Below are 59,380 nucleotides of genomic sequence, written 5' to 3' on the forward strand. Positions count from 1 at the left end.
GGCCTCGAGTGCCCTTCCGGCGATGGCTACAAGATCCTTAGACAACGTCAGGCCGTAATTCCCTGCAACGTCTTGCATTTGGTAAACGCAGCGGAACGCAGCATCGTCTGCGCCACGATGGGTCCTCACCACATGCAGCAACTTGTACTTGGCCTTTCGCCGGTCACTGGACTTGTTGGATAACAGGACCGCAGAACAGCCCATACGGAAGATGCAATTAGGGATCAACATGGACTTCTGGTTTCCCTTATACCAGTTCTGGGTGGTGTTCTCAGTGCTAACGATTATGGCGTAGGTGTTCTTGTGGACTTGGAGTAAGTCCTTGGTGAGGTCGAGTGCTATCAGTTCTGCACTGCACCCCATGCCACCGAGATTGAAGCTTTTGATATTTTCCCTCAACTTGTACTTGTTTACTATCACAGAAGAAAGCGATGGGAGTGGGTTGAATAGGCTGCAGTTCACTACAAGGATCCCTATATCCTTTGGGTTGACATTGGTGTTATTAAAGAGAATGTCCAGAGAGCCAAACATGACTTGCTCGGCCTCCTCACGAGCAGCAGCCATGGACGGGCTTGGAGGACTGCTATTGACCAACGCTTCCGGGAAATAAGTTTCCTCTCCCAGCCCAGATCTCTCAAGAATTCTGTGCTGAAACTCCAGAGATGAGTCCAGGAATTCACTATTAAGTTTCGACTGCTCCATGAACTTGTTGAAGGTTATTTTGAGATGAGATGGGGGACGGTAGCAAGCAAAGTCTACGAGGTAGATAGGTCTTGGGCAGTTCATGATATATACGGTTACCCCAAAGACCACGAAGCCCAAACATGCACTCATGGTAACCAAATGGTAACGAAGTTGCAGCCAACCCCACAGCTGAAGAATATCTTCAGGGCTCATGAGCTGCCAAAGCTCGACCGCGACCACGAACATGAGAATACCAAGGGAGAGTGTGAAGAAATGGGTCATCATGTATTGATAACCCAACTTCACGTAATCCAGATACCCAATCTGACTCTGAACGATCCTCTGTGCTTCTGCTCCTCCTCCTCCTCCCATGTCAACTCTATTACCTGCTGGTGATTGCACTTACTCAGTTCTGGGGAATGACTTGAAACGAAAATGCGTGACACATGTGAGTATTTAAAGAGTGAAGTTGCTGTCACGGATGCTCCCACGATTAAAAGAATGGCTGATAATATAGAAGGAACTAGGGAGAAATAGGAAGCAGCAGTGGTGGAGAAGTCGACGTTCTTCTGCAAACAATAAAGAAGAGGAGATGGTGATTGTTTTGAATATTGAAGGATATGGCCTGGTTTGAAAGGGGTTAATTTGTTTCTATAACAGGAGAATGGAAGAGAGAAATGGGTTTGTTTTTATAACAGGAAAATGGAAGAGAAAGAGGTGAGTTCGACTGACTTCATCCAATAATGCTGCGCAATTAATAGTCGCATTTCTCAGCGTTTTAACTTTTAAGGATGTGATATTAATTTACCTGTAATTAAAGTTAGGTTAATGATGAAATGCAATACCGACTTAATATATATATTTGACCCAATCGATACGATATATCTCGATACCTTTCTTCACTAAATTACACTAAAATACATTAGTCAGAGCGATACAATACTCGATACAAGGCGATACATCTCTTAAAATCACCTGATAGAATCGATACTCGATACCCGATATTGATACTGCCAACCAAAATATTCGAGGTTCAGTTTTAATTTTGGCAACCCATTCCAGCTAATAACTAAGAGGCGTTCCTTTAAGGGCCTACATTCAAGTTTAATGGACAAGCCGAGCTGAATTTAGCAACCACACGCGATCATCTTTTATGAGGTTGGTGATTGTTTTCTTTGCTCATAAAAGAAATGCTTTTTTTTTCAACAAACAAATCCCGCGACGTTCAAATTGTCTGGAGCACCCAAAAGAATGGTATACATCAGCCAAACAAACTATGCATAAACTAAGGTTAGGAATTATACACGAATACATGTGACAATCATTGGTGGTTGGCTGATAGATGGCCGCTCTCTTAGGCTTTGCAGACAATTTGAGCCTGCTTAATTTCCTAGTTTTTTAACCACATAATATTAGTGGGACTCAACTATAAATATTAAAATATAATTAGAGGTGGGAATCCTAGTGGTCCCATTTGGGCCTCACCCATTATTCTCCTCCATTGCAGAGGTGACCTAGACCCACAAATCACTTCCAAAAGGGGAGAAAATAAGGGTATCTGAAACCGATGGTTTTTTCTTTGGGCATGTCATGTTTAACAAAGCAAAAACATGGAAAATAACCACTATTTAATAACCATAATGTTATAAATCCAATATTTATAAAGTTTAAGGTGCTAGCACCTCATGAGTCCAGGGGATCATGTTTATCGTTATTGTAATAAAAATTGTTCTTATGTTATGAATAGGTCTCATTGTGAGTGGTAACGGATCAAGATGTTGTAGGCTACAAGAGGTAAGGGATTAAATTAAAATTCTGAAATTAAAAAAATAAAATTCTAGTTAATTAATTATTTTTATGATTTCGGGTGATTTAATAGTGTACTTTGGGTTGGTTTAGAACTTGGGTTAGCCTAAAGGACAATGACTAGTTGGTGTTGGTTTTGGTTTGAGATCGAACCAACCCCTAAAAAAAATCGGGTTATATAGTAATTTCATAACTAAAGAACATAAAGAAGAAGAAGAAATGAAGAGGATGATTAGAGAAAGAGGGGAAATCGCGAGATGAGGAGAAGGGAAGATTAGGCATGAAGAACAACATAGCTGAAGGTTATTTTTTATGGGATTAATCACCAAAACTGAGTTTGGAGTTGTTAATTGTTCTTCCACCTTCCTCTCAATATATTTTAAGATTTTTGGATGACTTGAGGTTTTTTTTTCTTTTTTTTTCTTCCAGGATTTCAAATGGTAAGAACCAACCTAATTTTTCGGTTCTAATCCTTGATTACAATATTTTTAAACCTTGTATTGATAAATTCATTTATCTAAATTGAAGAAATGTATTGTGGGACTAAAGATTAGAAGTTGTTTAAGACTTTCTTGATCTAATCCATCCCTTATTAAGAGTGAACTTTTTAACATTCAAAAATTAGAGTTTAATTTGATGTAAGAAAATTAGTATTTTGCTATGGAAGAAGTATATTTGTATTTTTTGTGTTTATATGCAACTTATTTCTAGATTTGAAATGCATTAAGCTACACCTCGAGTGTTAGTGAAAATTCCTGAGTGGCATTGCCAAGTCTTGATTGCATCTTTGTAATGTGGGTTGCAAGGCATATAGATTCCTTGGTGGTTTAAATGGCTTTAGCCACAAGTGCTGATTAAAAAAAAAGAAGAATGAGAGAAGAAGGAAATTAGTCAACGGTAATGAAGGTGCTAGAAAATTTGGGCGGCAACCATCTTTCCTTTCATATGATTATGATTTATCTTCATAGTCATGAGTTTTGAATAAGTACATATTAGGGTTTTATTTTATTATTTTTTATTATTTTCTTTTAAAGGAAGCCATGAAACTAAAATAGTAAGACTAGATTAATTGAACAAAGTAAACTTACTTGATTTAGAACTTTTAAAAAAGGTAACAAATTGAGTTTTATAAATAGAAGTAAATATTTTGTAGATCAGGAGCTTGAATAAGAGAAAGTCTGGGGGCTCCAATGGGTGAAGAATTCTATTCATCGGTGGTGGGCCATTTCTGGCAAGGTAAGAGGGGGGCGGTGGCGGGCAAGTTCTGGCAAGGCGTAGGAAGAACATAGGTGAAGGGATGTTGGGGTAATTGTATTACAAATTCTTCAAACATACAAAATGAAAATGCAATACAATTGAGAGATGAAGATCTTTAGATAATCCGGAGAGCTTGAAGTTGCAACCGAACAAACCGATCAATGAGGTTGAGTCACACCTTGAGTGATGTCTTTAAGGTAATTGATGCACCCTACTACCAAGGGTTCTTCACACCACCACCTCCAAGATAAAACAACCTCCAACTAGAAGATAAGGTAGTTCTTCTAGTCCCTTCAAAGAGCTAAAAACTAGAGCACAACGCTTAGACAACTCAAAAAAGATATTAACTTTGTAACTCAAATTATGCAAGAGTGAGAAGTGTCTCAATTACACCCTATATGCAAGGAAATGTTGGGTTTATATAGGCCCAAACCTCACCTTACACCCTTTAGGATTCTTAAGGCAGTGAGTTGGATTTAATCCATTCAAAAACCTCAACCCCACTCATGGTAATGACCATGAATGGTCATGAAGTTGAAATGAGAATTGATGGTCAAGAGTTAAAATTGAAGTAAATTCCACCCTTCAAGTAACCCCACCACACCACCATGATCAAGACCATTAAGACCCATGACCAATGTCCCGAAGAGCCTCACAACCAAGGTCATGAAAGGCCTCCTTTACACATGGTGCCTCATTACCACCCTTTCCTCATGGGTCCCACACACAAACAAAATAATTAAATAAAAGAAATGCAAAAGTTAATTTTAAAACTTAATATATAGATAATATAGATTTTAATAAAAAACCTAACAAGGGAGACTCTCATCACCCACCTAAGGCTTGGGTTTAGGATGGGATACAAAGTTAATTTAATAATTTAACATTGATAGGGTCTGGTCATTTCATATTGGAAGTTAAAGATGCACTATCGTAAACTGTTAAGTTGTGCGTTAGACATAATTTAAGTTACTTAAGAAAGACAACATGAACTTTATCCCATTTTTAAGACCCCGTTCTGTAACAAAAAAAAAATAGTATCTCTTAACAAACAAAAACACTACAAAAGAAGAAAGAACAAGGGATATCAGAAATCATTGGTGTTTATGTAAAAATGTCGCTGTTAGCAAAGCATAAACATAGAAGATGACCCAATATTGAAAACCATAGTATTATATACCCAATATTAATTAACGAAGTTGAAGGTGTTAATTACCACTTGTTACATCTCAAACCCATTATTCTTAGAGTGCGTTTATTTATATAAGCCTAACTATCTAATGCAACCTATGCTTAATCAACAAAGCTTATTTAGTTAAAGTAATATATATCTAGCTTAAATCAATAGGAAGAGGAGCAGGTCAAATTTTGTCTTTGTTCTTCTTTTCTTCTTTGCCAGATTTTGGTGATTTTACATCATCTTCCTCTTTTTGTATTTTCTCCGTCTCCTCATTCAATTTTGCTAATAACTTAGATTTTTCCTTCTTTACCCTCTCTTTAAACTCCTCTATGTCAATAGGCTTCAATGCATTCAACGTTAAAATCTCTTGTCGAACCGATTCTTGCTCGTAGTCTTCTTTGGTAAAAGAGGAACGGTCAGACTTCTCCATAGCTGTTAGCAGCAACAAGGTTATGATTACTACACTTGTAAATTTTTTTTAATCTTCTTCCTAGTTCAGAAATGCCATTGCTGATCTCCAGCATATATAGAGATGAATCATACGTATGGAAAGGGCAGTTTAATCACAAAGAAAGCAATCCTTCATGCATGCATGCATGCTCTAACCTACCAACACTTATTGCATTGATTCATGTGTGAACATTTTTCCTCGCATTCTAATTTTATTATTATTATTATTATTATTATTATTATTATTATTATTATTATTATTATTATTAGAGTAATTTTCATCTGGACCCCTTGAAGTTTGGTCTATGTCATTTTTAGTAAAAAAAAATTGAGACTTTACATGTCTTCCCTGTTTTATAGAAAAAGTCAATTTAAGGACAAATTATCACTCTTATAACCAATTTGCTCTTATTATATATTTTTTAATTTAAAATTTTTATATACATACTCCCACCTGCCATGAAACTCTGGACTCCCCTTTTAGTCCAAAAATTATAGAAAAGTCCTAGATTCAAATATATTTTAAAATATAACCATAATATCCTTATATGTTAAAAGACTCAAGTACCCATTAGCTTACACTCTATTTGCAAAACTTAACCTAAATGATTTTTTTTTTTAATATGTTCAAAAATTGACCCAATCTAAAATGTCCAAGGACAAGTGTGAAGGTAACACAATCCTTTGTTATAATATAAGTTCCCAATTCATCTTGTCTCCATGTATTCATGTGGTGACCTCCACACTTTGGAGCTAGTCTGAATCCTTTGCCTTTGTATAGGTAGAAGACTGTGTTGCTTTCACACCCTTCTACCACATATGTGAGCCCATCTTAGTGATGAACCATCATGTGAGACAAGTTGTACCAAAGTAGAGGATTTCAACTCCATATGTTGTATCTGTTGATTAATTAGATTGATATTTCAATCTAAATTGATGCATAGTGTTATTGGTGTGTGTCATTGTAACATTGAACTTTATTGGTTTCGTGTTAATTCTTTTTCTTTGTAGCAAGCTATTCAGCATGCATCTTGGCTCTTTTTCTTTACAATCCCCACTCTTCCTTCTGGTTCAATGATCTCAATCTCACTAACTGAAAAATATTTGTTTATGTATGTCCTTAATTTCATTAATTTTTCCTTCTTTTTTTTTTTTTTTTATAAAAAACCAAAATCCTATTGTTCATTCAATTTGGGACGCGTATGGAAAAAAAAAATAATAGTAATAATTTAGGACATGTTAGGTTTAAAAGAGCTGACGAGTCACTAGAGATAGGAGAGGGCTCGACACTATGGCTGCTATCTAATTACATGACATACAAATTACAGACCTTGCCATGGTGTAAAATACAAATATGGTTACAATTTGTGCTTTTAATTACCCCCTCTCCGTCCTTGCTTACATTTGCCCGAGTGCTTCTCAATGGACTCTTGGCGTGTCAAGGCAATTTAGTTGTTAAATATTTTACATCTAGATAAGGGTTAGTTCTAATCTTATCTATCAGGTTTGAATTTTCCAAGTATCATTTTCTCTTGTTACACTGCCACTTATTGATATTAGAGATCTAGATGTACACAACTTATAATTTTTATCTAAAGTAACATACGTTACAACATTGTAGTGCAGTTGGAAGCCCTTATTAAAAAATATAACTAATTAACACAAATATAAAACGTTATCTTCTCATTCATTTGTATATATGGTGATAAAACAGGAATTTATGCATTTTTGTGACAACTAATGAGGATCACATATAACTTTTCTTTCAGAAGGAAGATTACATATCATGAGACCATATGGAAGTACACATCCTTAGAGTACACAAGACTCCCATTCTCTTATTCTTCTCATTATTATTATTATAGTAGTTTATTTTCTTCATTTTAAGGCTTAAGAAAGCATGCATGTTGATTTTATCTTATCCCAATATTATCCATGGGGTATTCATGGATACAATCTTCCCAGGGATTGTTTGGAGAAGGGTGTTTTACATGCCTGAGGGCTTCCCATACCGCACTGTTACACTTGAAGCCACTCCCAAAGGCGATCTGCCAAACGCGATTGCCCTTTCGAACCCTTCCCTTGGCCTCCGTGTAAGCCAGTTCGTACCATACAGAGGTAGATGAAGTATTCCCAAATCGGTGAAGCGTCATCTTTGAAGCCTCCACATCTTCAGGCAGCAATCTTAGGTTCCTCTCGATCGCATCTATTACTCCTCTCCCTCCAGCATGAATGCAGAAGTGGTTGAATGCCAACTTGAAGTCTGGTACATAAGGCTTCACTTTCGCATTCAACAATTTCTTCGCTACCAAATTGAAGAGGTAGAGGAGTTGTTCGCTGATGGGAAGAACCAACGGACCCAGAGACTTGACATTGGCCTCGAGTGCCCTTCCGGCGATGGCTACAAGATCCTTAGCCAACTTAATGCCGTAATTCCCTGCAACGTCTTGCATTTGGTAAACGCAGCGGAACGCGGAATCGTCTGCCCCACGATGGGTCCTCACCACATGCAGCAACTTGTACTTGGCCTTTCGCCGGTCACTGGACTTGTTGGATAACAGGACCGCAGAACAGCCCATACGGAAGATGCAATTAGCGATCAACATGGACTTCTGGTTTCCCTTATACCAGTTCTGGGTGGTGTTCTCAGTGCTAACGATTATGGCGTAGGTGTTCTTGTGGACTTGGAGGAAGTCCTTGGTGAGGTCGAGTGCTATCAGTTCTGCACTGCACCCCATGCCACCGAGATTGAAGCTTTTGATATTTTCCCTCAGCTTGTACTTGTTTACTATCACAGAAGAAAGCGATGGGATTGGGTTGAAGAGGCTGCAGTTCACTACAAGGATCCCTATATCCTTTGGGTTGACATTGGTGTTATTAAAGAGAATGTCCAGAGAGCCAAACATGACTTGCTCGGCCTCCTCACGAGCAGCAGCCATGGACGGGCTTGGAGGACTGCTATTGACCAACGCTTCCGGGAAATAAGTTTCCTCTCCCAGCCCAGATCTCTCAAGAATTCTGTGCTGAAACTCCAGAGATGAGTCCAGGAATTCACTATTAAGTTTCGACTGCTCCATGAACTTGTTGAAGGGTACTTTGAGATGAGATGGGGGACGGTAGCAAGCATAGTCTACGAGGTAGACGGGTCTTGGGCAGTTCATGATGATATATACGGTTACCCCAAAGACCACGAAGCCCAAACATGCACTCATCATTCTAACCAAGTTGTAACGAAGTTGCAGCCAACCCCACAGCTGAAGAATATCTTCAGGGCTCATGAGCTGCCAAAGCTCGACCGCGACCACGAACATGAGAATACCAAGGGAGAGTGTGAAGAAATAGGTCATCATGTATTGATAACCCAACTTCACATAATCCAGATACCCACTCTGACTCTGAACGATCCTCTGTGCTTCTGCTCCTCCTCCTCGTCCTCCTCGTCCTCCTCCCATGTCAACTCTATTACCTGCTGGTGATTCAGTGATTGCACTTACTCGTTCTGGGGAATGACTTGAAACGAAAACGCGTGACACATGTGAGTATATAAAGAGTGAAGTTGCTGCCACGGATGCCCCCACGATTAAAAGAATGGCTGATAATATAGAAGGAACTAGGGAGAAATAGGAAGCAGCAGTAGTGGAGATGTCGATCGACGTTCTTCTGCAAACAATAAAGAAAAGGAGATGGTGATGGTTTTGAATTTTGATGGATATGGCCTGGTTTTGAAAGGGGTATGTTTCTATAACAGGAAAATGGAAGAGAGAAATGGGTTTGTTTTTATAACAGGAAAATCGAAGAGAGAGAGATGGTGAATGAGATGAGTTCGACGACTTCATCCAATAATGCTGTGCAATTAATAGTTGCATTTCTCAGGGATTTTCATTGGCAGCAGTGCCTACGTGGCACTGCTCCAAGCACGAGCAGTCAAGATGAAAAGTTTGAGCATTTGATTAAATCGTCATGGTTGATTTTACCGTGAAAAAAAAGATTTTTAATTAGAACAGACTCGGTTTGGTTCGCACGGTTCACAACAAACCATTACAAAACCAAGATTCTATTTGAAAATAAAAAATAACAAAAGTCTTCTTCTTCCTATTGATTGGTGAGTGGTGACCTTAGAACCTGACGGTGAAGTTTCTACATGAAATCTCAGAAAACTAGCCAATAGGGTTGGCTAGAACTTGAGACAAGCCAACCTTCCCTTCCCTTCTCCATTCACATTCATTCCCATCGTAATGGAAGCAGCCGACACCCAGATCGTTGAAATCGTTCCAGTGAAGAGCACCACCACCGGCGGTGGCAGTGGTGATGGAGCAGGATCGGTGCCACAGCCACGATTTGCACGCTTGCCTCCGAAGAGGGGTAGAATATGTTGTGATCTCAAAACCAATCTAACCAATCTAACCAATCTTTGTAAATTTTATAGTAGTACCTTCTACTGTTACTTCCTAACTTTGAGGCTTTAAAGGGAAAAATGGAGGAGTTTGATTGATATCAGTAGTCTACATTCTATTGTCATTGAAATGGTGAGGAAAAACATTTTACACAAAAACAACAGATTGGTGTTCTTATCTCTTTAATGCACAGAGAGACAGAGAACTTGATTGGTTTTGTTCTTCCAATCAAACAAAAAAAACAGAGATCTTCTCTCCTTCATTGGGCTCAGCTACTGGCCTACTGCCACCACTACCAGCAGCTACAGAATAGCAGCAGAAAACCCATCACCAACAACAGAAGACCCATCATAATAGTAACATTTCCTTGCCCTTCCAATCGACCACAGCGTATCTACCTGCCATTTTCACCACGCATGGCATACTCTCTCATTAGAATTGGGCACCAAAAAATCCAAAGTGATTTTGTTCGTCTTCCAATCACAGAGCATGAAATCTGGTGTCGATCAAATTTGGCCGCCGGAAATTTCCCTTGGAGAAGTCAATCGGAAGCTAATTAGGGGTTTAACTGGATGTGAGATGGCCCGTTTCAAGTTCCACTACCAGAAGCTACAGAACAGAACTGCAAAAACCAAAGGCTACGAATGGGAGAGAAGGAGAAGCAAAGAAGAAGAAGAAAGAGAGCAAATCCTCATCAGATCCATCTTTCAAGCCCAGTTCTGACGTGAAAGGCCTTCGATTCGGTGGCCAATTCATCCAAGAATCCTTCAATGTCCGACGCACCGCGCCCCTCGAGCTTCTACGCATACTTGCACTTCTTCCCACCTTCAACAATCAAAATCTCCTGTAGACTTCACTGTCAGATTCTAAGGTCACCAGTCCGTAGGAAGAAGAAGACTCTTTTTTATTTTTTATTTTCAAATAGAATTTTGGTTTTGTAATGATTTGTTGTGAACCATGCGAACCGAACCGAGTCTGTTCTCACTTAAAATCCATTTTTTTGCACATGGGTAAAATCAAGGATGACGATTTAATCAAATGCCCAACTTTTCATCTTGACTGTTCGCTGCTTGGAGCAGTGCCACGTAGGCACTGCTGCCAAGTAAAATCCGTTTCTCAGTATTTTAACTTTTAAGGATGTGATGTTAATTTACCTGAAATTCAAATCCTCTTGACCCAAGGATATCGTCCGCCCATCTACCTAGGGCTGTTTCCTGCTTTTACATGTAATGAGTTCGACAATATTCTAAATGAAATGCCTTTCTAGATTCCATTTCTGTAGCTGCCAGCAAGATTTAAAGTATCCCATGATATCATATAATTATTACAAGTTGATACGTATCGATATTTGACCCAACGATACAATACATCTCGATACCTTTCTACACTAAATTACACTAAATACATTAGTCAGAGCGATAAAATACTCGATACAGGACGATACGTCTCTTAAAATCACCTGACTGGTTCGATACTCGATACTGATACTTTAAACCTTGGCTGCCAGCCTTGTATCCAAAATAACTGAACTTCGATTCTAATTTTGGCAACCCATTCCAGCTAATAATTAAGAGGCATTCCTTTAACAGCCTACAATATTCAGGTTTAATATTATCATTAATGGACAAGCCAACCTGCATCTAGCAACCACATGCGTTCATCTTTTATGAGGTTGGTGATCATTGTTTTCTTTGCTCATAAAAGAAATGCTTTTTTTCAACAAACAAATCCCGGCATTCAAATTGTCATACATCAACCAGCTATCATTAATGAATGCTACGTGTCCCTTGTAAATTTTCAACCCTTGGATTAGATACTTTTAAACCGGTTCAATCATTACGTTTGACTCATCAATCAAACAAACTATGCATAAACCAAGGTTAGAAATTATACACGAATACATGTGACAATCATTGGTGGTTGGCTGATACATGCATGGCCGCTCTCCTAGGCTTTGCAGACAATTTGAGCCTGCTTTCCTAGGTTTTTAACCACATAATATTGGTGGATCTCATCTATAAATATTAAAAAAATAATAAGGGATGGGAATCCTAGTGGTCCCATTTGGGCGTCACCTATATGTTATTCTCCCCCATTGCAGAGATGACCTAGCTAGACCCACAAATCACTTAAAAAGAGGGAGAAAATAAAGGTATCTGAAACCGATAGTTTTTTTCTTTGGGCATGCATGTCATGCTTAGCAAAGCAAAAACATGGAAAATAACCACTAATTAATAACCATAATGTTATAAATTCAATATTAATAAAGTTTAAGGTGCTAGCACCTCATGAGTCCAGGGGATCATGTTTATCGTTATTTTGATAAAAAGTGTTCCTATGTTATGAATAGGTTTCATTGTGAGTGGTCAGACCAAGATGTTGTAGGCTACAAGAGGTAAGGGATTAAATTAAAATTCTGAAAATAAAAAAAATAAAATTCTAGTTAATTAATTATTTTTATGATTTCGGGTGATTTAATAGTGTACTCTGGGTTGGTTTAGAACTTGGGTTAGTCGAAAGGAGAATGACTAGTTGGTGTTGGTTTTGGTTTGACATGGAACCAACCACTCAAAAAAAAAAAAAAAAAAAAAAAAGGGTTATAGAGTAATTTCATAACTAAGGGAACATAGAGAGGAAGAAGAAGAAATGAAGAGGATGATTAGAGAAAGAGGGAAATCGCGAGATGAGGAGAAGGGAAGATTAGGCATGAAGAACAACATAGCTGAAGGTTGTTTTTTATGGGATTAATCACCAAAACTGAGTTTGGAGTTGTTGTTAAACGTTCTTCCATCTTTCTCTCAATCATATTTTAAGATTTTTGGATGACTTGACATCTCCAAGAGGATTTTCTTCCCAGATTTCAAATTGTAAGAACCAACCTAATTTTTCAGTTCTAATCCTTGATTAAAATATTTTTAAACCTTGTATTGATAAATTCATTTATCTAAATTGAAGAGATTTATTGTGGAACTAAAGATTAAAAGTTGTTTAAGGGCCTGTTTGGTTACATGAATCCAGAGATTTCAAATCTCTGGATTCATGAATCTGAGAATTATACCCGTTTGGTTGTAAAAATCTCTAGATTCATGAAATCTATAGATTCACCTTTTTACACTAAAAACGTGAATCTGTAGATTTATGGGTGAGGGATGAAATCCAGAGATTTCAAAAAAGCTATACATTTGCAAAATTCACAAAAATCACGTCGATCAAATAGTTTTTTAGGATGAATCCACAGATTTCATTCCACAACCAAACATCTAATTTTATAAATTATAACTCCATAAATTTGAAATCTATAAATTTGAAATTTCTAGATATTTGAAATCTCCAGACTCATGTAACCAAACAGGCCCTAAGATCTTCTTGATCTGATTCATCTCTGTTAAAGGTAAATTTTTTAAAACTAAAAAATTAGAGTTCAATTTGGTGTAGGAAAATAAGTATTTCGCCGTGGAAGAAGTATATTTGTATTCTTTGTGTTTATATGCATCTTATTTCTCGGTTTGAAATGCATGTATTAAGCTACACCTTGAGTGTTTGTGAAAATGCCTGAGTGGCATTACCAAGTCTTGATTGCGTACGTCTTTGTAATATGGGTTGCAAGGCATATAGATTCCTTGGTGGTTTAAATGGCTTTAGCTAGCCATAATCACTGATTAAAAAAAAAAGAAGAATGAGAGAAGAAAAAAAAAAGAAAGGTAATTTTCATTTGGACCCTGAGGTTTGGTCCATGTCATTTTTAGTCCAAATAAATTGACACTTTGCATTTGCCTCCCCTGAGGTATTCAATAAGATCAATTTAAGGACAATTTGTGATTTTTATGACTAAAATAACCTCACATCTATTCTACCTCCTCCAGTTGGCCGTTAGATTTTAAACACGTGGATCATTCCAATCAAATGAACATAAATCTATCTAAAAAAAATACACATTTCTAAGTCCCCAATTCTCTCTTATCTCCTTCATAGTCTCCATCTTCGTTCCGGCATCGCCGCTGCCATCTCTGCCTTTTTTCCTCTTCAACTCCTGTGACAGTTGAATTGATTGCCTGAAAGTTCACTGTACTTCTTCGATGTAATCCATGTTCCGGGGTAACTCATCAGATTAAATAATAAGAAAAACATATCAGGCAACTAGAAGATGCAATATTTCGTTCCGCAACCCCAACACACAAAAATAAAATTTTAGAAGAATGGCGCTAGGAGCGGAGAAGAACCACATAGAACATGCAGAAGATCTCCCAAACAACCAAACCCAGATCGAATCTCGTAAACACCAGTACATCATGCAATCAGTCCAGCCACAATATCCTGAATCATAGACAAGAAGCTAATAGTACTAAACGGTTTCAGAGGATTAAAAACACAAAAACAGAAACAGAACCAGTGGAAAAGAAAAAAAATAGTCGATGAGTAAAAGAATAAGGGAACCGATATGGACAAGATTACCTTCCCGCAGATAATAAGCCAACAATTAATCTTTTGAATTGTTGTGCTTTGCAACTTCTCCTAGAGTGAAGATCTTAGCCATTATATTTGCTTTCTTCCAAGGAGATAAGAGCAATAAGCCCGTCCTTTCCAAAGTAGGGTAGCTTGGACAAGTCCTAATAGGTGAAATCTGTAACGCTGAAGCCACGAATGACAAGAGCGGTGTTTTAATCGGAGAGAACACCCATTATCTCTCAAACAAAAATTCACAGAAACAACAATCAAAGAATTTTAAGTTCAGACAAATCTGACCACAAACAAAGGTGTGAAGAATAAACTCACCCGAACCCATGCATGGTCAGTATAATACGGGATACTTGAAAGTAGAGTCTCATCGACATAAAAAATCCAGGCATCCATCCCATCCCCAGTGCGCAGAAGGCTCCTCAAGTAAGTAATCGCTTCGGTGGAAACCCTCTCAACCCCTTTCATTATCTCTTGTGTGCCCAACAGATTCAAGAAAACCCAAAATAGATCCCCGTAATATCTTCTTGACACTTTCATTTCATTTAGGGTTTCTTGTTAGCCATGGCTTTGGAGTGGGTTGTTCTCGATTATGCTACCTTCGCAGAAGTGATCATGCTCCTTCGGATATTAGTGAACTTTCAGGCAATCAATTCAACTGTTGCTGGAGTTGAAGAGGAAAAAAGACAGAGATGGTGGCGACGCCAGAACGAAGATGGAGACGATGAAGGAGAGAATTGGGAACTAAAATGTGTATTTTTTCAGATGGATTTATGTTCATCAGATTGGAATGATCACGTGTCTAAAATCTAACGGCCAACTAGAAGTAGAATAGATGTGAGGGTATTCTAGTCATAAAAATCACAAATTGTCCTTAATTGATCTTATTGAATACCTCAGGGGAGACAGACGCAAAGTGTCCATTTATTTGGACTAAAAATGACATGGACCAAACCTTAGGGGGTCCAGATGAAAATTACCCAAAAAAGAATGAAAAAAAAATGTAGTCGACGACGGTAGGAATGTGCCAGAAAATTTGGGCAGCAACCATCTTTCCTTTCATATGATAATGATTTATTTTCCATGAGATAGTCATGAGTTTTGAATAAGTATTAGGGTTTTTTATTTTATTTTATTTTAAAGGAAGCCATGAAACTAAAATAGTGAGACTAGATTTATAGACCAAGGAAAACTTACCTGATTTAGAGTTTTTAAAAAAAGGTAACAAATTGAGTTTTATAAATAGCACTAAATGTTTTGTAGATCTAGAGCTTTAATAAGAGAAAGTGCGGGGGCTCCAATGGGTGAAGAATTCTATTCATCAAGGGTGGACCATTTTTGGCAAGGTGGGGGCAATGGTACGTGGCCTGCAGGGAGAGGGAGTGTAGTGGTTTTCGAGTTCTGGTAAGGTGTAGGAAGAATATAGATGAAGGGAAACTCTCATCACCCACCTAGGATTTGGGTTTGGGATGAGATACAAGGTTAATTTACTAATTTTACATTGAGAGGATATTTGGTAATTTTATATTGGAAGTTAACAAGGCACTAACTGAAATTGTTAAGTTGTGAGTTAGACATCATTTAGGCCACATGAAGAAGACAACATGAGCTTTAGTCCATTTTTAAATGAGGCAAACATTAAAATAAATAAATAAAACTCTATTTTCTATAATTGGGTTTGATAAATAAAAGAAAATGTTTTATGTTTAATAAAGAAGCTAATATTGTGGAACGGAAATCAATCTATTCATTTCATAAAAAGCATTTTACACAAATCAACATCTAGAGTTTTAGTTCAAATAACATGCTACATAACAATGTTATTGATTACACAATTCTTAATTCACTCCCAGTGACACTAAACTACATGAGAGTCCACCTAAATGCATAAATATCCTTACACATGAGCTTGGGTAAGTCATTTGGAAGACAAATATTGTTTTCGATTTGTTCTAATTCTGTATATTATCTTTTGTTTGTTTTTGCATTTGCTTATTTTTATTTATATATTTATTTTAAAGACTCTAAAGTAATCATCTTTAATATGGTTGGGATTGCTTTCTGGGGGTTATAAGAGACTTGCTGCTGTTTTAGATGGGCACTGTTAGTTCCACCTTTGGTATCTATAAACAAACAAAATCACTAATTAAATAGTATATATCTCTGAACAAACAAAATCATCACTACAAAAGGAGAAAGAACAAGGGATATATCAGAAATCATTAATGGTTTTTATGTAAACATGTCGCAATTAATTAGCAAAGCATAAGCTAGCATAGAAGAACTACTTCAAAGCTAGTGTTATAAACTCAATATTAATTAACCAAGTTTAAGGCGTTACCACCTCTTACATCTCAAACCCTGCATCTATGTATATAAGCCTAACTATCTAATGCAACCCATGCTTAATCAACAAAGCTTGCTTAATTAATTAGTTAAAGTAATATATATCGATCTAGCTTAAATCAATAGGAAGAGGAGCAGGTCAAATTTTGTCTTTGTTCTGCTTTCGTGCTTTGCCCTTCAATCTTCCAGATTTTGGTGGTTTTGCATCATCATCCAATTTTTGTATTTTCTCCATCTCTTCATTAAATTTTACTAATAACTCAGAATTTTCCTTCTTTAGAATCTTTAACCTCTCTTTACCCTCCACTATGTCAATAGCTTGCAATACCTTCAACCTTGAAATCTCTTGTTCAACCGATGCTTGCTCGTCTGAGCCTTCTTTGGTACCGGAGGAACCGTCAGACTTCTCCATAGCTGTAATTAGCAGCAACAAGGTTATGATTACCACACTTATAAATTTCTTTAATCTTCTTGCTAGTTCAGAAATGCCATGGTTGATCATCTCCATGCCAGCATATATAGATAAGAATCATATGGAAGATGTTATTCAAACTGGGCAGTTTAATCACAAGAAAGCAATCCTTCATGCATGCATGCATGCTCTAACCTACCAACGCTTATTGCATTGATTTATGTGTTTACATTTTTTTTATATTTTTCCTCACATTTTAATTTTATTATCATTATTATTCTCTCTCTTTGAACTTTTATTCTCTTCTTGACTTCCATGCATAGAATAAGTAATCCACACAGAAAAAAAAAGGGTTTATATTTACTCAAGTAATCTATTAAAATCTAATACCAGAAAACGATGGAGTTGTTTCGTTACATTACCATCAAGCAGTGTTTTGTCAGATTATTGCCCTAGCCGCCTGTTTCATGGTCAGAGCCTACGTCCCAATCGATCCGAGGGGAATAAAAGAAAACCGGGCCACGGGGTTGAGGGGTCCAAGTTTAGGCACGCACAGAAAATACGCTGCAAGATAGCTGCTTCTTGGGTTGCTGCAGAGGATTTGAACTCCAATAAATCTATCCATTTGATGAAAATATTTTACCCAAATCAACACAAACAAAAGTTTTTAGTTCATCAAATAACAAACTACATAACAATGTTAATGCTTACACAGTTTATAAATCACCTCCTAATTACATGAGAGTCCACGAAGATCGTTACACGTGAGCTTGGGTAAGGGGGCTCATGTAAAAAACTCAAAAATAAATGGTTTTCGATTTTGTTTGAATTTTGTACATTTATCTTTTATTTGTTTGCTCATTCATTTATATTTATTGATTTTAAACTCTGAATGGAATTAAGGAAATATCAACGGGATACCCATGGATGCAATCATCCCAAGGGTTGTTTGGAGAAGGCTTGACATGCCTAACCGCTTTCCATACCGCATTGTTACACTTGAATCCACTCTTAAACGCAATTTTTCAAACAAGGTTTAAAATATTCCACAATACCATACGATACTAGGTATCCATATTGGACACAACGGATACGATACATCTTGATACGTCTCTCTATTGAATTGCACTAAAATACATTAGATAATATGATACAGGACATTACATCTTTTAAAATCACATGACCGATACGATACTCGATACCGATACTTTAAACCTTGTTGCCAAATGTGGTTGCCCTTTCACACCCTTGTTTTAGCTAGCTTCCCTGTAAGCCAATTCGTACCATACACAACTAGACGATGTGTTCCCAAAATGGTGAAGTGTCATTCTTGATGCTTCCACATCTTCTGGTAGCAATGTCAACTTCTTCTCCACCTCATTAATCACTCCTTTTCTCTCACTAGGGTGAAGAACAAGTAGAGAAGCTGTTCGCTCATGGGTAGGACTAATGGACCCAAGGTGGCATTGTTGGCTTTGAGACCACTTCCTGCAATGGTTATAAGATCCTTAGACGACGAAAAAGGAGTTGGTTCATATGCGCAGGTAAGAGAGAAGATGAATATCGACTTAGGTTTTAACTTTTCCTTTCGGACCTTTCCTCTCGCTATTATAGAATTCTGTCTGTGCCCTTCGTTCACTTGTTTGATGGTGTGACTGGCGTCAATCTTATCCGAATCCGGAGGAATGGGTATACGGGTGAGCATTTTATGACATCTTTTTTTGTTTTATATGTTCAAAAATTTACCCAATCTAAAATGTCCAATGGACAAGTATGAAGGTAACACAATCCTCTGTTTGAATATAAGATCCCAGTTCATCTTGTCTCCATGCATTCATGTGGTGACTTCCACACGTTGGAGCTAGTCTGAATCCTTTGCCTTTGTACATATAGAGGACTATGTTGCTTTCACAACGTTCTACCACATGTGCGAGCCCATCTTTAGTGATGGACCATCATGTGAGACAAGTTGTACCAAAGTAGAGGATCTCAACTCCATATGTTGCATGTATTTGTTGATTAATTAGATTGATATTTCAATCTAAATTGATGCATAGTGTTATTGGTGTGTGTCATTGTAACATTGAACGTTATTGGTTTCATGTCAATTGCTTTTCTTTGCACAAGCTATTCAGCATGCATCTTGGCTCTTTTTCTTTACAATCCCCACTCTTCTGGTTCAATGATCTCAATCCCACTAACTGAAAAATATTTGTTTATGTAGGTCCTTAATTTTACTAATTTTTCCTTTCTTCTTCTTCTTCTTCTTTTTTTTCTTTTCTTTTCTTTTCTTTTTTTTTTTTTATTATTTTTTTATTATTTTTTTTTAATAAAAAACCAAAATCCTATTTTTCTTTCAATTTGGGACGTGCACGTTTTGGGAAAAAATAATAGTAATAATTTAGAACGTGTTAATGTTTAAAAGAGCTGACGAGTCACTAGAGACAGGAGAGGGCTCAACACTATGGCTGTAGTCTAATTACATGACATGCAAATTACTGACCTTGCCATGGTGTAAAATACAAATATGGTTACCATTTGCGCTTTTAACTACCCCTCTCTGTCCTTGCTTACATTTGGCCGAGTGCTTCTCAATTGGTCTCTTGGCATGTCAGGAAATATAGTTGCTAAATACTTTATATCTAGATAAGGTTCTAATCTTAGGTATCACGTTTGAATTTTTAGATATCGTTTGCGCCAACTATACTGCCACATATTGATATTAGAGAGATTTACACAACTTAGAATTTTTATCTAAAGTAACATAAGTTACAACATTGTAGTAGTAAATTTGGAAGCACTTCTTCAAAAATATAACGAACACAAATATAAAACATTATCTTCTCATTCATTTGTATATATAGTGATAAAAAAGAAATTTATGCATTTTTGTGACAACTAATGAAGATCACATATAATTTTTCTTTCATAAGGAAGATTACATCATGACACCATATGGAAATTCACATCTTGCAAAATATTAGAGTACACAAGACTCCCATTCTCTTATTATTATTATTATTATTATAATAGTAGTTTATTTTTCTCATTTTAAGGCTTAAGCAAGCATGTTGATCGCATTTGGGAGTGGCTTCAAGTGTAACAGTGCGGTATGGGAAGCTCTCAGGCATGTAACATACCCTTTTCCAAACAATCGATGGGATGATTCATGATTGTATCCATAAATACCCCCATCGATATATTGGCATAAGATAACGTACATTGATGATATTGGCATAAGATAACGTACATTATCAATGTACGTTATATATATCTTATGCCAATATATCGATGGGGTATTTATGGATACAATCATCCCAGGGATTGTTTAGAGAAGGGTGTGTTACATGCCTGAGGGCTTCCCATACCGCACTGTTACACTTGAAGCCACCTCCAAGGGCGATCTGCCAAACTCGATTGCCCTTTCGAATCCTTCCCTTGCCTTCCGTGTAAGCCAGTTCGTACCATACAGAGGAAGATGACGTATTCCCAAATCGGTGAAGCGTCATCTTTGAAGCCTCCACATCTTCTGGCAGCAATCTTAGGTTCTTCTCCATCGCATCTATTACTCCTTTCCCTCCAGCGTGAATGCAGAAGTGGTTGAATGCCAACTTGAAGTCTGGTACAGAAGGCTTCACCTTCGCTACCAAATTGAAGAGGTAGAGGAGTTGTTCGCTGATGGGAAGAACCAACGGACCCAAAGACTTGATATTGGCCTCGAGTGCCCTTCCGGCGATGGCTACAAGATCCTTAGACAACGAAACGCCGGAATTCCCTGCAACGTCTTGCATTTGGTAAACGCAGCGGAACGCAGCATCGTCTGCCCCACGATGGGTCCTCACCACATGCAGCAACTTGTACTTGGCCTTTCGCCGGTCACTGGACTTGTTGGATAACAGGACCACAGAACAGCCCATACGGAAGATGCAATTAGCGATCAACATGGACTTCTGGTTTCCCTTATACCAGTTCTGGGTGGTGTTCTCAGTGCTAACGATTATGGCGTAGGTGTTCTTGTGGACTTGGAGGAAGTCCTTGGTGAGGTCGAGTCCTATCAGTTCTGCACTGCACCCCATGCCACCGAGATTGAAGCTTTTGATATTTTCCCTCAGCTTGTACTTGTTTACTATCACAGAAGAAAGCGATGGGAGTGGGTTGAAGAGGCTGCAGTTCACTACAAGGATCCCTATATCCTTTGGGTTGACATTGGTGTTATTAAAGAGAATGTCCAAAGAGCCAAACATGACTTGCTCGGCCTCCTCACGAGCAGCAGCCATGGACGGGCTTGGAGGACTGCTATTGACGAACGCTTCCGGGAAATAAGTTTCCTCTCCCAGCCCGGAGCTCTTAAGAATTCTGTGCTGAAACTCCAGAGATGAGTCGTGGAATTCACTATTAAGTTTCGACTGGTCCATGAACCTGTTGAAGGGTGCTTTGAGATGAGATGGAGGACGGTAGCAAGCAAAGTCTACGAGGTAGACGTGTCTTGGGCGGTTCATGATATATACGATTAGCCCAAAGACCACGAAGCCCAAACATGCACTCATCATGCTAACCAAGTTGTAACGAAGTTGCAGCCAACTCCACAGCTGAAGAATATCTTCAGGGCTCATGAGCTGCCAAAGCTCGACCGCGACCACGAACATGAGAATACCAAGAGAGAGTGTGAAGAAATGGGTCATCATGTATTGATAACCCAACTTCACATAATCCAGATACCCACTCTGACTCTGAACGATCTTCTGTGCTTCTGCTCCTCCTCCTCCTCCTCCCATGTCAACTCTATTATCTGCTGGTGATTGCACTTACTCAGTTCTGGGGAATGACTTGAAACGAAATAGGATGTTGCTGTCGTGACACGTGTGAGTATTTAAAGAGTGAAGTTGCTGTCACGGATGCTCCCACGATTAAAAGAATGGCTGATAATATAGAAGGAACTAGGGAGAAATAGGAAGCAGCAGTGGTGGAGAAGTCGACGTTCTTCTGCAAACAATAAAGAAGAGGAGATGGTGATTATTTTGAATATTGATGGATATGGCCTGGTTTGAAAGGGGTTAATTTGTTTCTATAACAGGAGAATGGAAGAGAGAAATGGGTTTGTTTTTATAACAGGAAAATGGAAGAGAGAGAGGTGAGTTCCACTGACTTCATCCATTAATGCTGTGCAATTAATAGTTGCATTTCTCAGTGTTTTAACTTTTAAGGATGTGATATTAATTTACCTGTAATTAAAGTTAGGTTAACGATGAAATGCAATACCGACTTAACGTATGCATGCAACTCATAACAATTTTCCATGATCACTAACTGAATTCAAATCCGCCTCTTGAGTCTTGACCCCTAGGGCTATTTCCTGCTTTTACATGTAATGAGTTCGACAATATTCTAAATGAAATACCTTCCTAAATTCCATTTCCGTAGCTGCCAGCAAGGGTTAAAGTTATCCCATGATACCATACAATACTAGTTGATATGTATCCATATTTGACCCAACCGATACGATACATCTCTTAAAATCACCTGATCCATACAATACTCGATACAGGGCGATACATCTCTTAAAATCACCTGACCGATTCGATACTCGATACTGATACTTTAAACCTTGATTGCCAACCAAAATATCCGAGGTTCAGTTCTAATTTTAGCAACCCATTCCGGCTAATAACTAAGAGGCGTTCCTTTAACAGCCTACATTCAGGTTTAATGCCATTAATGGACAAGTCGACCTGCATCTAGAAACCACATTTGATCATCTTTTATGAGGTTGGTGATTATTTTCTTTGCTCATAATTAAAGAGATGCTTTTTTTCTCAACAAACAAATCCCGTGAGGTCCGAATTGTCTGGAGCACCCAAAAGAATGGTCATACATCAGCCAGCTACCAATGAATGCTATGAGTCCCTTGTGAATTTCCAACTCTTGGATTATTATACCTTTAAACCGGTTCAATTAGTTTAGTTCATCAATCAAACAACTATATGCATATTCCAAGGTTATAAATTATTGACAAAGACATGGTATTCATTGGTAGTTGGTAGATAGATGGCAGCTTTCATAGGTTTTGCAGACAATTTGAGCCTGCTCTGCTGGCTCTTTAACCACATAATTGTGGTGGCCGGGACTCACCTGTGAATATTAAAAATAATCAGAGGTTGGAATCCTAGTGTGTCCTATTTGGGCCCCACCCATTATTCTCCCCTAAGGCCGAGGTGATCTAAACTCACAAATCACTTCCACAAAAAAAGAGAAAAACAATCAGGGTATCTAAAATCATTGGTTTTTGTGTCGGCATGTTGCATTTAGCAAAGCATAAATATGAAAAATGGAACAACGACGACATTTAAAGTTATTGTCAAATACATTCAGGATGAGGTTTCTTGGTGTATGTTTTTGTTGAGGATGATATTGTGTTGATAAATGAGAGACAAATGATGATTAATACAAAGTGAAAGTCATGGTATAATGCCCTGCATCAGTATCCTTATTTTAATAAAAATTGTACCTATGTTATGAAATAGGTCTCATTGTGAGTGGTGACGGATCAAGATGTTGGAGGCTACAAGAGGTAAGGGATTAAATTAAAAATTTGAAATTAAAAAAATAAAATTCTAGTTAATTAATTATTTTTATGATTTTGGGTGATTTAATAGTGTACTTTGGGTTGGTTTAGAACATGGGTTAGTCTAAACAAGAAGGACTAGTTGGTGTTGGTTTTGGTTTGATATGGAACCAACCACTTAAAAATTAAAAAAAGGGGGTTATATAGTAATTTCATAACTAAGGAACATAAAGAGGAAGAAAAAAATTGTAGAGGATAATTAGAGAAAGGGGGAAATTTGGGAGATGAAGAGAAGGGAAGATTTGGCATGAAGAACAAACATAGGTGAAGGTTGTTTTTGATGGGATTAAATCACCAAAACTGAGTTTGGAGTTGTTGTTAATTGTTCTTCTACCTTCCTCTCAATCATATTTTAAGATTTTTGGATGACTTGAGGTCTCAAAGAGGATTTTCTTCCAAGATTTCAAATCGTAAGAACCAACCTGATTTTTCTGTTCTAATCCTTGATTACAGTATTTTTAAACCTTGTATTGATAAATTCATTTATCTAAATTGAAGAGATTTATTGTGGGACTGAAGATTAGAAGTTGTTTAAGACCTTCTTGATCTGATTCATCTCTGTTAAAAGTAAACTTTTTAAAACTCAAAAATTAGAGTTTAATTTGGTGTAAGAAAATTAGTATTTTTTTTTTTAAATCCGAAGAGTTTATATATAGGGGAGGGGAATATTACTAATATATAGGTGCCGGATGGGTGCGAATCTAGAACCTCCCGGTGGAAAATTAGTATTTTGCTACGGAAGAAGTATATTCGTACTTTTTGGATTTATATGCAACTTATCTCTCGATTTGAAATGCATTAAGCTACACCTCGACGAGTGTTTGTAAAAATGCCTGAGTGGCATTGCCAAGTCTTGATTGCCTCTTTGTAATGTGGGTTGCAAGGCATATAGATTCCTTGGGTGGTTTAAATGGCTTTAGCCACAAGTGCTGATTAAAAAAAAGAAGAATGAGAGAAGAAGGAAATTAGTCTAACGGTAATGAAGGTGCTAGAAAATTTGGGCAGCAACCATCTTTCCTTTCTAATGATTATGATTTATCTTCCATGAGATAGTCATGAGAGTTTTGAATAACTACATATTAGGGTTTTATTTTATTATTTTTTATTATTTTCTTTTAAAAGAAGCCATGAAATTACTAAAATAGCAAGACTAGATTAATTGACCAAAGTAAACTTAGTTGATCTAGAGCTTTTAAAGAAGGTAACAAATTGAGTTTTATAAATAGAATTAAATATTTTGTAGATCAGGAGCTTGAATAAGAGAAAGTGTGGGGGCTCCAATGGGTGAAGAATTCTATTCATCGATGGTGGGCCATTTCTGGCAAGGTACGAGGGGGTGGTGGTGGCTGGGCAAGTTCTGGCAAGGTGTAGGAAGAACATAGGTGAAGGGGGACTCTCATCACCCACCTAAGGCTTGGGTTTGGGATGGGATACAAAGTTAATTTAATAATTTAACATTGATAGGGTTTGGTCATTTCATATTGGAAATTAACGAGACACTATCGCAAACTATTAAGTTGTGGGTTAGACATCATTTAAGTTACTTAAGAAAGACAACATGAGCTTTATCTCATTTTGAAGACTCCGTTCTGTAACCCAAAATAAAAAATAAAAATAGTATCTCTGAACAAACAAAATCACTACAAAAAGAAGAAAGAACAAAGGGATATCAGAAATCATTGGTGTTTATGTAAACATGTCGCAGTTAGCAAAGCATAAACATAGAAGATGACCACCCATTCAAAACCATAATATTATATATAAACCCAATATTAATTAACGAAGTTTAAGGTGTTAATTAATTACCACCTCTTACATCTCAAACCCATTATTCTTAGAGTGCGCTTATGTATATACATAAGCCTAACTATCTAATGCAACCCATGCTTAATCAACAAAGCTTATTTAGTTAAAGTCATATATATATATATATATATATATATATATATATATTTTAATTAAATCAATAGGAAGAGGAGCAGGTCAAATTTTGTCTTTGTTCTTCTTTTCTTCTTTGTCAGATTTTGGTGATTTTACATCATCTTCCTCTTTTTGTATTTTCTCCTTCTCCTCATTCAATTTTGCTAATAACTTAGATTTTTCCTTCTTTACCCTCTCTTTAAACTCCTCTATGCCAATAGGCTTCGATGCATTCAATGTTAAAATCTCTTGTCGAACCGATTCTTGCTCGTAGTCTTCTTTGGTAAAAGAGGAACGGTCAGACTTCTCCATCGCTGTTAGCAGCAACAAGGTTATGATTACTACACTTGTAAATTTTTTTTAATCTTCTTCCTGGTTCAGAAATGCCATTGCTGATCTCCAGCATATATAGAGATCGATGAATCATACGGATGGACAGGGCAGTTTAATCACAAAGAAAGCAATCCTTCATGCATGCATGCATGCTCTAACCTACCAACACTTATTGCATTGATTCATGTGTGAACATTTTTCCTCGCATTCTAATTTTATTATTATTATTATTATTATTAGAGTAATTTTCATCAAGACCCCTTGAAGTTTGGTCTATGTCATTTTTAGTCAAAAAAAACTGAGACTTTACATGTCTTCCCTATTCTATAGAAAAGTCAATTTAAGGACAAATTATCACTTTTATAGCCAATTTGCTCTTATTATATATTTTTTAATTTAAAATTTTTATATACACACTCCCACCTGCCATGAAACTCTAGACTCCCCTTTTAATCCAAAAATTATAGAAAAGTCTTAGAACTCAAATATATTTTAAAATATAACTAAAATATCTTTATATGTTAAAATGACTCAAATACCCCCTAGCTTAAACCCTATTTGCAAAACTTAACCTAAATGACTTTTTTTTTTTTTTTTAATATGTTCAAAAATTGACCCAATCTAAAATGTCCAATGGACAAGTGTGAAGGTAACACAATCCTTTGTTCGAATATAAGATCCCAATTCATCTTGTCCCCATGCATTCATGTGGGGTGACCTCCACACGTTAGAGCTAGTCTGAATCCTTTGCCTTTGTACAGGTAGAGGACTGTGTTGCTTTCACACCCTTCTACCACATATGCGAGTCCATCTTAGTGATGAGCCATCATGTGAGACAAGTCATACCAAAGTAGAGGATTTCAACTCCATATGTTGTATCTCTTGATTAATTAGATTGATATTTCAATCTAAATTGATGCATAGTGTTATTGGTGTGTGTCATTGTAACATTGAACTTTATTGGTTTCATGTTAATTACTTTTTCTTTGTAGCAAGCTATTCAGCATGCATCTTGGCTCTTTTTCTTTACAATCCCCACTCTTCCTTCTGGTTCAATGATCTCAATCCCACTAACTGAAAAATATTTGTTTATGTATGTCCTTAATTTCATTAATTTTTCCTTTTTTTCTTTTTTTATAAAAAACCAAAATCCTATTGTTTATTTAATTTGGGACTACAACAAAAACCCCTTATAGCTACAGATAATTAGCTACGGTTTTTTTAACCGAAGCTACTAGTCTCTTATAACTACAATTTTCTATGTGAAGTAATATAAAACAGCTATTGCTGCAGTATGTAGCATCTGTAGTAACAAATATATTTATAGATGTGTTTGTAAAAGTGTAACTAAAAATTATTGTAATATTAACAACTTTATACTACAGTATACAAAACCACAGTAATATATTACTTATAATTGCAAGAATATAACTACAGTTACGTATTGTAGTAATTTAAAATATTTTTAACTACGCTATTCAAAACCATAGTAATAAAAAAACATTATAACTATGGAAACAAAACTATAAATAAAAATTGTAGTAATATATGGAATTTGTTACTATGGAATTAGAAGTGTAACAATATCAACTTTTTTAGCTACTAAAATAGAACTATATTTTGGAATTGTAGTAATATAGTTTATAAAATAATTGCAGTATTTAAAATTGTAGTAACAATTTCTTTTTAGCTACGGAAATTTAACCACGGCTAAAAATCGTAGTAAACATATTCCCTCTAAGTGTAGAAATATAATTGCAGTTATGTATCGTAGTAATTTAAGATATTTTACATTATAGTATTTAAACCACAACAATAAAAAACGCTATAATTACAAAAACAATACTAAAGTTAGAAATTGTAGTAATATGAGAAACTTATTGTTGTGATAATTAACAGTGTAGTGACATCAAGTTTTTTAACGACTAGAATATACCTGCAAGCCCAAAGGAGAAACTCAAGCCCAACCCGACCTTGTCAGGGTCAAGTATTTTGTAATAGACCTGTAAATGGATAGCTGAAATGCGCTCCAAATTCACATTCGTATTCGTTTAAGGGTGTTCGTATCCGAATTTTTTTATTAGAAAATATCCATATCTATTGGCTAAGCAACTGGATTCGAATAATTGCTTATCCTTAAACTAAAAAAATGGCAATCACCAATCAATAATCGGATAGTTTATTGAATCATATTATTTTGAATATTCGATAATGTTCCGGATCAAATAGTGGTTTTGCTAGTCGGATTCGGATTCGGATATTGGTTTATTCAAGGCGACCAGTATCTGACCGAATCCATTCCATTTACAAGTCTAGTTACACTATTACACTCACATACATAATTATATAACACTATAAGAAAAAGGATTTTAGGATTTGAGGTAAATGTGGGAAATACATGTATTTTTGTCGACATTTATTAAAAAATGTGACGAATTACTTGTATTTTCGGTGATAGGGAGAAATTCGAGTAATTCCTGTAACGGTTGATGAGTAGTGTCGTGGAAAATTGGTGTTTTAAGTTTTAAATTTTAAATTTTAACCCCAGAAAACCTCTCCCGCCCTAATTTTCCTTAGGCAAAAGCTGCAAAAGCCCCAAAAACCATGGTGCTTTCTTCCTTGTTAACTCGCCTCTGACATCTCCATCAACTGCATTAGAGGGTGAAGTGAATTGGAAGAAAGCTCCCAAGATTTCAGGCGACCTCAAGAGGTGAGGAATTAGCCCATCTTGTTTGTTTGCTTTGGAAGAAACACTACAAGAACAGAGATTTTCAGTGAAACACAAAAGTCTCGCTTCCCTTGCACGTTGTTTCTCTCTCTCTCTCTCTCTCTCTCTCTCTCGATCGCTAGTCTCTGTTTCTCTGTCTCAAAAACGAGGTTAGACCTTCGCCAACTCGCCTCTGTTTCTGTAGCTCAAAAACGAGGTTAGATCTGTACTCTCTGTAACTCCTTTTTTTTTTGTTCCCTCCAGCGATGGGGTTCTTCTCCTTGCTGTTTGGTGCTAGTCCTCCAAGAACAACAGCTATTTAGGACTTTTAGCTCTGCTGTTTAGGTCTGGAATCAAAGGACAACAGAGATCTTCTTATTATTCTCACAATGGTCATTAGGGCTTGAGTCCTTGCTTTCCTGGTCTGGACTGTGATTTGAACAAAGTGCCAGACAGGCAAGCTCGTTCCAGACGAAAGAATTGTTCAATGGCTTCTTAGGTATTGTGTTATTTGTCTTTAATATCCCTGATCCAATTGTTCATTTCATTCTTATTCTCGTAAGATATTTATTTATTCTAAAGATTGGGTTTTCCTACTGTAAATGATTGATTTATTCATGTTTATATTAATTCTATTGCAGCATATATAGTCGAAGACTAGAAGCTGTACTTCTTCCTACAAAGAATAACCTAGTGCAGGTATGTCGAATCTGAACCTTGATGATAATCAAATCAATGAGACTTGTGAAGACTTTTTCTCTCTTTTGTTGATTGAGAGACTTTTCTATATTGCTTTCTCGTAATGAACCTTGATGTTCTGTTAAGGAATGTTGGCTTTCTAACTTGGTTTTGGTATTGCCAAAGTTTTTGCCATGTATCTGTAGGGTTAAAGTGTTTGGTTAATTTTTCTTATCCTGTTTAATGAATTAATTCTCCATTTTTGCCATGTATGTTTTTCTCTTGTGTGATCTTGGATACAGATTAGAGTCTCTATCAGTTAATGACCTGTTATCTGTTTGTTTAATTGCTTTTTTCTCTCATTTCAACAGTTTTCTTTCTCCTCTGATTGTTAATAGCTGAAGGTCTTCTTCTGAACCAGAGTTTGGAAGCAAAGTTGACCCAGAAAGAAAGCAATGGTATATTTACAGCAGAAAATTAAAATGTCACAGAACAAATTTAGTTTATGATTTTAAGAATCATCATAATACTGATTCTTTATCTTAAACATACAAAATTCGGTTTCCACAATTGGAGGGGCAATGCAAGAAAAGGCAGAATCTGGTGGCTCATGCTTTGAACAGCTACAAAGGTTTGTTTCAGTTTAGAGTTACAAATGAACCATGATACCAAATAATAGGTGTTAGAGTTGACTCACTAATTTGTGATTACAGGTTATGGAAGCTGTGTAAACTTCAGCAGATAGGTATGTGGATCAAGTTTGCTTATTTATATGTATTATATTGAAGCAAGAGCTTATTGTTAATTAATTGTTCTAACTCAACTTTTGTTTTGTATACTTAATTTACAGGTTAACATCTTTAGCTAAATCGGTCTCTAGAAACAGCTTGAGATGGTGGGAACTGTTTGGGGGTATTGCTGTTTTATTTTGGCCGATGGGTGGGTTCTATAGACATTTGGCTTCTTATTTGGGGTTCGTTTGATGTAATGGGCTTACATTTTTTTTTTCTTTTGGAATTTTGAATTTAGCAAACTCAGACATTTGAATTATTATATTGCAAACAGAGAGCTATGTATTTGTTTTTGGATTATAAATTATTTCATTGGGTGTGGTGTTGTACAGCATTTGTTGGTTTCTTTCCTTATTAAGTTTCTAAAATGACAAATAGCATTGTATAAAATTATCATGTGGATGAATGGATTTAAAATAGGATTGCAAATTCATAATTATGATTATTGTTTTTTTTAAAATATATAAATATTTTTCACGACGGTTCCAAATCGTCGCCAAAAAGAGTTAGTAGTTTTAATTTTTATAAAACAGTCCACACTAATATCGATACCAATAGATGACATGTGGATATATTTGTAGAATAAAATATATAGCTACACTTTTATCGTGGATGAAATATCTACAAATAAATTCTCACACCTATAGCATTGTAACATAAACATTCGTGGTTAATATACCAAAGCTATAGATTAGCCACGGATATGTCAGTCGCTACAATGTGTATAACAAGAAGTGAGATTCAAAACATCCACAGCTAAAAGATATATAGTCATGGAAATATCTGGCGCTACAATGTGTGGTTAGAAGCTAGCTGCAGAACATCCACAATTATATTTTTGTAGCTATAGGGTAGCCACTGTAACATCTGCGGTTATAGTTTCCGTAGCTAGAGAATATATAACTGTGGAATTATGTGTCGCTATAATATGTGTGGGTAGAAGTTGGATGTGGAAACATCTGCGGTTATATTTTTCGTAGCTATACGATAGCCATGGAAATATACATAGTTATATTTTCTGCAGCTAAATGATTTATAACTGCGAAAATATCCGTCGCTTCAATGTGTATAGCTAGAAGTTGGATGTGGAAACATCTGCAACTAATAATCCGTAGCTATAGATATAGCTACAGAAACACCCGTAACTAAAAAACCATAGCTATGGACAACTGCATGTAATCCGTAGCTATAGGCTATCACTACGGATTTATTTACATTTTACTACGGAAAATTCCGCGGTTATATGCGCTTTTTGTTGTAGGTACGCGTTTGGGAAAAAAGTAATAGTAATAATTTAGGACATGTTAGGTTTAAAAGACCTGACGAGTCACTAGAGATAGGAGAGGGCTCGACACTATGGCTGCTATCTAATTACATGACATACAAATTACAGACCTTGCCATGGTGTAAAATACAAATCTGGTTACAATTTGTGCTTTTAATTACCCCCTCTCCGGGTCCTTGCTTACATTTGCCCGAGTGCTTCTCAATCGGACTCTTGGAGTGTCAGGCAATTTAGTTGTTAAATATTTTACATCTAGATAAGGGTTAGTTCTAATCTTATCTATCGATCAGGTTTGAATATTCCAAGTATCATTTTCTCTTGTTACACTGCCACGTATTGATATTAGAGATCTAGGTGTACACAACTTATAATTTTTATCTAAAGTAACATACATTACAACATTGTAGTGCAGTTGGAATCCCTTATTCAAGAATATAACTAATTAACACAAATATAAAACGTTATCTTCTCATTCATTTGTATATATGGTGATAAAACAGGAATTTATGCATTTTTGTGACAACTAATGAAGATCACATATAACTTTTCTTTCAAAAGGAAGATTACATATCATGAGACCATATGGAAGTACACATCCTTAGCGTACACAAGACTCCCATTCTCTTATTCTTATTATTATTATTATTATTATTATTATTATTATTATTATTATTATTATTATTATTATTATTATTATTGTAGTAGTTTATTTTCCTCATTTTAAGGCTTATGCAAGCATGCATGTTGATTTTATCTTATCCCAATATATCCGTGGGGTATTCATGGATACAATCATCCCAGGGATTGTTTGGAGAAGGGTATGTTACATGCCTTAGCGCTTTCCATACCGCACTGTTACACTTGAAGCCACTCCCAAAGGCGATCTGCCAAACGCGATTGCCCTTTCGAACCCTTCCCTTGGCCTCCGTGTAAGCCAGTTCGTACCATACAGAGGTAGATGACGTATTCCCAAATCGGTGAAGCGTCATCTTTGAAGCCTCCACATCTTCAGGCAGCAATCTTAGTTTCTTCTCCATCGCATGTATTACTCCTCTCCCTCCAGCGTGAATGCAGAAGTGGTTGAATGCCAACTTGAAGTCTGGTACATAAGGCTTCACTTTCGCATTCAACAATTTCTTCGCTACCAAATTGAAGAGGTAGAGGAGTTGTTCGCTGATGGGAAGAACCAACGGACCAAGAGACTTGATATTGGCCTCGAGTGCCCTTCCGGCGTTGGCTACAAGATCCTTAGACAACGAAACGCCGGAATTCCCTGCAACGTCTTCCATTTGGTAAACGCAGCGGAACGCAGCATCGTCTGCCCCACGATGGGTCCTCACCACATGCAGCAACTTGTACTTGGCCTTTCGCCGGTCACTGGACTTGTTGGATAACAGGACCGCAGAACAGCCCATACGGAAGATGCAATTAGGGATCAACATGGACTTCTGGTTTCCCTTATACCAGTTCTGGGTGGTGTTCTCAGTGCTAACGATTATGGCGTAGGTGTTCTTGTGGACTTGGAGGAAGTCCTTGGTGAGGTCGAGTGCTATCAGTTCTGCACTGCACCCCATGCCACTGAGATTGAAGCTTTTGATATTTTCCCTCAGCTTGTACTTGTTTACTATCACAGAAGAAAGCGATGGGATTGGGTTGAAGAGGCTGCAGTTCATTACAAGGATCCCTATATCCTTTGGGTTGACATTGGTGTTATTAAAGAGAATGTCCAGAGAGCCAAACATGACTTGCTCGGCCTCCTCACGAGCAGCAGCCATGGACGGGCTTGGAGGACTGCTAGTGACCAACGCTTCCGGGAAATAAGTTTCCTCTCCCAGCCCGGATCTCTCAAGAATTCTGTGCTGAAACTCCAGAGATGAGTCCAGGAATTCACTATTAAGTTTCGATTGCTCCATGAACTTGTTGAAGGGTACTTTGAGATGAGATGGGGGACGGTAGCAAGCAAAGTCTACGAGGTAGATAGGTCTTGGGCAGTTAATGATATATACGGTTACCCCAAAGACCACGAAGCCCAAACATGCACTCATCATGCTAACCAAGTTGTAACGAAGTTGCAGCCAACCCCACAGCTGAAGAATATATTCAGGGCTCGTGACCTGCCGAAGCTCGACCGTGACCACGAACATGAGAATACCAAGGGAGAGTGTGAACAAATGGGTCATCATGTATTGATAGCCCAACTTCACATAATTCATCAGATACCCACTCTGACTCTGAACGATCTTCTGTGCTTCTGCTCCTCCTCCTCCTCCTCCTCCTCCTCCTCCTCCTCCCATGTCAACTCTATTACCTGCTGGTGATTGCAGTTACTCAGTTCTGGGGAATGACTTGAAACGAAAAGGCGTGACAAATGTGAGTATATAAATTAAGAGTGAAGTTGCTGCCACGGATGCTCCCACGATTAAAGGAATGGCTGATAATATAGAAGGGACTAGGGAGAAATAGTAATAGCAGCATTAGTGTAGTGGAGATGTCGACGTTCTTCTGCAAACAATAATGAAGAGGAGATGGTGATGGTTTTGAATTTTGATGGATATGGCCTGGTTTGAAAGGGGTACTAATAATAAGTCGCATGGTTCCGGAAATGGTTTTGTTTCTATAACAGGTAAATGGAAGAGAGAAATGGGTTTGCTTTTATAACAGGAAAATGGAGAGAGAGAGAGATGGTGAATGAGATGAGTTCGGCTGACTTCATTCAATAATGCTGTGCAATTAATAGTTGCATTTCTCAGCGTTTTAAGGATGTGATATTAATTTACCTGTAACTAAAGTTAGGTTAATGATGAAATGCAATACCGACTTAACATATGCATGCAACTCATGACAATTTTCCATGATCGATCAGAAACTGAATTCAAATCCTCTTGACCCAAGGATATATATATATCGTCCGCCCATCTACCTATATAGGGCCTCTGGACAAATGACATGTGAGAGGATATTTATTGTCAAGTGTTGTCCATCCATAAGCCTGTAGGGCCATTTCCTGCTTTTACATGTAATGAGTTCGACAATATTCTAAATGAAATACCTTCTTAGATCCCATTTCCGTAGCTGCCACAAGGGTTAAATTAACTATTCAATGATACCGTACGATACTAGTCGATATATATCCATATTTGACCCAACCGATACAATACATCTCGATACCTCTCTCCATTAAATTACACTAAAATTCATTAGTCACAACGATACATTAATACTCGATATAGGACGATACGTCTCTTAAAAGTCACCTGATAGATACGATACTCTATATGATACTTTAAACCTTGGTTGCTAGATTTGTAGCCAAAATATCTGAGGTTCAATTCTAATTTTGGCAACCCATTCCAGCTAATAACTAAGAGCCGTTCCTTTAACAGCCTAGATTCAGGTTTAATGCCATTAATGGACAAGCCGAGCTCAACTAGCAAGTAGCAACCAACGTGATCATTTTTGTGAGGTTGGTGATTGTTTTTCTTTTGGGTAATTTTCATTTGGACCCTCTAAGGTTTGGTCTATGTTATTTTTAGTCTAAAAAAATTGTAACTTTACATCTATCTCATATGTACTATAGAAAAAATCAATTGAAGACAAATTGTCACTTTATGACAAATTTTTTCTTTTTTTTTAATTTAAATTTTTTTATTTTTACATTTTAAGTGGTTTTTTTTTTGTAAAACATTTTAAGTGGTTAAAGTTCATTAACTTACAAAATCAGATCTTTCTTCATTACCTGATTCCCAAATCCCTGGTTGTACTCCATTTCTAAATTCTTAATTTCCAAATCCTAGTTAAGATTAGGAAATGAAAATTATTGGGTGAAACGTACTCCAACTAGGGTTGGCATCCTTTGAAAGACCTCTTCTAGCTTCTGGTTTCAACCATGTCTTTGAGTTCTTTGTCTTGGAGAAAGTCGTATGGCCTTGCATCATTTCATAGGCATTTAGGAGGCTTCTGCATTTGTGCGTTTGGCCTTGAGAAATCTTTTTCGTTGTCTTCCAGCTCTTCAAAACCCCAAAGCAAACCCATCTTCTTCGATTCAACACGGCAAAGCTCACACAGATAAAGATTACTGATATTTATTCCATAATAATCATAACCCAACTGCACTTCTACCAGATTGTTAACCGGAATTCGAGTTTAATTTATGTATTTTTTCATGGCAATCTCTCCTCTAGCTTTCCCACCTAGAAAGAGAAGAACTTCACCAAGCTCTTTCATCTCTCCAGACTTCACCGACCGAAAGCTTCTTCAATCTATTGTTCTTCTTTCCCAAGAGATTTCGTTTCTTAAACCTCTCCAGTTAATTCCTCCTCAACCCCACCTTCTCTTCTATAATCCGCAAGTCCAAACTTATTGCAATAATTTTTGAAGAGATTTTTCTCCTACCCATTACCCTTCTCCCTCATTCTGCACTTCTCTGCTCCAAAGAATTATACGTGGCTGCAGAGAACAAAGGCTTTGATTGAAGACTGCTCTAATGGAAGCAAGATGTGGCTTTTGTACAACACAGATTGGTCACTCACAGTTTTCATCAGTTAACAGCTGAAATTTCAACTCTGCTACACGATTTCCCTTTCAAAGAGTTTTCTCCGGAGGATGACGTGAAAGAGCTCATTGTTTTGCTTATGAAACAATGCTGCGAAGGCGTACCATCCATGGATGCCTCGGCAGAGAATATCAATCGAGAGATTACGAGTTGGAGATTACGCAAACACCTCTTGCTCACTAGTTGGAGATTATGTTTCACCCATTAATTTTCATTTCCTAATCTTCAACTAGGATTTGAAAAATAAGGATTTAGAATTGGTAGAACCAAGGATTTGGGAATCGGATAATGAAGGAGGGTCTGATTTTGTAAATTAATAAACTTTAACCCCTTAAAATGTAAAAATAAAAAATTTAAATTTAAAAAAAAAAAGAATAAGGGCAAATTCGTCATTGAACTGATAATTTGCCCTTAAATTGACTTTTTCTAAAATACAAGGGAGATGCAATGTATCCGTATTTTCTGACTAAAAATGTCATAGACTAAACTTCAGGGGGGTCCAGATGAAAATTACCCCTTTTTTTTACTTATAAAAGACATGCTTATTTCTCAACAAACAAATCTGGTGGGGTTCAAATTGTCATACATCAGCCAGCTACCAATGAATGCTATGTGTCCCTTGTAAAATTTCAACCCTTGGATTATGATACTTTTAAACCGGTTCAATCAGTTTGACTCATCAATCAAACAAACCATGCATAAACCAAGGTTAGAAATTATACACAAAGACATGTAGCATTCATTGGTAGTTGGCTGATAGATGGCCGCTCTCCTAGGCTTTGCAGCCGATTTGAACCAGCTCTCCTAACTCTTTAACCACATAATATTGGTGGGACTCACCTATAAATATTAAAAAATATTGAGAGGTAGGAATCCTAGTGGGTCCCATTTGGGCCTCACCCATTATTCTTCCCCAAGCCAGAGGTGACCTAGACTCACAAATCACTTCAAAAAAAGAGGAGAAAATAAGGTATCTGAAACCCATGGTTTTTTGTTTGGGCATGTCACGTTTAGCAAAGCAAAAACATGGAAAATAACCACTAATTAATAACCATAATGTTATAAATCCAAAATTAATAAAGTATAAGGTGGTAGCACCTCATGAGTTGAGGGGATGATGTTGTCATTATATTTATCGTTATTTTAATAAAAATTGTACCTATGTTATGAATAGGTCTCATTGTGAGTGGTGACCGATCAAGATGTTGCAAGCTACAAGAGGTACTGGATTAAAATAAAATTTTGAAAAAAAAAAAAATAATAAGAAAATTCTAGTTAATTAATTATTTTTATGATTACGGGTGATTTAATAGTTTACTTTGGGTTGGTTTAGAACTTTGGTTAGTCTAAAGGAGAAGGGCTAGTTGGTGTTGATTTTGGTTTGATATGGAACAAATCACTCTAAAAAAAATAAAAAATAAAAAAAAAGAGAGGGAAGAAAGAAGAAGAGGCAGCGGAAAAAGGGAGGATGGGGTGGGAGGGCCGATGGAGAAGGGAAGATTAGGCATGAAGAACAACATAGGGGAAGATTCTTTTTTATGGGATTAATCACCAAAACTGAGTTTGGAGTTGTTAATCGTTCTTCCATCTTCCTCTCAATCCTATTTTGAGATTTTTGGATGACTTGAGGTCTCAAAGGGGACCAAGATCAAACGTAAGAACTAACCAATTTCAGCAACCTGATTACAGTATTTAAACCTGTATTGATAAATCCATACTAAATTGAAGAGATATGTGGGACTAAAGATTAGAAGGTTAAGACCTCTAATCTGATTCATCTCCGTAAAGGTAAACTAAAACTCAAAAATTAGAGTCAATTTGGTGTAGGAAAATAGTAGCATGGAAGAAGTATATTTGTATGTATGGATATGCACCACGATTGAAATGCATGATAGCACACCTGGATGTTTGCAAAAATGCATGCTGATGCCTCTTGCCCTTGTAACGGGGCAAGGCATGCATATAGATCCTGGTGGAAAGCAACCACAAGTACGATGAGAAAAGAAGAATGAGAGAAGAAGGAAAAGAAAGAAAAACAATGTAGTCAACAGTAAGAAGGTGCAGAAAATGGACAACAACCACACCAATGATATGATACTCCATGAGATAGCAGAGTGAATAAGCAAAGGAAAAAACACCGGCAGATTAATGCCAAAGAAACACTGATTAGAGGAAAGAACGCACAAAAAACAAGAAAAGAACAACCCGAGGAGAAACCCAGAGGGAGAGGAAACGGCCAACGCGGCACCGACCGGGCCCCCGCCAAGGGACAGCAAGAAGGACAAGAGAAAAAGAACAAAAAGACAGGAGGAAGAGAAAGGGCCAAGAATGGAGAAACACGGGGGGGCCCAGCAGGGAGGGGCAGGGGGGCAACGGCAGGCAGGAGAACAAGGTGAAGGAGGACCCCCCCACCAAGGCGGGGAAGGGAACAAAGAAAAGACAGAGAGGGCGGCACCAAGAAAGAACAAGACACAAGAAACAAAGGGGGAGAAAAAAGACAGGAAGGCAACAGAGCAGCCCACAGGGGGCAAACAAAAAAAAAAAAAACCACATAACACAAAGGTGGGATGCGAGGAAACAAAGAGACCGCGAGGAGGGCACGCCGCAGGCACCCGCAACAGACAACGACAGACAAAAAAAACGGGAGAGCAAAAAACGCTACAAAGGGAAAAAACAAGAGCCCATGTCAAACGGGAGCAAAGCAGGCGAAGAGAGAGCCACAGGAGGGTAACCGAAAACAAGACACCCGCAAGCACACCCCACCAGAGTTACAACCCCGAAGCCAGCCCCCCCCCAGGAAGTGATCATGCAGAAGTCAGCCGGGGGAATGCCAAGGGTAAAAGTCTGGAACGAGCAAGCCGAGGTTTGCAGCCAAAAAATCCATTTATAACCCATCTCAACAATAAAGCAAGCATTGCACCAGGGCGTCATTTGGAGTGGGTTGCTTTTGGGGTCTTGGCTGCGCGCAGTTTTGTAGCTGTTGTTCCCCTTGCTATTAGTAGTTGTTCTCAACAAACAATTCACTTCCAGAAGGAGAAGAATAAGGGATTTTGAAATCTTTGTTTTTGTGAATACATGTGAAATTTAGCAAAGCAAAAGCATAATCATAGAAAATAACCACTAATTAAAAACCATAATACCATAAATCCAATATTAACCAAGTTTAAGGTGCTACCACCTGTTACATATCAAACCCACTATTTAAAGTGCACCTATATGTATTTATTATTATTTTATGAGCCTAACTAATAAAGTAATAACACGGTTCATATGAGTTTAAGGTGCTACCACCTGTTACATATCAAGCTCGCTATTTAAAGTGAACCTATATGTATTTATTTTTTTATGAGCCTAACTAATAACACACTTCACCTAAAAATCATATCATACTTAAAACCAAAATGGAAGACGGGTCATTTTTTGTCCTTCTTACGTGCTTTGCCCTTCAACCTTCCAGATTTGGGCGCTTCAGCCATCTGTTTTCTAACTTTCTCCATCTGCTCACCAATTTCTGACATTAATTCACCTTTTACCTGCTCTAATTTCTCCTTCGACTTCACAGTTTCAATAGCTTTCAAAACATCATCAACAGTTGCTTTCTCGCCTGGGCCCTCTGGGATTCGTTTGGAACTAGAAGTACAAGGTTCCTCATCCATAGATCTGTCAGCATTATCATCTATAGGTCTCTCAGCATCATCATCCATACGTCTGTCAGTCTCCTCCTCCATAGATGTTATAAGCAGCAACAAGATTATGATTACCACAGTTGGTCTTATTTAAATTTATTGCTGGTTCAGAAGGTGGCTCTCTAAAATGTCATTGCTAATTTTTCCCAGTATATATAGATAAGAATCACATGCATAGACATTCAAAGAGGGCAGTTAAATCACAAGAAAATCTGTTAGTTATTGAATGAACTGCGTGAAACAATTCTTCATGCATGAATGCATGCTTGAACCAACCAACGCTTATTGCATTCTGGTTGTTGTTTGTATGAACCACTCTTCAGGCTTATTGGCTGAACCTGCAGTCTGATCATAGACGTACAAAATCACATTGTCAATGCCATATAACTCACAAAACTGCAGCCGAAAGGGAGATCTGGGTGGATGGGAGACCTGCCCAGGGATTATTTCTGATTCTAAGGGGAGAAAAAGAATCTATATTTGTAGGAATCAGACAGAAATTATTTCAAGAATAGAGAAGTTTTGAGTAAATATTGTTACATGGCAAGTGATAGTGACCAGAAAATGAAAAGGAAATATACTTTCAATTCTAGTGGAGTCATCAATGTTCCAATATTTGTTATTTCAAAGCCTCTGTTCGCAAGAATCACCTTATTTTTCACGATCAAAGTCACAAGTCTATTCATCACCTCATTAGATTGTCAGATACATGTAATTAAACCACTAGTAATTAACCAGAAAATGAAAAGGAAATTACTCACGTTCCAGGCTGGCAATGATCTTCAATTTCCACGTACAAGACCATTTTTGTTTTTCCAACGTTTAGATCAGGTGTGCAGCAGACAGCCACTATGCATTGGATATGCCATCAGATGGCTTATCATCATTGTCTTCATCAGATGGCTTACTGACGATTGGTTCAAAGTTTCCAACCGGCTGACCGTTGAGATTTTCAACAGATTCAGGATTGTAAATATGCCCCATTTTCTCACGTTTTGTTTCCAAGTATCTTTTGTTCTCTCTTGTTACTGGAGTTAACAGAGGAATTCTGCCCACAATTGACAAACCATAGCCTTTAAGCCCACCGTACTTTGCGGGATTGTTAGTCATCAATTTCATTGAACGAACGCCCAGGCCTCTCAGTATCTGCAATTGATTCGACAATATGATTAACTTTATCCATTCAAATCCAGCATCAAAACCTAACAATAAAAGTACTTACTATGGCATAGATAGGACATATTAAAAAAAAGAACTCCAGAAAAGCATTAAACATGATTGAACACAGAATGTTTCTAGTAAAGATTTGAATAGAGACCAAAAACAAATAAAAAATCAAATAAGAAGAGAAAAACAGAGAACCTGAGGCCTAAATTCCTTATAATCCATAGTCTACTGATTTCTTCAAGTAACTCTATTAAAGAGTATGATATGAATGACGATGCAATCAAAAAGATAACAATCTAAAGATCGCAACTAAGGATTTGAAACAGATTCCTAAGGAAATTACAAGTTAGCATCAGATATTACGACCACACTGTCGATAAATACTGCATATTCATTGCTTAGGTAATCTGTTTCTAGCAGGTCACAGATTGAAACAGGTAAAACTAAACTCGATTTACCATGCAGCACCCATATGATCAAACGTGAGCTTGGATCTTTAACCTATTTTGTTAGCACAAGGGAAGTTGCAGTCGCACTGAAACTAACCAGCGTGATGAAGTGGACATTGGATAACAAGTCCACAAAATTTCAGTATCAAATAAAATGCCATGTGTCCAGGGCTATACAGGGAGCTGATCCTGTTTTAGGGGCTTCCCAGGTCCCAGATAATTCAGTTTTTTTTGGGTGGGGGGTGGGGGGGAATCCGTCTGAGCCATGTTGATGGATGATTTGGGCAATTTGAAGGGTAAACAGGTACCATCGATTGGACACATGTATATACCTATGCACCACAGCTTTTATCCCCAACCTTTAACAGGAAAAACAGAGGATTTTATCCCCAAAAAACACCAGCAAAGGACGACTTTCTCAACATGCCCACAGCTTCTATCTCTTCTCCAGATCCCTTTCACAGCGAGTGCAATATGGGTCACAAATAGGAGTGTCAACTGGTTGGATTGTAGTCAGGTCACTCCAGCTAAAATTAGGAAATGAACCAATATGACTGATCCAATAATGGATCTATAAATTCAACTCAATTATTTTCTTAGAAAAACGACACGAGCTATGCAAATTTGGGAAATAAAAATGAGGGAGAGGATTAAAAAACAAAAAGAAAATGCGGAGTCTCAAAAGTGGCTTAGGTCCTTCCCTCCATGACATTTTCATATATGATCCCATACATCCAGATTCCAACCATTTACTAATCAGATCATCACCTAATCAAATAATTGGATTAAGCCCTCAGAAATAAGCCCTTATCCAATCAAATTTAGATCAGATCAGATCAGGATTACAATCTGGTCCATTGACATGCATGAGGTAGCGATGAGCTGTAAAAGTGTATATACACTTGAGCATACATCTATCTATCTACACAATTATCTCACCAAAGCACTATTTATGTCCCCTTTAATAATCTACCTTACCCTGCCCCTTCATTAGCAATCATATCACACTGATTAGACCAAAATTAATAAGATTGAGCAATCAATTAATCTGGCTAACAAGTCCACTATAATATAAATGCATAGGTTTCATCTACCAAACAATGTCATCAGTAGATCTCAAAAGCATTTGATGACTGGCATTCGCTTATCAGTAGAAAATCACATGAAATTGGATTATTTCAATGTTAGAAGCTTAACGGGTATTTTTTGATACCTGAGCACCAATCCCATACTCTCTTGAATCAACTGGAAATCCAAGCTCCTCGTTAGCTTCCACAGTGTCATGCCCATCGTCCTGTAAATTGTAGGCACGGAGTTTGTGGCCCAAGCCAATGCCCCTTCCCTCATGCCCACGGAGGTAAACCAACACACCCCGACCAGCTGCCTTAATCTTCTTCATTGCAAGCGCCAGCTGATCCCCACAGTCGCACTTAGCTGACCCAAATATATCTCCAGTGAGGCACTCAGAGTGTACCCGAACAAGAATATCCTGCCCATCCCCAATATCACCCTGCATGCATAACAAATGCAGTTGTCAGACAAAAAACGAATTAAAATTAACAGCCAAGCGATTGTTGCCTTTGACTTTTTACGCAAGTTCCACCCTCTACAAGTGAAGTATGAGTCACAATGTAGACAAGGTTTGTCCTACTTCTGCCAATCAAAACAATTAGATGAACCTTTAGAAAAGGAAGAAAAAAAAAAAGAAAAAGAATCATTTAATGTGATCTAAACTGGCAACACAAGCATCATGATTAGCATTAAGGGAGCGCAACCTTCCCCCAACCCAAGGGGGAAAACACACTCCACTCAGCAGTGAAGCTACATTAGGGCAGGGCCCCTTCTAAAAAACAAAATTTGAAAATTTCCCCCATTCCCATCCCAAAATTTTGAAAATTCCCCTTGAACCCTCTTTTCATGTGTGAAATATCAGTACTTGGGCTCTCATTTGGAGAAAAACTTTAAACGGTAAAGATAATGGGTAGAAAATTCATTGTGTTCTGTGTGAAATATCGGTACTTGGGCCCTCACAATGTTAAATCTTGGCTCTGCCCCTGACTCTACCTTAGAAACATGCTTAATAGTTATGTCTTGGGATCTTTCCACCTTTATTTTACAGGTCAATGCATCCCTCTCGTGTGAAGGGAGGGTCCTGTAAGTTATATTTTGCTCGCTTGTCTGCTTGTTCCTTTCCCTCTTCTTTTGGTAATGAATTCTTTATTCACTCTCCCAAAAGCAAAATGTTAAGGGTGTCTACCTTGATGGTGACATAGAAGAGTATAGCTAGCATGCCACCGCATCAGGAGGAATACTAATGGATAGCCTTCAATTTACTTTCACTGTTGCATGATGCTAATGCTAATATATATATATTAACGACTTTAAAAAGTTGCTTACATAAACCATAGCAATATGCTCACTACCATCTAACAGTGACTTATAACAATAAGCTGTGAATAGGCCCCACTTCAGTGGCAATAGAGCAGCAGAAGCCCTCTCCACCAACCTCTCTCTCTTCCTCCTATACCTGTAAATTGTAGCCCATGTGATAAATTCTGATCAGACTTTCAAATAAAACAACATAAAGATTCATAAAATGTACAAGAATGTGATGAACAACACTAATTTCCCCTCCCAAAACTAAGGGCCAACCGCCATGCATATATTTTCAACCACCATAAAAATGTATAGATCAGAGACAACTACAGACATAGCAAATCTTCAGTGTTCTAAAAATTCGTATATGACTTCTCATGGTCTTACACTATCCTCCTCCCCCACCCCAAGGAAGAGAGAGGGTTGAGATTTTGGGTTACAGCATCTACACCTCTCAGACTACCATTTCAAATTGCAATTGTTGATGGCAATAAAAATGTGCAATTAAGTGGGAAGCATTGGCCAAGACAAGACTATGGACTTCCATATCTTATGATCCTAACAAGCAGGACATAAAGGTAATTAATGATGGAAAAGAGTTGTTGCTAATGTGGAGGCATAAAAATGCCACCCATATTAAATGGTCATAGTTACATAAAAAGGAAGTCAAGATAACCAAGTTAATATACGAACCATGATGCAAAATTTTCCTAGCAAAGAATGCAATGTACAAGGGATTAAGATTTTCTGAACAACACCTCTACGTGTATCTAAAACATGGAACCGGATTTTGTTTTAATCCCTTGAGTCTCTTTGACAAGCAGTCAAAGTTTCTACACTGGAATAAGTATGCAATTTGATCATTGGAGCACAAATTCTACCCCTATAAAAGAAATTACACAACTAAAGGATTGATATTTTACAACACCACTTCAATAGAGTAAATCTCCCCATGACTAGCAACTGTGTGGTGCATCACTGCCTCTAATCGTCTTCTCCTGCTGTACAAACTACAAAACAAAATAACAGTACTACGGTAGCACCAATTACATAATCTCATTATCAAAACTATTGCACAAGCAGGGAGAGGGAGAGCAAGAGAATCATGTATGGTCAAAAGAAGGTGGAGGGAAGTGACAAGTCTACAGTCCCCAAAGAGTGATCTGAAAAAGTCCCGACTTCCCGGAGAACATCTGAATGATGCCTTTAAGACAGAAGGGGAGGAGAAGAAGGAGATAGTGTGAAAAACACCACCACCAGAGTTTGATCTGAATGTGTCCCCATTTCCCTAATAACCTGCACATGAACGATGACCAGGTAAAGAGATGGGGATGGCTAATGATTGGAGGTGGCGAAGATGGGGGCGCCACCACATGAAGGAGTTCATTGGGCAAGAGAGGAGTTGGTTTCTTGTTTTAATCCGAATCAACAGCAGCATAAAGGGCAGACAGGAGTTTCACAGCTTTTTTTTCAGTGTTTAAATCTCTGACTATCTTCAACAGTCTGTTTATCAGGCAACAGTTTCCCAAAGAATGAAATCCAGCAATCTCCAAAAGTTTGTACCCAACATCTTACTTTCCTTCTCTGTCCACCTGATGTTATTTGAACAATAGTGTTATGTGTGAACTGAAGTCTTGTTCCTGGTTTTGAAGATTGACTTGCACCGACATATTTTGGCAGACAACCCAAACGATCCATGTACCTGATTGGAACTCTATATATTTACTTCAAATTCTCTTTTAGGGTCACTATGAAATCTGGGGATTTTTGCCTTAGGGATTTGCGGGAGAGTTCGTAATGCCATTCTTGGTGTTTTTTGAGAGATATCCACTGTAATCTTCTTCTGTACATGGTGAAATTCTTCTTCACCCATCACGTTGGTGTGTAAACCATGTTCACTCTTTGTGTTGCCTTCTTTAGTTCCAGTTTTTGTTCATGGCTTCCTGGTGTTTGTTTTCATTACTCCCAACAATGTCTCTCCCTACCCTTCGGCATCCTGCAATTGGAAGGGTTCAATCTGCATGACCAAGATTCATGTTTGGGTCTATCGATTCCAATTCAAGTGCTTAGATTTATTGGCTCAATATTTAAATTTTAAATGTTTTAAGTTCTGAGTTTCAGGATTTAAGATCCAAGTCTCATAGCATCTTCCACCAGTTTTTGTTGCTTGGTTTTACAGTGTTGAAGCATATTCCATAAGGACAACAATTAGCAGGCAAGTAGGGTGGCAACAGGAAACAAGAGAAGGCAGGAAGAGAAGAAGGGGGTGGTTTAAGAGGAGATGGAGAGGTCCTTTACTCCTTTAGCAAGGGGAAGATTAGGACCATGGAAAGACAAGATGGAGTCAGGGAGATAGGAGACACCAAAGGAAGATAGGAGCTTCTAGGAACTAGAGAAAGAGAGTAGTGCAGGGAGGCTGAGTAACAAAACAGTCTCCTACCTTCTTGAGTTATTTGATCCAGTCTACAGCTACTATCTCATTTTTTTTCCTTTAGCAATGGATGCTTTATTGCGTACATGCAGCAATCAGTCATCAGAACTCCTAACCTTGGGGATGAGGGTGTGGAGATTTTGATGTGATACTTCCTTTTGCATGTCTTGGTAGCCTTGACATTGTCAATGGTGACCAGTACCACGATGGAGGAGATTTTGGGGATTAGGTTACAAGGCATGTAGAGAGAAGGAAAGGGAGGAATTACCATTTTAAGAAGAATACGAGATTTTGATAGGTGAATTTTCTTGACTAGGCACAAATGAAAGAAAGTAATTTTAGTTTAGAATCTAAAATAAAAAGACTCTTAAGTCTCTTACTTCAGAGAGAGTGAAATACCCCTAAAACACATTAAGAAAAGCATATACTATCATCAATTGATGATAGTATATGAAATGAAAGCAATAGGAATAACAAAGAAATTTTGAGAAAATATAAAATAAGTAATTTAAAAGAAATGACATAATAAGTGTAGTTATAAAAGATTAAGAAACACAAACCATCAAGGAGATTGGAAATTTCTTGCCCATGAGCTGGAGTGATGTTACCTGATTAAATCAGCAATAGAAATGATCTTCAAGTTCTCTCTCTGAGCAAACTGTTGGAGCTTTGGTAATCGAGCCATGGAGCCATCGTCATCTACAACCTCACAAAGTACAGCGACTGGTTCTAAACCAGCAAGCATCGCAAGATCAACAGAAGCTTCTGTATGTCCAGCTCTTTTCAGAACACCCCCCTCCCTGTACTTCAGAGGAAATATATGACCCGGACGATTGAAATCTTCAGGTTTTGAATCTCTAGAGGTAAGTGCCAGTATGGTTGTTGCTCTATCATGAGCTGATACCCCAGTGGTTGTACCATATTTTGCATCCTACATAAGTGCTTTGTAGTCAACAGACTCAAGGCCAAAGATGCACATATCAAAATTACAAAAGCACCGAGCATATATGCATTAGAGAGAAAGAATATGCAAACCACTAGCCTGATAGTTCTGCGATACAGCAGTGCTATATCTTATTAGTTGAAGGATAAAACATTGATTTTGAACATTTCAAGACTAGAAAGCATACCACTGACACTGTGAATGCTGTAAGAAGTTTTTCCTCGTTCTCCTTATGGGTTACCATCAAAGGAAGTTGTAACCTTTCCAGGTCTTCCTCTTTCATACTAACACACACGATTCCAGTTCCGTGCTTTACAATAAAATTCATAGCTTCAGGTGTCACCAGGGATCCTGCCATTATTAAATCTCCCTCATTTTCTCTGTCTTCATCATCTACTACAATGACCATCTGAAAGGTAGAATCAAAATTACTACAGACAACAAAGAAAAACAAACAACACACCCAGAACCTGCAACAGAAACTAGATAGAAAGAGAACAAACCTTGCCTTGGCGGATATCTTTGATTGCCTCTGGGATTGAAAAGAACCCTGCCGTAGGGTGATCCAGATCTTCTTCATCTGTATTAACAAAAAAGCATCAGTTGAAAGAATTATCTCTGGTGCAAGTGTTCCAAATAGTATTGCATCAGATCGCATCCCAAAACCCTTCTCCCCATCAATCAAAGTACTTTATCCAGACACCTTACCACCTTAGGGATCAGATAGAAGATCACCTTCTCCAGAATTTAATGTAGCCCTTACTTCTTCATTCCCCTTGAAACTGAAGCACACATTTCTATTCAGATTCACCAAGGCCGCATTTGATGTATTTACATTCATGACAAATGGTTTCGTGCAGTGTAATCTATTGAGCCAACTAGAGTTTTTGTATTTCCTATAGAAAGCAAGGTGGTTAGTCAACAGGGGGGAAAATTAAAAGCAATCAAGCTGAATGGATCATTAACTTTTCAATACATTTGAACAAAATGAAAAGATTACTTTTATTTTGTTGATTACTTCAAGAGTTAAGAAATATATATGACTTGCTGAAATGGATTAATTTTTCTATTCCCTTCCAAGTCAGTGTACTCATGATTCACTGATCAATTGTGGATGACTCAAGAAGCACTTCCAAACCTTGACAATATGAGCATCGGAAGTTCCAATCGAAATTCAGAATCAAGATAATAGAATCAGCATGAAACATAAATGACACACATTACTGAAAGGAATAATGAGACAACCATAAACATGAAACCTATCTCAGGATTTTCATAAAGGATTTTTTAGCTGGCCTTAGGTAATGTTGTCTCATTCACTTAAGATATTATTCATGGACAAGCAAATAACCCTTTAATGAATCCAATAACAAATAATTAAAATATCAAGGTCTAAAAGGATAAAAATTCAACCCCTAAATTTTGAGATAAAAAACAGAATTTTCAAAAGGTAGGTAATATTTTCAACTTTTAAGTGCTGGGATTTCATGTGATGCTTTCCAACAAAACTTAGATAGATTAAAATCTAATTTATATTGAAAGAATTTGTTTCAGTCATCCTTAATTTGGAGTGTGCAAATGTTCGTTAAAATTGCTATGAGACGATCAAATTTTGACGATCCAAACAGATGAGCTTTATAGTCGTTTAATAGATTAAGAATAAGACCAAACTCATGGTCGTCATAGGCAATCAGATAAAATCTAAGAAGTGGACCTCCAGAGAAGGGAACAGTAAAGAGCAATACAGATGCATGGTATAAATTAATTACGAAAATGGATTATGTGTTGCAAGTGCGGTAGCTATGAATAGTGAAGCCAGATTTCTTCTACCTCAAGTTGCTGATTCAGTAGTACTGGGTCGAGAGAGGTAAATGCAGCTGCTATGTTAGGGGTCAAGGGTCCAGCTTTTCAAATCAAGGCCAAGCAAACCATGGTGGAAGGAGATAATAGCATCAATCATTCAGTTATACCCTAGTGTTTTAGCCCCTAGCATGAAGGCATGATCGTGAAGTATTCCATTTTAGGTACGTCACCGTTCTAATCCATAATCGAAGTTTTTCTCTCTTTTTTTCGTAAAAATTCACAATCGAACATAAACATGACAAAAGTAGAACAGAATGAAGAACCTAAACGAAATCTCTGCTGAAAAATGAAGAGAATATGCAACGAAAAACGACCATGCAAGGAAAAGGAGGAATTACTAACTGAGAACTAAAAAGATCCCTGGTAAGGCTATAAAGGTTGGTGATGGACGCCATTGCTCCCGCTCTGCTCGACAAATCTGACAACGTTTAGTTAGTATATGTTATTTTAATATCAATAACCAATAAAACGGGAAGATACTAGTTAAAAAATTTAGGTTGAAACTTTGGCGATTGGGCGCAGAAATGAAGCGGTGACAGCTACAACTTCGCGAGATTTGCGTGGATGAAATAAGGTTGCGTTTGTTTGCAAACGTAGGGTGAGAAAAAAAACCATCTGGGGTTCATGTGTAGTGAATTTTGCTTGGGAGCAGTACCCCAAAACCTAAAACCCTAAACCCCAAAGCTTAACCATAAACCCTTATACTCTAAAAACTTGTACCCCAAACTTTAAACCCTACATCCCAAACCCTACACCGTTTTCCAGTTTTTTGGGGGACACTGCTCCCAACAGTTAACGCTTAAGATTGAAAGTTGAGTGGTAGATTAAATAATAACAATAGATTTAAGGCACATATAGAAAATTAAATTTAAGTGGGAACAATGCCGATTTTTTGGCTTCAACTCGAACCGCGATCGGTTCGTTTAGAATCATGCGAACCAAGCAGGTTTGAAATCCTCTTTTCATACCCTCTTCTTTGGATATCCTCCGCCATCAAATTACTTAATTTAAATACTGGTCATAGATAGTAGAATATTCAATGTATATCTAATTGTGTGATTCACAGTCAGAAAGAATCAAACCACCACCATGACACCGCCATTTGCTTGTTTAGCTTGCCTATGCTCTCTGCGCTTCAGCTTCTGTGCTTCCTGCTCTTATCTGTAGTTCAATGAATGAGCAAGGAAGCCGAAGGTGTGGAAGGGCTCGTGTTCCTCGATCCAGATACAACTACATACATATCTTGCTTAGGAGAAGTATTTTCTTCACCAAAAGCGTCATTTTTTAGAAAACATCGATATGATTGCTCTGGTTTCAAATTGAAAACCTACTCCATCTCCTTCAGAAGTGAAATTGAATCCTCAACAATCCAAAATCTAGAGCAGGAACTCCCAAATGAATTGGTTGTCCAAAAAAATTGCTCAAAACCCTAATCCACATGTGAGTTAGGATCACCCGAAATATGTCAGAACATTCAATTTCTCAGCAATCAAACAGGAAGGCTTCATATCGTAAACCCTAATACTTAAATGTATAACCATTCCAAGTTTCGAGCATTACCCAAAAGAAACCCCATTGCCACTGCGATACGACAAACTAACCTAACAGTAAGCCATGAAAAGGTTAAGAAGATCTTGACCTTTTAAGATCAAACACTATATCTCTTTAGGCTTTAACATTGGATTCTCAAAATCGATCCTGTAACATATTGATCGGCAAATTATTTACCCTGAACGCTTTACCCACCCACTGGCTACTGCCACATCCTCCCTTTTCACTTTTTTTTCCCCCTAATGTGCATTTGTTATTTCATTTTTCTCGTGAACCTCAACCTGGCGGCGAATTATGGAAACTGGAAAAGATGGAAGGCTGCTTCTTTGGTTATATCTGAGAAACATGACTGGCGGATGGAATCGGAGCTGGAGAAGATGTTGTCACAGACGATTCTTTCGCCGTGAAAGACGGATTTCACTACGATCTTCACCGCGTTGACCAAGTTCTTGATTTTGGTTTCGAGTGTCTCCCAATCCAGCTTTTGGGTATTTGAGGAGGTGAGTTTCTCGAACTTGAGTTGAGTATGACCCGGAGGATTCTGCGGCGGAGGATATCCAAAGAAGAAGGTATGAAAAGAGGATTCCAAAGCAGCTGTTCGCATGATTCCAAATGAACCGATGCTAAAAAACCGGCATTACTCCCACTTAAAATTCAATTTTCTACATGTGCTTTGAATCTATGGTTATTATTAAATCTACATTTCAACTTTCAATCTTTAGCGTTAGCTGTTGGGAGCAGTGCCCAAAAAACTGGAAAACGGTGTAGGTTTTTTTTTTTTTTGTCAAGAAACGGTGTAGGGTTTGGGATTTAGGGTTTAAGGTTTGGGATACAAGTTTGTAGGGTATAAGGGTTTATGGTTAAGCTTTGGGGTTTTAGGGTGAAGAAGCGATTTTAGGGTTTGGGTTTGAGCGTAATCGCTTCTTCATCGCAGCTTATTTTTCTTCGTTTCATAAGTATTGTGTACCTACAAATCGACCAATTGATCCTCTCAGGTTGTGCTCTTCTTCATCACTTCTCTTTCGCTCCCATTCTAATTGCTCTTTCTTTGGGTGCGCCAATAATTCCTCGCTTCGGAGACCCATATGGGCTCGAAAAGTCACATGCTTCTACTTTGGTTGATGAAATGCATGAAGAGGGAGAAGGAAAAGCCACATTGAAGAATTATCGGTATGCTCAGAAATCATGGCGTGTAAAGGTGAAAGGTTTCTGTTTCTCAAAGGACTGGTACGATTTCGTTCGTGGTAATGATATTGGCTTTGGGGATTTCGTGGTGTGTAAGTTTTGATTCGCTTGACCTTGTTCAGCAGGAAGTTATCCTAAGGGTGATTAACAACCCTTCTAATAAACCAAAGGCAGCCCAAGATTCTTTGGGATTTTGATAACAAAAAAATAAATTCAGGAATTCATGTGCGATGACTGTCATCAGTTTTAGTGTTATTATATTTGCATGTGGAAAAAGAAGTTTAAAATTTCAATATATTGGCTCTCTGATGCAATTGATATAGAGTTTCGCTCTATGTTACGGAGTATTCCCAAGTGTTTTGCGGCAGCTAATGGTATGATTGGATAAATATTCCAAGTTGTCTTTAAAGACGAAAGTGGATTTTCATGGTTAGTGAGACTGATGCAGAATAGTGGTCGAGTGTGCATGGGAGGTGGTTGGCTTGAATTATTTTATGCAACTCGCTTGAAGGAAGGAGACTTGTGTGTTTTCGAGCTTGTGATCTTCCAACAGATGTCTGTAACTATTTTTGAGGAAAACCCACATAAACTTATCTGTGGGAACTTGATACCAAAATGCATCTGATTATTTTCTTAAAGTGCAGAGGACTAGCAAATGCTGCCGTGTTTACAGACCTTCGTCAAAGAGGCTTGGCGCCTACCCGATTCAGTCCCGGTTCCAGGTTTCCCAGTCTTCCTTATTCCTTATCGAACCTTTGAAGATGATGAATTTTCATTCTTTAAATTTTACCCCACCAGAGTTGAAGATGTCTACTTTCTACAGTGTTAACAATCAGTTATGGCTCCATTGAACAAACGGTTTTCCTTTCTCAGTTTTCTTGGACACCTTCATGGATTATAAGCATCTCATTGGATGCTCTGGATGTATTAGTCCATAATTGATTCCTTGATAATAGCATTGATTAGATTCCTAATCTGTTATAGTTTTGGGACAGCGTTACTGTTGTTGTAGTCTATATATCTCATACTTTAGGAACTGAAAATAGCTTCTTGTTCACCTGATCTGACAACCTCTCAGCTACTTATTCATCCATCGTGTGTGATGTATGACAGTCCACTGGTAACTCAAGTGCTTTTTTCCTAACTGGTGCAGCTCAAAACCTGCTTTGCCTATGTTTAGCTGAGGAACTCGGGGTAATAATATCCAGTCCATGGCTTTCTTGGTTCTAGGCTGCAACTTTGCCTGCATTTGTTTCTTGTCTAGCCGTGCCATATATCCTGTATAACCATATCCTCCGGAAAAAAAAGGAAACACCTGTAACCCCTGCAATGACTACACGGAAGTTGGAGCAGTTGGGCCCTGCCACAAGAAATTGGGGTGATGGTTGGTACAACGATTCTTGCTGTCTCATTTTGGGTCTTCACTTAAGTGGCATTCAATCTTGGAAAGAACATATCCTCCTTCTCCCCCATGATTGTAGGTGATAGTTAATTTTTCAGACCATAATTGTATTTTGTATTTGATTAGATCCATTCACACAACTGACATAATTACTTGGCTAAGTGATGGATCAAGTATTGCTGTCCCCATTTTTCTTTTGACAGGAAAACAATATATTTCCTGTACAGAAAATTGACAAATGCTTTTGACAGTGGATATTATATGAGCCAATAATAGCCTATCTACAATTATTTCTGGAGTTATATCGTTTGAACCACTGAATCTTCTTTTTCCATTGTATTTTTCAATATTTGTTAGTGAACTACTCAAGACAGTTGTCTTTCTTTCTAACAGCCATGTTAATTTGTATCGTTTAAGTGGCTCAGAATTGTATCTTTAGTTCTGTGAACATTCTAAGCTGAACAGCCATTGGAAGCCATAATTTGGGAGAACGGTCATAGGCTCATAGCTTTTTGTCGAAGTATAATTGGCTTCGTTCTGGCTGGATCCAGATGGAGCTTCATTTGTGCATAGATAGACTCTTGGCATTGAAGTGTTGTTACTGCAATGCTTGGTTTATCCATTCTCCTGCCGTTGGGAGTCCTGGATTGGGATGATTGCTTAAGTGAAAAGTCATCAGCTTGGGATACCTTGGCATGGTTTGCAGTTTTGGTAGGCATGGCAGGCCAACTGACAAACCTTGGTATTGTAACATGGATGTCTGATTGTGTGGCCCAAATGCCTTCAACCTTTTTCATTGAGCTGGCTTATCACATGTGGTTCTTCAGTGTGCTTATTTCTTCATTCACTAATTGTTTGAGAGTCAGACCGGTCATGTAGGTGCTTTGTTCTCTGCATTTTTGCCATGCATCTGGCATCTGGCATCTGGAGTTTCTGGTGATCTGGCAGCCCAGGCTTTGGCACACAACACAAACTTACTTGGTGCACTAACACATTATAGTAGTGGTCAGGCTGCTGGGTGTTACGGAGGTTTTCCTCAAAAACGTCTTTACCATTTGATTGACAAATTTTATTTTACAGTCTTTCTTCACTTGGAACCCTTATGCCTGGTGGGATGTGCATATCTTTGCATGCGGTGGCATGCTATTCTTTTCTGTTCCATCTTTGTGTCTTTATTTTTGTTCCTTCTATGGTTAATACCCACACCAGCTGAGGAATTGATGACTTTTTGCTTTTTCTTCTTTCTTTCTCTCCCCCCCCCCCCCCCTAATTATGACAGTGGGTGTGTAGATCTACCTGATATGTTCAAGCTGGGCTTTATCATGGCCGTCATTAATGCTGCCATCTCAGGAATTGTTGGAGGTTTCTGGTGGAAAATTTTGGGCCTTTACTGAGTTCCAGTTCTCAAGTAAGTTGGTAATTTATAGGATAGATATTATTATTTGCGTTTTGACTTTGATTCTTCTATTCATGAACATGATATTAAACTTCACTTGTTTTTTTGAGAAAATTCATCAATTATTTACAACAGCCAAATTGGAGCTCCTACTGATGTAGTGTTGTAGTGACACGTATTGGGCACTGGAAGTAGATCAAATGCCCTTCCTCATAAACATTTTTGTGTAGAATGCACTACTTGTTTTTCACATTCAAAGGTATCCATCGATCCTTGAGAACATTGATAGAAATGTGCTATCGTGATCCATGCTAGATCCAGAAATTAATCTCACCTAACCCACATCCCGTGGAGAATAACCACTATTCGAGGCCTTCCTGGATAGGGCTCCAAGTGAAACGTATGTGCCAAGCGTGGCTCAGTTTGTTTAGCCTTTAAGATTCTACCTGAGTATCTGTATTTTATTGGAAATTAAACTTTGGTTGGTTTATGTATTTGTTGGGTCTTTAGTTGGATGTGGTTTTCTAGTAATTGGCCTCTTTAATGGGCCTAAAAGATGACTGGAAGCTAGGCATATGAAATTAATTAGTTTAGTGTCTTTATTTATTTATATTAAGTTTAATTAAAAATGTTTTAGTTAGGCTGGATTTGGGTTCTGTAAGTTTAGTCCTGTTTTGAGTTGGTTTTCTTTATTATTCAAGTTTCATAGACAGCATATGTTCACCTAAGATTAGGTTGAGCCTTCCTCTTTTACGGTTTGAGTCCATTTTTTCCAATCTTGGTATAAGTTTGTAAGGTCCAGCATTGTACATGAGTTTTGATTTGGGTTCTGTAAGTTTAGTCCTGTTTTGAGTTGGTTTTCTTTATTATTCAAGTTTCATAGACAGCATATGTTCACCTAAGATTAGGTTGAGCCTTCCTCTTTTACAGTTCGAGTCCATTTTTTCCAATCTTGGTATAAGTTTGTAAGGTCCAGCATTGTACATGAGTTTTGATAATTGAAACAAATCTCAGTTTTGCAGGTAACCAAGATGAAACCTTGGGGGAGTTAGAAGGTACTGAGTCTTAGTAGGCTTTGACTGGTTTCTATTAGTTTTGACAATAATTTCAAAATGTCGATAGTGTTAACCAGTTTCAACCAGCTCATCATATGTCAAGTTTTATCTAAAGTAGATGGTTTTGATTAGTTATGATCAGATCTTGGTTTTCGGCTGCTGTGAACCTTGGTTGGCACCGAAATCTTCTTGATTAATAAAAAAGTTGTATTTGCTTCATGTCTCCTTGCTCGAGTTCAACCAAGGAATGTATATGCTCTTTCTTATTTATAAATAACAATGTCTCAAGTAAATGATATATTGAACTAATATTAGGCATATGTAAGGGTCAGTACATGATTTTACTCAATAAACATTATTGTCCGAACCAGAACCTTCAGAATTTAAGTTAAGAGTATGGCGAAAAGTTTTTTGCAGTCATGTTTGATGAGATTATTGGATACCATGTAGGAAGTTAAAAAGGCGAACCTAGTGCCCAAAGCTTCTGCACAAGCTGAGTCGACCCCCCGGGGGGGTTTGCATTTTCCTCTGCAGTCTCACCGCAGAAATTTTTGCTAAGAGGCTGTTTTGATTCTTTGACCTTGAACTACAACAGTGGTCCACTGAACATTGTGCCAAAGCCCGCTCCTGTGTGAGAGGATGATATCCTAATTGTTGGATGGACATGTCAAGACTTGGATTAGCTACGAGTCAAATTTTAACTTTAAATCTAAATCAAATACCCTCACATCCAATGTATGTCCATACAGCATTGCATGTTTGCAATTATTCATGTGTAGGATTCCATCTTAATTTTGTATATTACAACAGAAACTGAACATGTGAGCAGAGGATATGGAGATCTACTTTGTTCACGATTTAGGGGTCATCTGATCTCCTGAGTGGGAGTTATTTGGACCGATTGGAAGATAGAAGTATGTTTTATTTATTAAGGAAGAAGGGTACTTAAGTCATTTTAATTTTAATTTGAATCACAATGCAGAGGCAAAGTAGAAGTGAGAATGGTTCCTGCTTTTTTTCACTCTGAACATTTTCACAAAAGGAACCAATAGGAGAGTTTGTTAGACCCAAAAAGAAAAAAAAATTGCCCGAACAAGGTAAGCTTTTTGAATACTTTTGAATGCATTTGATTAGAAAGAGGAGAAAGAAAGTCTAAAGAGAGATTTTAAACTTCCCATATTTCTCAACATGGTCCATCGTCTGGTGAGCGCCCATAGAACAAAGAGAAAACCAAAAAGGGGAATTTGGCCTGCCATTAAGGAGTCTAAGAACCCCATCCTTTTCAGCAGACCTAACTCAAATGCTCTGTTTTTTTGTACCTACTTTCTTTAATGAAGAGAACTTCTTGGATGCAAATTACTATTGTGTTCTTTTCCATTGTAGATGACACATCTCACTCACACTCCCCTCCCCTCCGGGTCACATTAAATATCGGCCATGTGATCATAATTTGATGTCACTGGTTATGAATTTTTTTTGTTTACTACAGAAGTGCTGGCTCCTCCATGCACACTTGCTGAAGGGGGTAGGGGTTTTGGTGTATAGATTCTTTTCTGTTTCTAATTTCATAAAAAAGGGTACTTTCTCTAAGACTTTTAGTATTAGATTGGTGTCGGTGTTGGTTCTAGTTTCACCAGCAACCAATATGGTAAACTAAGTCTTCATCTGCACTTGCATGGCTCGTCAGGCATTGCAGAAATTCACGGCCGTTTATTGGTAAGCAGTGTTGCTTTTCCTCCTCCATTGGCAACATTTATGTCTATGGAATCACCTGAACAATTTCACAACAAAATCTTCTGCATCTGAAATCATTGATTGTGGTTGTCTTTGAAGTCGATTAATCATAGATCAGGAGGGCATCAATAATGGATTTGTGTCTATAGAAGTTAATCTTCATGGTTTAGTAGATTATCTGATTTTGAACTGACGAACTCAATTTCATCCTATGATTTAAAAGCCTGTATTTGACTACCTACTCTCTTCTCCTGCAGTTGCTGAAACAGTGGAGGTGCATTGGTTGGGGGAGTACCGTTCAGGCCCTGCAATGCATGTGTTAGCATTTGCAGTACCAACTTGGCTTTGGACACTTTCCATGGGGTCGGTGCGGTGGTTGGACCAGTACGGTTCAGAAACTGTCAGCATCCACAGTAGATAATATTTCCCTTTCCATCCCACGCTTGGATGTAATTGCAGAATCGAAGACAATGTGCTGGTGCTCATCCTCAAGGCGGTGGGGTCTGTTTGGTGATGGCGACCTCACAGCTCGTGTTAGTCACGTGGCGATTGGGCTTGTTTCTCTAATTTATCTGCACATTCACGTGCATTTGTAGAATTGTAGCCCCCACTACAGCGGGGAACCTACCACCACGAGTTACCACATGAGAATATATGGAGAGAAATTGGAAAAACAAATTTGAATGTTGCCATAATTTAAAATTTAGTTGTCAAACCGGGTTCAACCGTTGAGACAATCACTTTAAAGTTTAAACTTTAAAGGTCGGCTGAATGGGCCAGCTTGGGAATGGAAAGAGAGTGAGAGATATCTGATTCTTCTCAAAAGTTAGAAATCATCTTTTCTTTTTTGATGCTAAAAGAAACTTACCAAAGAGAAAAGGATATTTAATTCAGAACTGTGATAATCGTCAATTAAGCAAAGCAACTTTCCTAACTGAGTGAGACGGACGAAGTTGACTTGTCCAGGATGGCCCATCTCGGCCCCCCAGAACTGTCCTACCCAACATGCCAAATCAGGCCCACTATATTGGTCACAGAATTTGGGCCTCTTGGGAATGAGAAACGTTACTATATAATCCAATTCAGAACTTACATGAATAGCAGAATAGGGAAAGAAAAAGATATGTTGGGCTTTGATTTAGGTTTTACTCTGGCTTCAAATTGTTCCGCTTTCCTCTTGTCAGGGATGTGAGCTTGATGGTGTACCTGGTCTTGTTTACTTGTGCTTTTGATCGTGTATGGTGTTTGGTTCATCTTGTGGAATTGAACCCGGTCCCCACTATGGTTTAACACCTCTAGTAGCATATGCTTTTTTCCCCCTGGAAAATGAGTTAATTGTGTGAAGCCCAACAGCAAAAAAATACTTAATCCAGTACATTTAAGATTAATTTATCGAATCAGATGACCCTAATGACATTCCCAAACTGATGCTTTTCTGGTCTATTCCATCAGTTCATAGAGATAACAAATATCGGACATCTAGTGGCTTCTGGGTTGGTCTACCGTCTATGCTGTGGACCATGAGCCTATTCCAATGCGACGTGACCCAACAACCTGTATTGTCTATTCTATCAATTAACGCAGAAAAGGATTTAAAGTGTTTGTATTGTTACACAGTTTGATTGCCTTTGCTTTGGACCTTTTGGGCTGTTTTCCATGGCAGCACTTTAGAGTGCCAGCGCTGCTGCCTCGTGTAAGGCCTTGTTTACACAGAATTTCCTCTGTTTTTGCTTCAGACGAAACGTGAATATAACTCTTACCATAGATAGATTACTTGGGTTCTCTTATTAGAGCCCATTGTTCTGGATGGGCCGAATATTTTCCATGTAGGCCCATTAGGGGTTCGTTTTCGGTACCGAATATCCAAATGTTTGACATCAATTTCGGTTTCTAATTCTTTTGAATTGATAGAGATAGAGACTGAATTGACTTTTAGAACCAGGATACAAAAACAGTCGGTTTGTTCATTGTGCTTCAGAGCTGAAGGACTGATTAAACCGGTTGATACTCGTAAAGTGGGTCCATTAACTTGTGATGCCCAGTAAACTACGGCCCATTAAGGTTCACGTGGGCCCAGCTGCCATCATAATTCTTTACTTGCCAACTTTTCTGTACCGACGGCAGTGATTCGCTGACAAAAGCCGAATAATAAAAGGGGAAAAATAAAACATTTTTACTTTCTTTGGTTGAATTTTTTGCACGGGATCATTTGAAGGTTGCTTAATCAGATTAACACCTCTTAGTGAAGAGGTCATACGTTCGCTTAATCG

The 59,380-nt window shown here is 37.7% G+C and overlaps 1 protein-coding gene, 1 long non-coding RNA gene and 4 pseudogenes across 3 annotated transcripts; 1 reads left to right on the plus strand and 5 right to left on the minus strand.

Annotated features, from left to right (window-relative positions):
- LOC149026663 (3-ketoacyl-CoA synthase 4 pseudogene) overlaps window positions 1-1,328 on the minus strand; it is a 1,784-nt pseudogene extending 456 nt beyond the window's left edge.
- Window positions 1,329-7,110: 5,782 nt separating this feature from the next.
- Window positions 7,111-9,109, minus strand: LOC149026664 (3-ketoacyl-CoA synthase 4 pseudogene; annotated as a pseudogene).
- A 10,717-nt stretch (window positions 9,110-19,826) lies between these two features.
- LOC149026665 (3-ketoacyl-CoA synthase 4 pseudogene) lies at window positions 19,827-21,831 on the minus strand (annotated as a pseudogene).
- A 7,010-nt stretch (window positions 21,832-28,841) lies between these two features.
- Window positions 28,842-30,307, plus strand: LOC149026666 (uncharacterized). Of its 2 annotated transcripts, none has more exons than XR_016171712.1 (5): window positions 28,842-29,065; window positions 29,208-29,265; window positions 29,616-29,875; window positions 29,958-29,989; window positions 30,095-30,307. It is a non-coding gene; the product is annotated as an uncharacterized LOC149026666 (long non-coding RNA). The 2 variants fall into 2 exon arrangements; XR_016171711.1 differs by having other exon boundaries at window positions 29,643-29,875.
- A 1,768-nt stretch (window positions 30,308-32,075) lies between these two features.
- LOC149026667 (3-ketoacyl-CoA synthase 4 pseudogene) lies at window positions 32,076-33,533 on the minus strand (annotated as a pseudogene).
- Window positions 33,534-39,213: 5,680 nt separating this feature from the next.
- On the minus strand, window positions 39,214-49,494 carry LOC149026668 (bifunctional riboflavin biosynthesis protein RIBA 1, chloroplastic-like). The gene is made up of 8 exons (XM_089155090.1): window positions 49,130-49,494; window positions 47,660-47,820; window positions 47,428-47,504; window positions 47,112-47,333; window positions 46,590-46,912; window positions 43,572-43,701; window positions 42,388-42,684; window positions 39,214-40,704 (listed from the first exon to the last, which is right to left on the minus strand). The coding sequence occupies exons 1-8, from the start codon at window positions 49,180-49,182 to the stop codon at window positions 40,408-40,410; spliced, it is 1,560 nt and encodes a 519-aa protein (XP_089011216.1). The 5' UTR covers window positions 49,183-49,494; the 3' UTR covers window positions 39,214-40,407.
- Window positions 49,495-59,380: the final 9,886 nt, after the last annotated feature.

This window comes from Hakea prostrata, chromosome 1, assembly GCF_041222555.1.
Source record: "Hakea prostrata isolate BN-2017 chromosome 1, UWA_Hpros_2, whole genome shotgun sequence".
Classification (NCBI taxonomy): Eukaryota; Viridiplantae; Streptophyta; class Magnoliopsida; order Proteales; family Proteaceae; genus Hakea; species Hakea prostrata.

What these genes read in the sequence shown, in the direction of transcription:
- LOC149026668 (XM_089155090.1), bottom strand. Translation starts at nt 49,182, where the DNA reads ATGGCGTCCATCACCAACCTTTATAGCCTTACCAGGGATCTTTTTAGT. An exon ending in AAGATATCCGCCAAGGCAAG is followed by an intron (nt 47,334 to 47,427) that starts GTTTGTTCTCTT and finishes TCTACCTTTCAG; the next exon opens with ATGGTCATTGTAGTAGATGA. An exon ending in CAGCATTCACAGTGTCAGTG is followed by an intron (nt 46,913 to 47,111) that starts GTATGCTTTCTA and finishes GCACTTATGTAG; the next exon opens with GATGCAAAATATGGTACAAC.